Source organism: Carcharhinus amblyrhynchos, chromosome 21, assembly GCF_965287045.1.
Source record: "Carcharhinus amblyrhynchos chromosome 21, sCarAmb.v2.hapA, whole genome shotgun sequence".
Lineage (NCBI taxonomy): Eukaryota > Metazoa > Chordata > Chondrichthyes > Carcharhiniformes > Carcharhinidae > Carcharhinus > Carcharhinus amblyrhynchos.
In genome coordinates this window covers 19897851-19955025 of record NC_137344.1, presented here as the reverse complement: position 1 = coordinate 19955025, position 57175 = coordinate 19897851, and the positions used below count along the sequence as shown (strand labels likewise).

Below are 57175 nucleotides of genomic sequence, written 5' to 3'. Positions count from 1 at the left end.
CACCCAGACAGCAACTGCACATCACCACAATTCAGGATTGTTTGGGCATGTTTTCCGGAGAACAAAACTTGGATATGAGTTCTGTGTTTTCAGCAAAATTTGTCTTAAAGGACCTACTTTGCCCAAGGCATCTTACATGGAAGTTGTAAACCTGCAAGCAAATAAAAGATAATGTAATGTCTGGTTATTCAAAAAAAACGTTCCAACTAGGTGTTGGATGACTTTTAAATCTGTGGGGTTTGAGACAAAGGCTTTCTTAGTTGAGCAGCGGGCTGCGTAGGGAGTAAACTGTTGTCATAGGAAATAGGATAAAGAGTTTATGCTCTTAAATTGACTTTAGGTAGCCCACATTTTTGTAGCAAAATATTAATAAAATTTTTCCAAGTCTATGAAACTCTTACTTAAATACCCATTACAAAGTGGCTCAGTAGCACTACCTTCCAGTGAAGGACATAATCTAGTGGATATAATGTAAACCTTTATTAATGCCTTTATTCAAATTGAGCAAAAAAAAACTTAGGAATTTGGCTCGTCTCTCTTGGCAGTAAACAAACAAAATTGCCAACCCAAACTGCAACAAGTTTAAAAATAATTTATCAATTTTATGGAATATAATCAATGTTCCATGCTGTTACACTCAGCAAAGTCTTCAGGTGAAATGGTAAAGACAAGACAGTGCATTCCTATATAATTCTTTGCATATTGTGGCTGAATAGAAAATGAGAATATTGAGTTGGTTGGAGCAAAATAATTTCCTGGTAGAGATAATTAGATTTATAACACCAGCATTGGTGGGAAAGTTGCTGTTACAATTATAGTACAGTGTTTTACAGGTTTTCATTATTAATGTGGATAAAGCAAAATATGGTGGAAATAAATCAAGACAAAAGTGGGACAAAATAAAACATACTAATTATTGAATATATGCAGATCAATTTAAATATATTGTAGGTGTTTTTGACTGCGCTCAATTTTCTACAATCTAGCTAATGTGGAAAAATGAAATTTGGAAAAATCCAAACTGGATCACCTTGGCATGCGCACACTGAACATACTGGGATAGGGTCTGAGTTCTTTTATCGGGATGTCCATTGTGAAATTGTCAGTCATTATTACCTTCACAGCATGATTGCTGTTCATCTGCCAACGTTCATATTAAACCCAAGAATGTGGTTTGAGATGGTCTGAAAGTCAAAGGTGGTAAAACTGTTTAAGGGAACAAATTCCACCTTATTTTATTCAGTGCCACTATCAACGTTTTATAGCTATTCAGGAACCTCACTGGAAAATTCCAAAATATGTCTAGTTAAATAGGACAGTGCCAAGAATGGGTAGCACAAAATTATCCTGAAAATGTTATGTCAACAGCGATCTGGAGATAAGAAATATTGGATATTAGCTACTGGAGTCCAAAAATATGAAAATAGGGATTATTTCTTTGCAGGCAGTAATGCTGAGCAAATCGTCAGCCAAATGAATTTCTCCCATTAGTTTCAACCCACAGTACATCAAATCCAAATAAATCCTATTAGAGCCTTGAGAGACAGAACTAAAGATTACTCCAAATTTATTGATTCCTTGGTATTAAACCATGTGGCACCCAAGAGGAAAAAATAGTAGATGGGGCATGACTCCATATCAGATTTTGACAAACTAATTGATAAATATTAGGAACGTACATTACAAGCCAAGTTAAAGTAATGGTTGAAATCAAGTCATAGTCAAGTCGCAAACAAAAACAAGTCAACATACCAAGCCAAGTTAGGCTGCATGAAAAAGCAGCAATGCCATCCATGCAGGGAACTTTACATTCAGCAAACCTTGATATGTTTCTTGTTCCATCATATTAAATTACAAGGCTCAACATTTATCTTGGGTGGGGCATGTTTTGTTAGAATTAACTTAGCTAAAACTGTAAAGAGATCTTAATGGAATTTTGTTGTGCATCTGCTTTATTAGTTCAAAAAGAAGAAAACAGTTTTCTTTTTAAGAATTAACTTTTATTGCTTGACCTGTCATTAGGACACTCTATAACAAAAGGATTATTTTAGCACATACAGTAAATCTGATCTTATACAGTCATTGGGAACAATACAAAAATGGTCCTTGGATAATCTACATATTATCACGCTGTATTCTCACTTTGCAAATTTGTTTTGTAGGTAAGCTAGCTGAGGATATCTAATCCCCATATAAGATAGCTAAGGCAAACTACATCAAACCGTGGTCGTTTGTACGTACAGTTCTGATTGCACACAATAGTTAAAGCTTCAACTGCATCAGATTATTCAATAAACTCATTATCAGCTGCTTTATAATAAAATCATTTAGGTAAATAAAAACCTTAAGAATGTGCAGCAAGCCAAAAATCAATGTGCTAGGTGCCAGGGTTGTCACAGTAGGAAGATTTTTCTGAGAATGGTTTCAAAATTATTGGAATACTGCATTAATCTCACTCTTACTGGTAATTTATGATACTGGTAAACTCAACTGAGGAATGACATTCACCTAATTAGTCAATTTGTCTAAGATAACAGAAATATTAAACAAAGTACCAGATTTCACCTGTGCAAAATACTGGTCTACCTGGACAGGACACCTCCCATAAGCAGCAGCTGACTTAATTTTGTCTATACCAGGAATATCAAAATAAATTAGGCCAATACCTTTCATGCTTACTCTCGACTTTATTTCCTAGGGAGTTTAAAGTGATGAAACAGGAAATAGCTCTCATTAGGAAGTAGATTCCAATTCACCATCAGGCATTAAAAGTCTAAGTTACAGACTTCAATTAAGAAAAAGCTCAACAGATGCAATTCATTGCCACAGCCAGAAGAACTGGGCATGGCATTCCACGATTACTCGAGGCATTAATCGGATATCAAACAAAAATCAAATCTTTAGTTACTATAACTGCTTAATAAAATGGAATATTGGCCAATGCCAAGTGAAAGTCATCCTGCCCTCAACACAACTAGTATTTTTTCCAGAGATGTTTACAAAAGCATTTTCACCAATCTACACAGCATTATAAGGGAAGTGCACTGAAAAAACTGAAAGTAATATGCAAGTTATATTTAATCATTTGCACTGTGCGCATCAGAGATAGCTGAAGTGATTTTGCAACTTTTCACTTATCTCACTTAGCAATATTAGTGCATATTCTATCTGGCTTAATTCTCCATGGAAATGCAATACTTGCAGAGCAAAATCTACAGCCTATGTCCAACCCAACTCTCCAAGCAATTTAGTTTTAGCTTGCTGTACAATCCAAGCAATTATTCTAGTCTAAGTCATTCTATATAGAATAATGAATATAATTTGATCTAATTACAGCTGTGTGGAATTTGTAAAATGTGTGTGAAATAAGTGCACATGTAATACAAAGCTGTGAAATACTGAAATGTCATTAAGACTCAGCGAATGAGTTTCTTGCTTTCTTGAAAGCCTCAAAAAAAAATTGCATGTCATGCCTCACTAAAAAGCTGTTGTGGTACATTTCAGAATGCCAATGCATCGGCTAGTTCAGGATCAAACATCCAGTTTTTGGTTTCTGCCTTTTACTAGTGTGTCTGGGTGTATATTTGTGCAATATCAGCTGAGCTCTGGTGTATGCCAATAATGGAACAACAGCGCCAGCTACTGTGAGCTGCAAGGAAGTGCAACTATGATTAAACACAAAATAACACGGGTACTAAAAGCACTGCACCAACTTAAATGTCAGCCATTAATCTTCATTTAAATAGACACCATTTGCACCACTCCAGTTAAGCACAGGACAGTTACTTAATATGTAAACATGTCCAGCGCTATTAATAAGAACCAGGAAGCAGTGGATAGTTTATAAGCTGGGTCAGGACTGCAGAGGAATTAGGGATGCCATCGCCCAACCTTGTGCTACCAGTGCTGGTCAAGTACAAGCGCACACTGTACCAGTACCTGTGATGGTGGTACTGGCTTGTTACTAAAAGGAATGTTTACTTTTTTTTGCCTTGGAATGAAATTACATCTGGTTAATACATAAAATTTCATTTTTCAACCCTTTCACTGGCTCTGTCTCAGCAACAAATTGAAAGGCAACGCTGTGTAAAATTCGGGAGTCAATCCACAGGTTGTTATCTAGTCTGTATCAACTGGTTCTCATGGTCACAAGCAGGGTCACTTTATCACAATAGCTGTACTCAAGTCATTTGTTAAAAATCAGATAGTGTTGGCAATATAATACCGACATCTACACAAGATCGATCGTATTTCTAACTTTTCATTGTGTGATTGCCACTGACTGAGGATGATACTTCAAATTACATTTGTCTAGAAAAGAGCAACAATTGACATGGAAAGTATTTGTTGTCCTACTCCATGAAAGGACAATAATTTTCATAATATCATAAATTGAATCTGATCTGTAAAATCTATACTTTTACTTTGTGTCAGTAAAGTTAATACAAGCTTTTCAAATGAATGTGTTACATTTCTTGCCTGCAGAGAGCAAACCAATATATCTTCCTCTGTTAATCCATTCCTACAGAATTCAACACTGTATATCCATCTCAATTTAGGTTGCAGAAGTTTCTACTTATTCCAATAACTTCACTGCCCAGCAGAAAGCACAGTTCATGTGGAGCAAGACTATTCTAATTCCCTTGTTGCTGGAAATGGAATGGTACATTACAACTCCACGCAGTGCTCCATCATAACCAACAAAATGCACCAAAGAAAACCAAACTCAGCAACACAAAGTTCAGAAGTTACTATTGGTACAAGTCAAATTACACCCAAGGTTATTGGAATTCAGCTGCTGTTACGTTTGGAAGAGAAACAAAATGAAAAACGGCTCCACTAATTCTCCGTTCAAAGCATGCTTTGATACAGCCTTAGAACTGACATTGCAGAAATCTTGCAGTGGGCATCTGTACAAAATCGCTACCATTACCAAAATCTGTGCTAATCAAAATAAGGTCAGATCATCAAAAGGATTTCTGGCTGCCCAAGTAACAAGTTGACTCTTTAGCTAAACCCCATTAACCAAAGCATCACAAGTCCTAATGTAGCTGCAATTTTCTTGTTTTATTTGTACCAAACAAACCAACTTGTATTGTACGTAAATCAATACAAGCATACACTAACCTTTTCTCAAGCAAAGATTTGGCTGTCACAACCACTGCACAAAGACAAGCGGGTAAGTTTTGATAACTGGGAGACTACTAAATACAAGTCAGAAATTCCTGACAAAAATTAAAATGGGCTATCATTTTTTTGTAAAAACGTCTGAATGCAACTTAAATGTGCAAATGGAGTGACATGAATAAATTTGGCAAAAACACACAAGGCCGATATGATCCTCACTAAGCAAGACCTAAAACTACATAAAAGAAAATTCAACTTTAAATACTTTACAAATTGTTTCCAAAAAGGTTAAAATGTAACAATTATCTCAAAACTAAAACGTATGCAATGAAAAAGTCTAACATCTCAATTTGGGTGTTTTCTCCTTGAATCTAAACAAAAATTGTATTTTCAGAGCATGTTTATATTTAAGTGTTTTCAATCCTAGCCACTTTAGAATAAACACATTCTGTAGTAACCCACGTGGGTTTGAGCAGTCTTGAAAATAATTTTGAAGCCGTCGGGCCTACAACCCAAGATTTTCCATCAGTACACATTCATGGGATCCAAAACTCAAATGCACAACATCGCTTGAAACAGAGCGAGCTAAAGGGTTCAAAAATCCTCTGCTCATGTAACCAAATCAAAGCTTAATTATCTGGGTATCAACTACATTTTATTTAAAACAGCAGAGTTTTAATCTTTATAAACAAGAACCAAAGGGAAAGGTTCTACACACAAGCATCAAAGCAAAAAAAATCTTAACTGAAGCTGTATTGACTGTAGAAAGCTGGTGCAGTGAGAGAAAGACACAAAAGCAAATGTGGCACTGAATTCTACAAAGGGAATGCTTTCTCTGATGGATAGGAAGCTGTGGGACTGGTGGTGGTCTTGCCACAGGAAGCGGCATTTTAGACAGAAATGAGGCAGTTCGCTCTGGCAGATGTTACAGCGGAGGAGAGGATTTCAGACAGACAGCGATACGAAGCTGTTGTACTGCTGGATGTTTCGTTTGAGTATGTCAGAACAGGGGCCCAAGACACGTTCAAACCGAGGTCTGTCCAGTTTCACACACTTCAACGGACCACGTGCTACCACAGTAGCAGCGCGAGGACGGTTCATCAGAAGAGCAATTTCACCTGAGAAAAAGAAAAATTAACATTTCAAATCCATCCCGTGCTGAAAAACTGAAGCTTATGAGCTACAGAACCAAGTTCCTGTGCTCTTCATGACCAAGTGAATTTACTCTGCTTCACTATAACAAATTCAAGGCAAATCATCAAGTTTGATTCCAATTGTTATTTGTCAGACAATCTTCAACTGTGCTGAAGCTACATCACTTCAGTAGCCTACTGTTAGTGTCAGTAATCACAGTTTAGCAGCCAATATTCTCAGTTCCAAGGTCTACATAATTGAGAAACATTTTGGTTTTTAAAGAACAAAAATCAATCCCAGCTACCTTGATTTTTTTTTTAAACAAGTTCATTCATTACAACACTTATGGTATCAAACCCAAAGATTTCTATGGTATGACAAACTCACCAAAATAATCTGATGGCCCCAGTCTTCCAACTTCTACAAACTCTTCGTTTTCTGACCTGCGCTGTAACACAGCTGCTGTACCCTACAACACAAATTTTAATATAAAGTACATTTGAAGCATTAATATTACAAATGGTACTGTATATTCCTATATGACCTAATATACTAAACTTTGATCTTGGTGAACTGGAAGGTGAACCCCACAAGAAATACTTTGAAACATCTCTAGCAATACATTTTTTGATAATGGGAGTTTATGGCAAGTGAAAATGATCAGACTTATGGATATATTTATTGCTCTTAATACCAATAAAGTAACCTTATCTACTTTCAAACTAAAGAAAACACGGAGGAGGAATTTGGTCACTGGAAATTTGAGTAATTCAGAATAAAATCTGTGCGCAATTATTTTTCTGGGAATCCATGTTTAAATCACCAGGAATTACGTTTCTGCCTTGCCACAGTACCAAGCTTTAAAGAGCAAGCTTTAGTAAGAAATGACAGCTGATGTGACTGTGACAAAGATATTCCTCAATTTTTGACTTGTCTGTAATCACTGGCATAGGCCATTTTCCTCCAGAGCCTTGTCACTGTCATTTAGATGGGTGGACGTGGACATACATACACCTGGTTCCATCTTTATCTATCCAGTCATGGTCAGAAGTTCATCTACAATGGCTTCTTTTCCCACTTCCACAGTTATCTCCTTTTTCTGATTTATATACTTTCCCTCAGTGACATCATCTGAAAAAACATTTTCCTATGTAATCTTACAACACCAAAGTTCTAACTCACCAACATTTCTTTCAACCCAATCCCATCTTTAAATTGCCAGATTAGATGTCCCAACATCCAGAGGATGGGAAACATTTCTAACTAAACATTACAAAGGATAAACCCTAGTGTTCAGTGGGACACCAGAAATTCACGTTCCTAGCCATTGACTCTATTCCTCTTCTCGTTGGGTGTCTGAAACAGAACCAACTTTGGTGGCATACCTGAATCCAAAATGAGCTCCTGAGCACAGATCTGCACCAACGCCCCTGCCTCTGCCTGTTGTTGAAATCCTCATGCATGACTACTTCAGCGCACTCCTGACCTGGCTCCCCATGTATTTATTATCCAATGTAAACGCAAGGTCATCCAAAACTCTGCCCATGTCCTAACTTGCACTAAGTCGCATTCACCCATCACCCATGCAGGCTGTACTATTTCCATTACAAAATTCTCAGTGTCTTCAAATCCTTCCATGGCCATAACATCCCCCATCTCTGGAACCTCCTCTAGTATTGCAGTCCTCAGACATCTGTGCTCCGCTAATTCTTTGATGTTTGAAATCATTGGAATTTTAATTATTCCAACTTTCCCTAGATATTCTAACAATTTAAACAATATGCACCAAAAATAAAATCAGTGGCAGAAAGGAAAATTACTTGTGTAAAGATCCATCAATCTTCATAAAAGAAAAAAGTTGGGATGAGCAAAATTTATAAATTGCTATTGGTCACATTCCTTTAATGGCTATAAATGTAAGTGTAGACATACAAGACATACAAATATATTCTAGCATAACAGACAGCTAGTCCATGCAATATTTCATTCTCAAATGTGTTATTTCCTATATTTTAATTATTCATACCTCTAAAATAATGAAAAATTCATCGCCAGGTTCTCCTTGCACCACAATCTTCTGTCCATCTTCAAACTGTACTGGCTCCAAAGCATCAGCCACAGTTAAACGCTCCCACTTATCCAGAGATTCTGAAAGGAAGAACTTCCCTTTACACTTTGAACAAAATGAATTTAAAAGCTTTTTTCTTCATCTGTAAGCCTTTGTATAATGGTTTATAAGATTTACAAAAATCTTGCAAAATGCTGACGTCATAATCTCCCTGTACAGTATTAACCCTAGTCTTGTTCAAGTTATTGCTTTGCCCAGTTATTACAATTTGGCTATACACCGTGGCAAATTTTACAGGTTTTTTTTGTCAGTTCTAGGTAGGAACACCCCACTTTAGAGAGAGCGATCCACAGTGGGGGTAAAATAAAAATTCAGTACAGTTCCATGACAGAAGCAGCAGGACAGGTATTTTAGTAAGATGAGATGTTAAACCGAGTACTTGCTTATCCGTTAAGATCGGCGGAAAATAACTCATGGCACTTTTTTCCAAACAGGAGCATTCAAGTTTGTGCAAGCCAAGAATTCAATCAATACAGATTAACTAATCATACATCTCAGTCCTATTTGTACCACACTGCTGTGTGCAAATGGATTGAAGAACTTTGGGACTATTTCAAATGTGAATGCAACTTCTTACTTCAATCTGCTTTAAAATTGTGGTGCTGGTCAAGTTTTTGCACATAGAAGACCAAAGGATACATTTTCTGCTTACCTAAAATGGAGACCTTACTGAGAAACTCTTCATACATCTTTCTCTTTCTCAATGTACTTCCCTATAAAAGTAAACATTTTAATAATTCAACACTTTAAACAGCTACACTTTTTAGCAATTTTGCTCAAAATATTTAAAATTGTAATTCTTTAGCAGAACTGGTATATAGGAAAGATAACTTAAAGAATACCTGTATTTAAAGGGCAACTACAAACTCATGTACATTTTGCATATACTAGGCAGTCAACTGTGATGTTGTACACATGAAGCCAAGACAAAAAGAGTTTTCAGGTGAAGCAAATTGACAGTCAGGTGGTGAAGTGATAATTTCACTACATTTTTGTATTATTTCAAATGAAATAGCAAAATTACAGCAATTATGACAGCAGAGAAACAGACAAACTTTACTGCAATTCCAACTAAACAACTGAGAGGTACATAAGAAGCAGTACAATCCCACCAATAACGGAAGATTAGAATCCTATCATAACAAGCTTACAATGGCTGGGTTCATAATAAATAGGGCCACAAGAGTTTAATGTACAAGTTGGCACAAATGTGAATTCTGAAGTTTTTTTTTAAGACCTTAAATGCAAACATAAGAACATTGGGAAATAGGAAACACATTAAAAAGACGAGGCAGCACAATGGGACAGTAGCTAGCATGGCTGCCTCACAGAGCAAGGAACCCAAATTCAATTCCAGCTTTAGGGGGCCGCGTGGAGTTTCATTCTCCCTGTACCTATGTGGGTTTCCTCCAGGTGCTACGGGGATAGGGCCTGGATAGAATCTTCTGTTGGGAGAGTGGTGCATAGAATTCCTGCAATGCAGAAGGAGTATGATTCTATGATAAAAGGTGCACTCCCTGCATAGTAGGGTGTGACAAGTGGAAATTAGCTATGAACAAGGACTCCCTTCACTCTTCCTCCTTCTGCAATCACTTGCTAACAATTATTGATTGTCCACCTAAGAAACTCAGTGTTACTGATCATGGGTCCTGTGGGCCCTTGTGCAGCTGCTAAATTGCATCTCTGACCATGCAGGTGTTGCCAGGTGAACACTCAGGTATTCCTTTCTCATGTCCACTACTGGGCTGTGTCTTGTGGTCAGCAGTGCTAGAAGAATTGTTCCCCCCTCAGTCAGGAGGTTCCTCCAAGTAGGTCTCTTCTGAGCAACAGTCTCCCAGGTGTTAATGCCTATGTTGCATTCCTCAATGTCATCTGCAAACTGAAGTTCCACGGGCAATAGCAGTCATTTTCTTCTTGATTTTCAACTGGTTGAGGTTGAAACGTTTTCCTCTATCCTGTAGACCATATTCACTGCCCTGAGAAGCTTGTTCTAGAAAAGGTGAAGGGTAGTAGCAATTGAAGATGGAGAAAAGGGTGAGGGCAATGACACTTCCCTGCTCGACTCCAATCTTGGTCACAAAAGATTTCTTGTCTCATTTCCATTGGTGAGGGCTGTCACTGATATCTTGTCATAAAGGTGTCTGAGGATGTTATGAATTTCTTTGGGCAGCCAGCCTTTGACAATATCTTCCAATGCACTTCTCAATTAATTGATTCAAAAACCTTGTCAGAATAACGAAGGTCATGTATGGGTGAAGGCTATGTAGAGTAGTTGATGTTACTCTTGGTATTTCTCTTGACGTTGTTGAGCAGTGAAAATCACATCCACTATTTCATGGTTTGGTCAAAATGCTTTCAGAAATAACTGGCTTTATGGAAGGATTAGTTCAGAGACTGGGAGAAGGTGGCTAGATGGAGAATAGGGAGATTTCCCAGTAGTTCCTGTGTTCCACTTTGCCAGGTTGACAGAAGCAATCATTGAAACCTGAAAATTTTTCAGAGTTGTAAAATAATGGGTTTTGATAATGTGAATAAGGAAATACTACTACCTCCAATTGGAGAATCACAAGACAAGGTGCCAAGAAAATACAGTATGAAGGGTGTTGACATTTATTTACATGTTTTGCCACAGGGAACTGGTGCAAAAACACTGCATCTTTAAAGGGGAAAATAGGCTATGTTTTGAAGCAGAGCAAAATACAGGATAATTATATGATTAATTTTGGATTCCTCCAGCCAAAAGCCAACACAGACACCATGCTGGATCAAATAGCCCCTTTCTGCACTGTAAATATCAATGATTTTTCATTTGGGGTGGATGCATACATATATAGAGTGCAGAAAGGATTACAAAGGGAGTATTTGTTTGGTTTTATTGCAACTAACAAACTCCAGTGACAAATGTGTTGACTAAAAAAAGACAATAAAAGCCAAACGTAATTCAATTCAAAAATGTTCGTTTATAGTAAGCCAGGTGGTATAACTTTGTGTAATCTGTCTTACCATTAAGATTCTCCTATAGCTGTCTCGGTCAATACCCCACAATTTCACATTGGTCTTTGCACGGACAGTTGCTGCTCTTGGGGTTCCATAAATCAGTGCAAGTTCTCCAAAACTGCCACCCTCTCCAATGCTGGTCACCCATTCATTGTTAACATAAACCTAAAGCAAAAGGATGCAGCAAAACAATAATCAAATCAAAATTAGTTTCAACTGTCAATACTGAAGTTCAACTTCTCAAAAACCAGTTATGAGGCAGTGTGTCAATATCAAAAGACAAATGGAATTAACCTGTTCAGTTCTACTGGAAACATTTTAGAAGGAATAACCTGATAACACCATTATTAATTCAGCTCATTTCATAAGTTCTACTGCTATTGAGAAAAATTACATTTTTAAAAATCTGAACATCCAACTAGCTTGCTGAAAAGTATTACACAGTCTATTTTTATAAAGCTGGAATGGCAGGAAGTGGCACTTTTTTAAAAAAAAACTAACTGGATTTTACTAGATATCATCATGGTACCTAATCTATGACTTACACTGGCAATCTAGAAACATTATTGTTACCAAAGCAATAGAGATGCTACCTATAATAAAAGTCTCCATAATGGTAACATACTCAGCTGTACCACTTATATCACACTTGTGATCAAGTGACATGAGTGACTCATAGCAACTTCCCAGAAAATTCTGTCCTGAATGCTTCTGTAAAAGGGGGAATCACTGTCATCAACATTTGATCACTGTTTCATACATCTCAAGCATTTCATTCAGCCAGAAACAAACTATTTACCAACAGGAATACTTTTAGGGCGGGGAAAATACATTTTCAATCTTTCATGCTTAACTGTCTAAAAAGCATAGCTGCTATTCTGTCAATGTGTTGCTGCTGAAATTGTACGTGACTACAGCACAAAGTCATATTTATAAGCAAATAGTTTACACATTTTTGCACCTGTATGCCACCATTTTGATACGGTTAATAATTTGACACCAGATTTATTGTATATCAACAAGTCCATCTCCAAATTGAAGAAATCCATCCAAGAAGAAGAAAACAATAACGCAATGCAATGGATGTACCTCTGTACGCCCATTTTGAAACCGTAGTCTCAGGTTTTAAAAATAGGCTCTACTGTATTATGCTGAGTCATTGGGCAGCCTGCAAACTTACATCCATCTCTCCTTGATCAATGACGTAGAAGTTATCCCCTTCATCACCTACAGGAACAGAGAAACGCCGTCAAAACCACTTCATAGTATAACACCCCAATGACAATTCAGATCTATTTTAAGGATTAAAAAAAACTTCCTTCCCCGTCCCCAAAGCAAGTTATCTACCCTCAACACTGCCTCATCCCACTCCTCACAGCAACCAAGTTTGAAATACTCTTAGCATGAAATAAAAGTTTGGGCTGAAAAGTTCAAAGTAAATTTCTGACTTTCAAACCACTTCATCCACTGAACAAGAAATTAAATAGCTGCTTTCTCCCACCCACAAATACATTTCCCCTTTCAAGGCACCCACTGGTTTTGAAGAGAATCAATGTGACACATCACAGGAGGCTATTCAATTCGTCATGCCCATCTATGCCAGATCATTAAAAAGTCTATCCAATGGTCCTATATCCCCCATCAGTACTCAGGCTTGAAAACTTCCCATGCAAATACATATCCAATTTCCTTTCGAAAATGATTGCATTTGCTTCCATCTCCCTTTCATGCGGTGAATTCCAGAGTTCAACAACTCACTGCATAATTAAATTTGTAAATTTTCTTAAATCCACACCTGCTGGTTGCTGACCCTCCTACCACCGGAAACAGTTTATTTACATTACCAAGTCCACCCTTCAAGATTTTGAACACCCTTTAACAAACTTCCCCCTTTCCCTCCCTGTTCCAAGGAGGACAACCCAGTTTCTCCACTTGAGATTTTTCCTCCTAGGTACTGATTTTAATAAAAATGGGTCTGTAGAAGGGTCATATGCAGTCAAAATTTAATTGTTTCTCGCTTCACAGATGCTGCCAAACCTACTGAGTTTATCCAGCATTTTGTTTTTATTTCAGATTTCCAGCATCTGCAGTAGTTTGCTTTTATGCTACCTTTTAATAAATCTCGTCTACTCCTTTATTAAAGTCTTTGCATTCTTTTTGGCTATAGCTGCCCCTCACTGGCTCCCGTAACGCAATTCATTTTATCATTTGCACCTCCGCAAGTGGTTACGTTTTTTCTTCCCAATGACTGGTTGTTACACACCTCAATTCCTCCTACTTTTATGGGATCCAAGGAAAATCGGCAAGTTGGATCCAAAACTGGCTCAAAGGAAGTCGAAAAGATCAATGGTTAATGGGGGTTTTTGTGACTGGACAGCTGTTTCCTGTGGGATTCCACATGGCTTGTTACTAGGCCCCTTAATTTTTGTGACATTAATCAATGATTTTGACTTACAAGTTTGTAGATGATACAAAAACTAGCTATGTGCATGATAAAGAAAGCTTCAATATGCAAGATGATATCAATGGACTAGCCTGGTGAGTGGACCAGGTGGACCAATGGTGTTCAATCTGAGAAGTAGGAGATAATGCTTTTGGGGAAGGCTTGCAAGATGAGCAAACCCACAATAAATGGTTGGATACCAAGAGGTGTAGAAGAACAGAGGATTTGGAGTGCATGCACACAGATTTCTGAAGGTGGTGAAACAGTTAGATAAGTTGTTCACAAAAGCATTCAGGATACTTGTCTTTATTGAAAAAAAAAGACAGAATGTAAGTTGGGAAGCCGCAGCTAGAGAACTGCACTACAGGAAAGATAGCGGATTGCATCAGAGAGAGTCTTGAGGAGATTTATGGAGTATGCCTAAACAGAAGAATTTTAGTTGTGACGAAAGAATGGGTCAGGCTAGGGTTGTTATTCTTGAAGCAGAGGACTAATCGAAGTGTATAAAATTAGACAGGATGGAGATAGAAACGATAAGAAGGTCCTGTTACCCCCAGGGGTCCATATCATAAACAAGCAGCACGGTAGCAAAGTGGTTAGCGCTGCTGCCTCGCAGCAGTAGGGCCCTGGGTTCAATTGCCAACTCAAGTTACTGTTTGTGTGGAGTCTGCATTCTTCGTGTCTGCGTGGGTTTCCTCTGGGTGCTCTGGTTTCCTTCCACAGTCCAAAGATGTGCAGGTTAGATGGACTGGCCATGCTAAATTGCCCCTTAGTGTCAGGGGAACTAACTAAATGCATGGGGTTATAGGGAAAGGGATTGTGGTTGGTGCAGACTTGATGGGCTGAATGGCCTCCCTCTGCACTGGAGGATTCTATGATCTAAATGCCTTGCAGTTAAGATATAGGAAAGTTTAGAGGGGATTTGAGGGAAAAATACTTTCACCCAGAGGGTGGAGAGGATCTGGTACTTCTGAACCTGAAATAATAGAAAACCTCATTACAGCTAAGTGGTAGTTGGATAAGCACTCAAAGTGCCATAACCTTCATGGCAACCAACCAACAGCTGGAAAGTGGGATTGAGCTAGAATGCTACTGGAGTGCCAGCACAAATAGAAAAGGGCCTAATTCCAATGATTGTTATCTACTTCACCCTTCCTAGTCATAACTAAAGTGTATCAATGTTATTTTCTTTCAAATGTATCCCTGTATACTTCCTTCTTCCTGATTTATTATTTCTGTTGTGCTTTGAGTTATCTGAAAGTTATTTTGAGTAAACATTCCAAGATAAAGAGTGCTACACAATTTTGAAGGTACCCAGTAAGGAACAGAACTGGGAAAAATACTAAGCTATTGTATCACTCTGCAGAACTTGGGATAGAGGCGAAACCTTGGGGTGGATAAAGGTTGATGAGAAGAATCCCTTTGAACATGGGCTGGTCCAGAGAAAAACCTAAAAATCATAACTATCTTCATTTTGACTCCATCCATATTTACATTTAGAACTACATCAAGCAGGGGCACAAACATAAAAGATGAGCTTGATTGCTCACAACTGATCTCAGATCTGGACACAATCTACTTTCAAATTATAAAAAGATAGCCTTTTACCTTGCTGAATGACTGTTTCGCCAGCAATGTAAGTGACTGGAAACATGGCATCAAAAATATCACTAAGAAATAAAAAATAAATAATGTCAAAAATTGCTTCTCAGAATTATTTTAACAAACATAACTATGGCAGAAGTAGGTGTTGTGGTATTGTCACTGGACTCGTAGTGCTCTGGGGGCCCGGATTCAAATCCCACCACAGCATATGGTGGAATTTGAATTCAATCAATAAAAATCTGGAATGGAACTATTGTAATAAAAATCTACCTGTTTCACTTCAGGGAAGAAAATCATCCTTACTTGGTTTGGTCTACACGTCACTCCAGACTTTGGCACACTGTAGATGACTCTTAAATGCTCTCTGAAATGGCCTAACAAGCCATTCAGTTCATCAAAGCACTGGAAGGAAACCAAATAAGGAAGGAATGCAAATGTACCACCCAGCATTGACCTCAGCACTGGAAACAAGAGCAAACTCAGCCCTATCAACCCCACAAACACCTCTTTGCTAACGAATGTGCTGAATTGGGAGAGCTGTTGCACAGTTTACAACAACCTGATACACAGAATCATATTTAATGCCCCAAACATCACAATCACCATCCCTGGATACATCCTGTTCCATTAGCCAGAAACAGCCATCAGAAGTGATGGGACTGTGGTATACAATCAGAAGGGAGTTACCATGAAGTCGTCAACATCGATTTCAGAGCCCATGAGGTCTCATGGCATCAGCTCCAACATGGGCAAGGAAACCTCCTACTAATTACCACAAACTACCTCTCAACTGATGAATCAGTACTTCTCTATGTTGAGCATCATTTGAGGGGGAAACACTGAGGGTGACAAAGGTGCAGAATGCACTCTGGGTGAAGGACTTTAATGTCCAACACCAAGAGTGGCTCGGCAGCACCATTACAGACTGAGCTGGCCAAGTCCAAAAGGACACAACTGCAGCTGAAGGAATCAAAAGGGAAAACGTACTTGACCTCATCCTCACCGACCTGAATGCATCTGTCCATGACAGTATGGCCAGGAGTGACCACCACACAGTCCTTGTGGAAATAAAGTCCCATCTTTACATTGACAAGACCCTTCCTGTTCTGTACCACTATTACTGTGCTAAATGGGATAGATTTATAATAGATCTAGCAATTCAAGACTGAACAGAGGTTATGTGGGCCATTAGCAGCTGCAGAATTATACACAACCATAATCTTATCTTCATATCCACTACTCTACCTCTACCACCAAGCTGGGGATCAACCCTGGGTCTCTTGCACTCTGCGCTGAACATGTCAGCAGCAGCAGCACCAGGCATACATAATAATGAAATGTCAACCTGGAGAACCTACGCCACAGATTATAAGCAGCAAGCGTGCCAAACCGCACAAGCAGCAAGCATTAGATTTAAGCTCTACAATCCTATCAAATCCAGGCATGAATGGTGGTGGACAATTAAACAACTCACTGGTTCCACAAATATCCCCAACAATGATGAGAAAGCCAACACATAAGGCAAAAGATAAGGCTGACACATTTCCAACAATCTTCAGCCTGAAATGCCAAGTGGATGATTTATCCCAGCCTCCTCCAGAGGTCCCCAAAATTACAAATGCCAGACTACAGTAAATTCCATTCACTGTGATATCAGGAAACAGCTGAAGGCACTAGATACTGAAAAGGCTACAAGCCCTGACAAGATTCTGATACAGTAATGAACACTTGTGCTCCAGAATTTGCAGCAGACCAAGCCAAGGTGTTCCAGTAAATCTACAACACTGGCATCTTCTCAGCAAGATGGAAAATTGCCCAGATATGTCCTGTACACAGAAAATGGGACAAATCTAACCCAGCCAATTACCACCTCAAAAGTCTACACTTGACATCAATAAAGTGATAGAAGACATTCAACAATACAATCAAGCTGTACTTAACTGAGCAACAGCCTGCTCACTGACACTCAGATGGATACTGCCTGACCTCACTTCAGCTTTAGTTCAAACATGGATAAAAGAGCTGAACAGCAGAGGTAAGATGAGTGATGGCCCTTGACATTTGACTAAGTGTAACATCAAGGAGCCCTAGCAACACAAGGTCAATGGGAATCGGGGAAATTTTCCACTGATCGGAGCTATTCCTAGCCAAAAGGAAGATGGCTGTGGTTGTTAGGAGATCAATCATAGTTCCAGGGCATCACTGCAGGCATTCCTCCGGGTAGTGTCCCAATCTCAATCTTCAGCTGCTTTACTATCAATGTCTTCCTTCTACCATAAGGTCGAAATTGTGCAGTCATCAGCCACCATCCCAATGTTCAGCATCATTTGTGACCCCTCAGACACTGAAGCAGTCCATTTCCAAATGCAGGAAGACCTGGACAATATCCAGGCTTGGGCTGACAAGTAACATTTACATGCCAAGTACCAAGCAAGGACCATCTCCAACAACAGAAACCCCATAATTTTCAATAGCAATAGCTTTGCTGAACATCCATTAGCAACATTCTTGGGGGGGGGGGGTTACCACTGACAAAACTGAACTGGACTAGCCATTTAAATACAGCTACAAGAACAAGTCAGAAACTAGGAATCTTACAGCAAGTAACTCTTGTTTATCATCTACCATGGAATGCTCACCAATTGCCTGGATGAATACAACTCCAACAACACTCGAGTTTGACACTATCTAGAGCAAAGCAGTTACTTAATTTCATCCCACCCGGAAACATTCACTCTTTCCACCACCGATGTACATATTGCCACCACTGTGCAATCTAGAAGCACTGCAGAAACTCACCAAGACTCATTATACAACACTTTTCAAATCCACAACCACTACCACCCAAAAGGAAAATTTGCGAGGGAACACCACCGCCTAGAACTTTCCCGCTAACCCATACACCATCCTGACTTGAAAATATATTGCTGTTCCTTCATTGTCACTGGGTAAAAATCCTGGAACTCCCTCTCTAACAGCACTGTGCTTGTATGCATATCACATGGACTGCAGCAGTAAATGTAGCAGCTCACAACTACTTTTAAGGGCAATTGGGGTTGGGCAATAAATGCTGGTCTCATCAGTGACATCCATGTCCCATGAATTAATAAAAAAGATAGCTGTCAAAAGGTCTGAAGTGAAGGCTAAGCTCGCTGTTGAAATAAAATTCATCTTGCTATCGTCCCATTAGTACCCATTCCTATCAGAACAATACAGCATTTAAAGTTTGGAGCAACATTCGCTCTAAGCTGCACAGCTTTATAGCTGGCGGCAACTTGGGAATAACTGTGCAGACCTCTCACTAGTATTTCCTTTTAACTGACCATGTTTGTGCAGCCACAGAAAAAGATTTGAAGGTAGCAAGTTTTTAAATTTTAGTCTGTACAAAATAAAAAAGGAACATTGTTGAGGAGTATCTGTAGAAACCATATATCACTATCTTCACAATTTCTGGCCGAGAGACTTAATTAGTGGGATTGCAAAGGGAGAAGGGAATAATAGGTGAAGATCAAAACTGCAATTCAAGTCCCTAGATGTCAACACAAAAAAGGTAAAAATATGAGAAACCTCACAAAATACTCTGCAAAATATCTACGGTTGATGTGTCGGATGATTGGAGGATAGCGCACGTTGTTCTGTTGTTTAAAAAAGGCTCAAAAAGTAATCTGGGAAATTATAGGCTGGTAAGTTTCACGTCAGTAGTAGGTAAATTATTGGAAGGAGTACTAAGAGATAGGATCTACAAATATTTGGATGGACAGGGATTTATTAGGGAGGGTCAACATGGCTTTGTGCTTGGTAGGTCATGTTTAGCCAATCTATCAGAGTTTTTCGAGGTAAGGAGGAAAGTGGATGAAGGGAAGGCAGTGGATATTGTCTACATGGGCTTCAATAAGGCCTTTGACAAGGTCCTGCATGGGAGGTTAGTTAGGAAGGTTCAGTCACTAGGTATACATGGAGAGGTAGTAAATTGGGTTAAGACACTGGCTCAAATGAAAGAAGCCAGAGAGCGGTAGTGAAGGATCACTTCTGAGTGCAGGCCTGTGACTAGTGGTGTGCCACAGGGATCAGTGCTGGGTCCATTGTTGTTTGTCATCTATATCAATGATCTGGATGATAATGTGGTAAATTGGATCATCAAATTTGCTGATGATACAAAGATTGGAGGTGTAGTGGACAGTGAGGAAGGTTTTCAAAGCTTGCAGGGGGATTTGGACTAGCTAGAAAAATGGGCTGAAAAATGGCAGATGGAGTTTAATGCAGACAGGTGTGAGGATTAGCACTTCGGAAGAACAAACCAAGGTAGAACATACAAGGTAAATGGTAGGGCACTAAGGAGTGCGTGGAGCAGAGGAATCTGGGAATACAGATACATAATTCCCTAAAAGTGGCGTCACAGATAGATAGGATCGTAAAGAGTACTTTTGGTACATGGCCTTTATAAATCAGAGTATAAGAGTTGGAATGTTATGGTGAGGTTGTTAAGGCATTGGTGAGACCGAATTTAGAGTATTGTGTGCAATTTTGGTCCCCTAATTACAGGGAGGATAGTAACAAGGTGAAAGAGTGCAGAGAAAGTTCACAAGGATGTTGCCAGGACTAGAGAAACTGAGTTACAGAGAAAGGTTGAATAGGTTAGGACTTTATTCCCTGGAGCGTAGAAGAATGAGGGGAGATTTGATAGAGGTGTATAAAATTATGATGAGTATAGATAGAGTGAATGCAAGCAGCTTTTTCCACTGAGGCTAGGGGAGAAAAAAACTAGAGGACATGTGTTAAAGATGAAGGGGGAAAACGTTTAAAGGGAATAATGGGAGGGGGCGGGGGGGGCACTTCTTCACACAGACTGGTGGGAGTGTGGAATGAGCTGCCAGATGAAGTGGTAAACGTGGGCTCACTTTTAATATTTAAGAAAAACTTGGACAGGTACATGGATGAGAGGGGTGTAGAGGGATGTGGTCCAGGTGCAGGTCAGTGGGACTAGGCAGAAAAATGGTTCGGCACAGCCAAGAAGAGCCAAAAGGCCTGTTTCTGTGCTGTAATGTTCTATGGTTCTAAAATGACTCAATATCGCATTTTTTCCAAGTTCAAGTTAATCACAAATTCCTGGGGTAGTCTCTAGTCAGTAATCAATTTGCCCTGGTACGTTTGGTGCAGGCTGTGGAAATCAAAAGACTTAACATACATTGTTACATTCAAGACCCTCCCACGACACAGACTACCTTGCATTTATACAGCGACTACATCATCAGGAAGACATTTCAAACGCTTCTACAATTGAATTATTTTTAATGTATTATGTTGGTGCATAAAGATAAATTAAATGAATAGCCAGCAAAACTTTGTTATGTGATTTAGCTGAAAGAAGAATATTGGCCAGATTGCCCATCTCTCTACAAACAGGGTTAAGATTTTGTTTATCCACCTGAGCAGGAAGGGATATTTATGCAAATAATTCTAAAATGAAACTTGAGCCCAAAGATTTTTGATTCAGTAATGAGTTTCAATCAACTCAATCAATGAAGCTAACGTGGACAAGAATAAGTTCTATAACAAAGGAAATTATCTTTGCAATCAGTTAGAACCTCAAATCAGAAATGCCTCACCTTCTTTCATTGTCATCCAAATGTGAGAAGAGCACATTCTTTTCAATGGCCTTAGCCAAGGCAGCCATAGTCTTGTAATCCTTAGGAATTACCTACAGTTATAAAATAAGCATATTCTGCTTTTAATAGGTAACTGAGAACAAAAGATTAAAATAGTAAAATATTATTGAGTAGAGTTTCTGTTTTGGACAATTTAAGGAAAGTGTTTTCAAAACTGTGCTGGTCAGGCAACAGATCAGGTTTCCATAAAATGCACTGACACAATCACAAATGTAAAATCTACAACCAACGTCTGCAATTGATTTCCTTTTGCTTTCCTTTTTCCATCAAAAAGTACTCAATGCATTAAGGGTGTCAAGCATTTTAAAAAAGCATCCAGTCATTCTCTTTGATTGATCCGATTTAAAAGGCACTGAGAACGACACCAGAATCTACATTGAATCATTTGGTAGCATCTCGTATACACTAGTCGGTTTCATAGTAAATTAAGCATTTCTTGATGCACTGAAAGTTTTGAAATTGACACACGAGTATCTACACACTTAAGAAAATGATTGTAATTTTAAAAAGTTTCAGCCAGCGGTAGAAATCTTGCAATTTTGACAGTCTGCATGGACTATTTTGTCGGTCTCTCCTGATTAGGATACTTATCTGGCAGGGGAGGGTCAACAATCAGGCAGATTGATCTCCAACACTGGGATAGAGTCAATGATCGGGTAGCCGATGAGGTACAACAAAAATATTGCACGATAGCTTTAAAAAAATTGTATCTCTGTGTTTTGCTAAGATAAAGCATCAAATCAAGCCCAAGATAGGGTGCAATGCCTCATCTTGTCAGCTTAGATCTTGTTTGTTTCTCTTGTAGGGACCATAATTTGAATTTGTTTTTTTTTGGATGGGATAAAAAAGAATTTTCTCCTGATCGGCTAAATTAAATTTCAAACCAGTATAAAAATTTATGGAACACAAACAAGTGTTTTTAGGCACTACTCACTTACAGTTAACTTCCTCCAATCTGTTACACCAACAGCGCCTGTCTGGATTAGACTGATATTACTAACTGAAACTCTACCCTTCGTCTTACAATCAAATGTCACAGTTCAGAAGTAACTTCACTGCATGATCTGTGAAACTTGCTTTGAAATGGTAATTAACTAGTATACAACCTGAAGTAACCAAGCAGTGGAAGGGAGCTTACACAATACCAGTGAATTATCTGTCAAAGAATTATTCTGAACATAATATAGTCTGTATAGGATTTGTTTCTACCTTTCTCACATATGATGCAGCATCTTCCTCAGTGTAAACCTCAGCACTAATTGCCCCACGTCGTCGACGCCCCTTCACTACCGGATTCATGGGTGGAGGTGGAGAAATTTCATCCTCACGCGAATCAGATCGAGAACCTGATTTCTGCTGATTGTGCATCTGTTTGGCCTCCTCCTTTTTTGAGAAGAAATAAAGAAAAAAAATGTTACTCTCAGTTTCAGCACAAACACAACGGATTGAATGGCCTCTGAATGATTCAATTATTCCTTAAGCAAAAGTATCATAATCCATGGTTTGTATTAAATCCTTGCCAAATTATTTTTCTAATACTGCATAACAACCATAAGCTCAATAAAAAATTTGCTTGCAAGATATGAAGCCAAATATGAAAAAGAAAAATATGCACAGTTATCTGAAGGAACTGCAAACGATGGCAGTTTTGCAAAGATTTTAAAACTCAGAACTCTTCCCAATATTCTGACTTGTTTACAAGGCAAAGAAAGTTCAATCTGATAGGCAGACCAATGCTTCCTTCAAATTTAGACCGGATGCTATATGCAAAGATCAACTGACTACACCTCTCGATCTCTAAATTGATAGTAAACAGACATTGAAACTATATAATTCGAATTAAAGACCAAGATAGGTTCAGGAAGTAGTAATATAGAATTCAGGTTCATGCTCATGTGTTACAGCTGGACTATTAAGCCGCACAATAAAAGCATTGACAGTCATTTCTGCCCAAGTTTAAGCAATTCCTGATTAAAGGACTGTAAATTAAAATCAAAACAAGACACAATGCACCACCCTGCCTGCTTCAGAACATGAAATACGCTGATAAAACGTGCATAATTCACTTTACAATTACAGAACCTCATTATCTGATTTAATATCACATGTATTTCCTGCTTTTGGCAGAAAATTCCTGTCCAGGTTAATTTTATGCCCAAATCAAAATTTCACAAGCAGGCACTACAGGTCAACATGTGTCTGTTCATCCATAATTAAAAATTATGCACTCATACAACTTCTAAAATAATGACTCAGATTTTTACAAACAGCAGCAAAGAAACAGTGCTTACTGCTGCCCTCAAAGAAATTTGCCCACAAAGATTTAGTGGGCTTTTAGTGCATCAGTATCGCCACAGGTTCCCAAGCTGTGAATCATGACACCACTGGACAAGAAACTGGGGTTGCAAAATTTCCCCCTTTTCTGGGGCAGCAATGATCAACAGGGAGCAGAGTCTAGGACCAAACAGAACTCTTGCAATGGGCCTCTTTGATGGAATCACAACTCTGACAACAATCAGGATAATTATTGTCAGATCTGCTGAAGCCAATACCCATTTTGCTACCTTGCTATTTTGTTCCATTTTCAGATAAACTCTAGATGGATAATTCATTTATTAACCATTTTACAGAAAGCAAAATTACAAAAAGCAAAATAAAGATTAGGGGACACTCTTTGAATTAAGATAGAAGCTGTTATTTTAAAGTCATGGAAACATTAACTCTAGGGAATGATAAAAATTTTTTTTTAGAGCTACAGAAATTTCCTGTAGTAATTATAACTTAGAATAAATGTTCAAAAGTTAGTTCTCCCTCACTCAACAACATTTTAACATTTTCAAAAGCGAGAGCGGAGCTTAAATTTGAAGTACTAACACAACTGCCAGTGTTGGTTCCACCACAATGACTACACTAGTGGACCCTGCGGAAGAGCAACTTCCGGATTTCCACATTCGTGGAATACATAAATTGCAGTCAGTTTTACACTGTACAATGCAAGCCAATACTGACAGTTTCACTGCAAATTCTGGGTCATTATATCTCTGATAGATGGGCAAAAACCAAATCATTGAAAATGCACCAAAGCAAATTTGTTCACTCGCACCTTCACCCTACCACCTCTAACTGAAAGATCCAATTCTTAAAATAAACTTTTTAATAAACGAACAATTTAAATTCACTCACAGATGGTCTTTTCTTAAATTTAAGTAGCTACAGTTTTTTTAAAAACCTGAAGACATCAACTTCTTCAGAAACCGTGGATTTTAACATGACAACTCCATTAGCTGATCTTTGAAATTATTAGATGTTACAGCCTAGAAGTAGATCACTCAGTCCATCATGCTTATATTGATTCTTTGAAAGAGTTGTCTAATTTAATCTCACACCTCGCTTTCTCCCCATAACCCTGCAAATTAAGGCTCAAGTTCATATCCAATTGCTTTTGACACATCCTGTGGAATCTGTTTTGAACAGTAGTAACACTGCTGTATTCCAGATCTTAAACTTTTTTTAAAAAAATCTAACTTCTCCTCCAGTTCTTTTGCTGATTATTTTAATGGCAATCCTTGGCTTTAGACCCATTTGCCAGGACAGCCTCTCCCTCCTTCCATGCCAAAATCCTTCAATTTTGAATACTTCTATTAGGTCTCCAACTAACCTCCTCTGTTTGAAGGAGAATCACAACTTTCCTATTTCTCCACATAACCGAAGTCTCTCATCCCTAGTATCAGCATATTATATGTTTTCTCTACCCTATTCAGGTCCTTGACATCCTTCCTAAAATGTGGTGCCCAAAAATGAAAACAAATAAGCATAATAATTTTCATTGGCTTAGCACGACTTTAGGTTTTGTATTCAGTGCCCCTATTTTCCAAGCCAAGTATCCTATCACCTTACTTTTCCACCTTCAAAGGTTTGAGATTGTACATAACTGGTCCTTCCACTCTTGTACCCACTCAAAGTAGTACTATCTAGATAATATTATCCCTCAATGTTGTTCTTCCCAAAGTGCAACACTTCGCTTATTTGTATTAAATTGCATCTACTAAGAATCTTTCTTCCCACGTCTATGCCCTCGTGAATGCTGTTCACTATTTACCATGTCGCTTAATTTTGAATCATTCATTAACTTTGAATTTGTTTATTTATATAAAGAAAAGCTATGATTCAAACAATCTCTGGGATAATCCACTACATACTTCTCTTTAGTCAGAGGAACGTGTATTCATTGCTGCTGCTTGACTCCTTATCCTGCAGCCAATTACAAAGCCAAGTTACCACTGTTTCGGTTAACATCACGTGCTTCTGTTTTCCAAAGAAGACTGCTACATAGCTCTTCATGAACTGGCTTTTGAAAGTTCACATCTGCTGTACTACCATCACCAACATTCTAATTTTATCAAAGACCTCCATCAGGTTGGTCAGATTCAATTTGCATTTAGCAAATGCACAGTGGTTACTAACCAAGACTTCTCCAAGTGGGAATTAATATTTTCCTTGATCATGTAGTAGCTTTCCTATGACTGTCAGGTCATACTTACCAAGCTTATCGTTATATTTTTTAAAAATCAGGGGTGCAAAATTTGCAATGCTTATATTCTTCAGTAGCACTCAAACATCCAAGAAAGTTGATCTAGTTAAAGAGCCAGAGAACAAATTTCAAATACATACTTCATCAGTAAATTTAACGTGAAGTATTTACCAAATTGCAAGATGAGGGCATTGAGAGAAAACAGTTTAAGAATGGGGCGGGGAATATTCATTGATTTAATTCTGAAACCTTCACTGATTGAAAGATTTCTGTTATCATTTGTACTTGCACAAGTCAGAATGTAAACATTCTAGTCAGCGATGGTTTCATTTTATTATACAAGATTCAGGGATAAAGAAAATTAAAAATCACAAATCTAAGAACATGGGAGACAGTCAACTGACCCCATGATGTCTGCGTTGGCTCTTTGAAAAATACATCAGTTCCAATCCTCAGGTCTTTGCCATCAGCCCACAGAACTTTCCATTTCAAATCAAAGTTCTTAAAAATGACTGGATCTTGCTGCACCTAACGTTTTAGGCACATTCACAACCTGCTCAGAACTAGTGTGTAAATACTGGAAATTCTTGAGATCTGGTCATTTTGACTGGGGCTAGGTGCTATGTTTCAGCAATTGTGCAGAATCAGGGTAAGAGATCAAGGGAATTCTGTGCAACTATTTTTTACTTGGAAAGTTGGTGTTAGATTGTTTCAGGCAAATTGTCAGGAAATTCCAGGCCAATATTCCCTTCAGTTACTGACAAACAAATGTGATGGCTTGGAATTCCCTATCATTAAACAAATGTGACTTCTGTGAAAATGATTGTCAATCATTTTAAGTAATATTTGGATAGTTCTTCCTCCTCCCAGATTAGAAATTGTTACAATACACCAATGCTTCTCAATTTTTCTCCCTCTTTGACCTCATTCTGAAGCTTGAAGACTGCTGCAACTCATTCAGTGCTCCATGGCAAGCATTGCTGCCCCAGAGCCCACGACCCCAAAATTTCATCTTGCGACCCAACTGGGAAACACTGAATTACATGTGTAGGAAAGAGCAAAGAAAAGCACAAAACTTTGACACAGGCTTCTCTAATGTTGAAAAAGATATGATTACTATCTTTGTACAAGCCAAGCACACAAGAACACAAACCAGGTTACATGATATTCTGAGGCTTGATTGACTGATCTGATTTGTCAGCTGTACTGAAATAGTGAAAAGTGTTGATTCTTGTACACTATACAGGTAAAACATGTCCTTCCTGAAGTACATAGGTGAAAAGGAAAAGGATACAGTCAGAATATAGTATTGCAGTTTCAGGTAGTGTGAAGAGAAAGATTAGTTTAATATATGATAGGACCATTCAAAAGTCTGATGACAGCAGGGAAGAAGCTATTCTCAAGTCCACTGGTACCTGTTTTCAGCTTTGTATCTTTTTCCCAACAAAAGGTGGAAGACAGTATATCTGGGCTATGTAGGGGCTTTGATTATGCTGGCTGCTTTCCTGAAGCAGCAGGAAGTGTAGGCAGAGGTAATGGATGGGAATCAGACCACAAGTCTGTGCTCCTGCTTCCAGCACAAGCAGAAACTAAAATGGGAGAATCAGAAAGAAAATCATGCAATGTTGATCTGAGGCTACAGATGAGCTCCAACAGGATTGCTTTGACTTGGTGGACTGATCAATATTCAAGAGCTGAGCTGTGTTCACAACCCTTTGTAGTTCTTGTAGTCTTGATCAGAGCAGGAGCCACACCAAGCTGTGATACTACCGGATAGGATGCATTCTATAGTGTATCCACAAAAATTGGTGAGGACCGTAGTGACTTCAATCTCAAGAATATCCTATCAAGATACCATCAATATATTGCCTGTCCCACTAGAGGCCCAACATCTTTGACCGCTGCTACACAAACATCGAACGTGCCTATCACTATCTCCCTTCTACACTTCAGCGAATCAGACCACAAGTCTGTGCTCCTGCTTCTAGCACAAGCAGAAACTAAAATGGGACAATCAGAAAGAAAATCATGCAATGTTGATCTGAGGCAACAGATGAGCTCCAACAGGACTGCTTTGACTTGCTGGACTGATCAATATTCAAGAACTCAACAACCAACCTCGCTTTCTCTATTAGACAAATGACAGATTTCCCAAGTAGGCTTAGCATTATACGTCTGTACAATATAAACATTTATCATGATTCTTTGAATTGATACTAATTATGATCCAGCTTATAATTGGCAATCCACGTGCTTGATGCAAAGTACAATAAAAAACTTCTGAAAACAACTGTGTAGTTTAAAATGTCTCAGAAACTTCAAAGCCCGTTGTAGAGGTCTTCCAAGAAGTTTGGAATCTCAAGCTCCTACAGCACAGTTAAAATCCATCAACAATTCATAACACTGAATTGCCAGGACTCAAGTCATTTTTCTTCCTCATTCTAAAAACCCAACTCTCTAGCCAAGCATTTGGTCATCCCATCCAATCTTTTTCAATCTATTCTCCCACCATCAACATGGGGTTATATATCCAAATGTTCAGAAATTGAATGCTGTGAAATAAATTTTCATATTCTTAATAAACAAACTGCCTTAGTACAAGCAATAGAAACATAGGAATAATAGTCATCCATTTAATCTTTTAAGCCTGTTCTGCATTCAATGAAATAATAGCTGGTCTGGTTACCTTCACCCCTTATCCCCTAATCATTTTCACTAAAAGAAAATCAATCGCAAATTTAAAATTAATTCATGAAGCATTGTCAGTTGTGAAATACAGTTCCATGTCCTTATGTGTGGAGTGTTTCCTAATTTCATTCCCTCTCATCCTTGACTCCCCAACCAGTCAAAATATTTTTTTCTCTATCCATCCTCTGTTCCCTTAGTATTTTGAAAGTTTTGATAAATTACTCCACAAACTTCTAAACTTCAGGGAATACAATTCTAGTTTTTATAATCTCTCCTCATAATGCATTCAATGCTCAGCTTTACCTTCTAAAAAGAGACATTTAATGTTAAAAATACAATAATTCCAGTAATCTGTAGATTCAGCTAACGTGCAAACTGAATTAACTCAAATTGCATGTTAAAAATAAGGGAACGGTAAAGTGATACATCATGTTAGAGGGAACCAATTGCTGGGAAGCAATTTAGTCAATATAGCAATATTTTACAGTATGCAACATTTATTTCTCTCTAAACTTCAAAAAGCAATACTGAAAATAAATTTGCACCCAAGAGCAATAATATTAAATCTTTTGTAACAGGAAAGGAGTCATTTGGGGGACTGTCATATCACCTTTCCCTGTAGTCATCATGGTAACATGCTCAACTGAACATCTTTGACCACCTTAACTGATCAATATTGGCATTCTTCCTGACCACTGTGCTGCAATTGAATTAATTCTCAATACATGCATTTATCTAGCTCTTTACAAATCAAAGCACATAAAACACAGATCAAAATAAAATTATTTTTAAAAGGATAAAGAGTGTTAGAGTCCTTGTGCCTGTATTGGCTCACAGCCATTAGACGAACCACTCAATTTGGTGAACTCTGCTTTCTTCAAATAGCATCATAGGATCTTTTATGTCTAAACAAACAGGTCCTCTACTTGACAGCCATCCAAATTCAACATCAGGCTACAATGATGGATATCACTCCAGTAACCCAATATGCAGTTATAAGCAGACTTTCTGCAATTTACATCAGACAGTATGAATTACAGGTAGAGTAGCATAATGGTTGTTACTAGACATGCAATTCAGAGACTGCCTAATGATCCAGAGACTTTAAATTCCAACATAGCAACTGGGGAATTTAAATTCAGTTAATTAAATCAAACTGGAATAAAAAGCAGTAATGGTGGCCAGGTAACTTGCAAACTGTCATCAAAACCCATTCAGTTCACTAATGCTCTTTTGGGAAGAAATCAACCATTCTTATTCAATGTGGCCTGTGATTCCTGACAGACAAACACGGTTGATTCTTAACTAACCTTTGTAATAGCCTAGCAAGCTACTAGTGGTGCTAAACCACTACAACAAAATACAAGAATAAAACCATAGGCCAACCAGCACAACCTTGGCATTAGAGGCTTGTCAAACAGTCTGACAAACTGAGTCAAAATGATATCTTTCAGCTAGCAAAGAGTCCATCACCATCTGCTGGTTTGTTCAAATGCACCAGCTTAAGACACCCAATGGTGGCACAATGGTACATGATTAAAAGGAAGTGGCTCTAGGAGTAACCGTCATCACCTTCCATGCATGTGACTTTTACTACATAAAAGGCAATGACAGCAAACAGATGGGAACATAATCAGGTCAAAGATCAGCTTCATTTGGAAATATAAGGTGTGTTCCTTCATTATAATCAAATTTCTAGAAATCCCTCCCTATCAGTATCAATGGAGTATCACCACCAGATTGCTACAATTAATGCTGGTGGTTCCTCAAGGATAAATAAGGATGGATAATAAATTATGACCTTGGCTCTGAGTTCACACTTCACGAATGATTGAAAAAAATCCCTTTATTGAGAAGCTGGAATATCTGTTTTCATATTGAACAGCTTAAGCTTTCACAGTTTGGGAAGGACTAGGGCAGACAAATTTGAAGTTTATGGCTTTCACCAACTTCTTCCCACCAAGAATACTGTTACTCAATTATGGCTCCATCAAAAGAAGCCAGATCACAGAAATCATCAAAGGAGGTGGTCATTCAGCCCATTGTAATTGTGCCAGACAAAGATTCCAGCCTAATCCCAATTTGCACCCTAGGGTTCACAACTTTGGTTATGGCACATCAACTCCACAGCCACATTGCTTTTTTTAAAAATGCAGTGAGATGTTGCTGCTTCTACCACCCTTTCAAGCAATAAGTTCAAGGTCCATCACCCTCCAGGCAAAATTTTTAATCTGTCAAATCAATTAAAATATTAACCTCACTAATAAGGGAAATAGGTCCTTTCTATCCATTCTATTTGGACCTCAAACTTTTATACACTACAATTAAATATCCCCTCGGCCTTTTTATTACAAACAGAAAACAACCCCAGTCCATTAATCTTTCCTCATGGCAAAAACTCTCCAGTCCTAGGAATATCCCTTGTTGAAAGTTAAGTGCACAGGTACAGCAGGCAGTAAAAAAAAATGTTGGCCTTCCTAAAGACATGATTTGAGTATAGGAATAGGGATGTCCTGCAATTATATAGACATTGGTGAGACCACACCTCAAGTAGTGTGCGCAGTTTTGGTATCCAAATCTGAGGAAGGGTGTCCTTGCTATAGAAGGAGTACAGCAAAGATTAACCAGGCTGATTCCTGGGGTGGTCTGTCATATGAGGAGACCCCAAGTTGGCTAGGATTATATTCACTGGAGTTTAGAGCAAAAGGTGGTCTCAGAAACTTATAAAATTGTAACAGGGTTAGACAGGGTAGATTCAGAAAGAATATTCCCAATGGTGGGGGAGTCCAAAACTAGGGATCATTCTTTGAGGATAAGGTATAATCCTTGTAGAAGAGAAATTTCTTTACTCAGAGGATGGTGAATGTGTGGAATTCACTACCACAGAAAATAGGTGAGGCCAAAACATTGTCTGATTTCAAGAATAAATTAGATATAGCTTTTGCGGCTAAAAGGATCAAGGGATTGGGGGGGGGGAATCAGGATACTGAATTTGCTGATCAACCATAATCAAAACGAATGGCAGAACAAGCTTGAAGGGCCAAATGGTTTTTAGTTTCTAATCTCTATATCCTCATTAGATAATCACATCCATCGTGCAACACAGGGATCGGACTATAAGTAGGACTCTAGCTATGGCCTAGTATTTTATAGAATATAAACATGTTATGCTAGAATTGTATGATTCAGCTAACAAATGAAAAGAGCCAGCTGATCTACTTGGCCTGCTACCTTTAGGAATATGTGAATATGCACTCCCAAGGTTCATCTCTATCTCCCTCTGCACTTTTCAACACTGTACCCTTTAACATAAATTCCCTTGCATTATTTGCCTTTCCCAAATGCATATTCAACACTTTCTGCCTACCTACCCAACTCATTGATATCTTTCCGAAACATTTTTCCCCACCAATTATAAGCATTTTCTAAAAATCATCTGCAAACTTCTTAATCATTCCCTCTGCATTTAAAACCAAACTATTGATATGTTCCACAAAAATCAAACAATCCCAACACTGAATTCTGCTAAATCCCAATGTGAATGGCCATCCAGTCCAGTTGCTTTGAGTCCTGCCACTGCATTAATTTTGGATCCAACTTGCCACTTTCCCTCGGATCCCATGACTTACTTTTCTGACTAGTATGCAAAGGTTTTGTCAAAGGCCTTGTTAAAATCCACGTAGGCTAGTTACATCAATTGCACAACCCTCACTGATCGTTCTTGTACCTCCTTAACAAGGCAACTGGACATAAGTTTCCTTGAGCAAACCTATGTTTACTATCCTTGATTAATCTTCTTGTTTAAGTGATAATTTATGCCACTAAGATTTTCCTAATATTTTCCTTATTGGAGAGGTTTGATTAATGGGCCTGTACCTACTTGGCCTATCCCTTTCTCGTTTAAATAACGATTAATTATTAGGTTTCCAACACATCTTTAGCCAGAGGAAAATTGTGATTAGAGCCTCTGTTTTCTGGGGGAATCATCTCATCTAAGCCTGACAATAGTGTTTCGTAAAATTTACAGAATCTTGTCACAGGTAGTGCTTCTATTATTTTTAAGGCCATCTACTTTAAAGTAACAGTAAACAACCGGGACAAAATTTCTGATCCAACATTCTATGTGACTTAAAAATAAACTAGCAGACAGTAAAAAGTGGTTCAGTTTGAATGAACACCTATATTTAGGACTGGTCTTCCAACATGCATCATTATCTGTGCCTCACGCTGATCCAAATCACTGTTCACTTGTCATGAATTGTTGTGCAAGAATGTTTCCATCAATTTACTTGAACGGCAATTTGAATTTTTACATTGCAGCTAAAATGATACTTTGACTTAGTTTGATTTGTTATAACTCAGGCTCTTCTTATTTTACTTTTCATGTGTACAAGCCACAAGTTAGCTCTCAAAAGGCATGTTCTTCCTATTAATGAACATTTGACCATGTGTTCAAAGTATCCAGGACAATAGGAGTTCAGGTAAACAGTAATTCCTTTGCTGTCATGACAAATAACAGGAAACAGCACAGGAAATTGTAAACCTTTGATTGCTGACTGTCAGTAAACACATGCTATATCTTGAGCTCAAATTAAAACTTTATCTTTAAGATTCAATATTGCACAAAAGAATAGCTATGAATAAATTATAGTTTATTTACAAACTACTCAAAAATAACAAGTTTAATTTGCAGAAGTTCTCAATGACAGAAGGTGATCCACAATCAGAACGGATATAATCAGTATAACCCTTTGGCCTTGGGTTTAGCAGTCACTCCTGTGACAATTTCTGTTACCAACTCAGTGTGAAGGTATACTGCAATAACTGAGTTTCTTAATCATCTACAATGACATGTTTCTCTGGTCCAATTTGTGCCAAAAGTTCATTTAAAAAATAATTTTCCAAAATCAGTATTCCTTTGCTGATACAAGTAAACAATCTGTAAAGCTTCCCCTCATGACTCAATTTAAATCTTGACAAATCAACTTCCCAACAGTTACGTTTTGAGCTATAATGACCAAAGTTGGTCAAGATATTCCACTATAATTTCAATAATACCACTTCACTGTCTTCTCTTGGTACTGCTAACTACATACTCAAATGGGAATTTTTGGAGATTTCCCAATGAATTTGTTATATAGTTGAACAAAGTGCTTATTACTTGAGAATGTCCCAAAACTATGCTTGATTTTAAATAACTTCAAAATTAATATTTTGTAATGCTTTTATTATTCCAGTGATAGCCAATTCTTTGGCAAATTTGACTTACTTTGTGCAGTCAACTTGTTTATAAACAAAATGCTCTGACGTAACAGCAAATATACAACACCCAGTTGGATCTGCACTATTTCTGTTAAGCATATTAATAAACACCTCATTGGCATCAATATAGTCAAACCCATGTACCCACCAAGTGGCATCTGGTACAACAAACTTAAAAAGTGTGATGATTTAGTGAGATGATTTAGTGGTACATCAGGTATAAATGTAACTTCTAAGAGCAGCTCATAGGCAATGTCTTCATCAGGCACTAGAAATTAGAGTCATACAGGTTACAAATCGCTTAGCGACTGTGTCATTAAGTGTGCTGGATTTTGCAGCTGACTGTAAATTTAAATAGACATTTAAAATAAATTTGAAACAATTTGAAATAAATGCTGACCAGTCAAGTTTTATTTGCAAGCAATATTTTACTGCCACTTTTCTAAATATACTTGAAATTATAGGCAAATCCTAAAAGACTTCAGAGGTCTGTCTGCTGTCCAAGGTTTAATTCTTATATATACAGTACAAGCAAATATTGAAGACAAAGGTGCCCACTTTGGTCAATTCTCTCTTTCTTACTTTTAAAGAATTAAAATATTTTGTTCTCCCAAGTATACAAATCTTTTGTCAACAGAAATACTGGACAATTGGGGAATGCCACCTTTTAAGAGGAAGTGTAACACTGCAATCCATGTGAAGGTACTCCCATTCTACTGACAAGTAACGATACATGAATTTGACCCAACCACATTGAAGTAACAGATATATTTCCAATACGGTGCATTACTTAAAGCAGAACTTGCAATTGGTGGTGTTCTCATGCATCTGCTGCCCATGTCCTTCTTCTCAATGGTAAAGGTCATAGGTTTGGAAGGGGTTGTCAAAGAAGTCTTGGCATGTTGCAGATGGTAACACTGCAACATGAGTGGCAAAGGTATGAATGTTTAAGGTGATGGTGGACTGTTTTGTCCTAAATTGGTTGAGATTTGAGTGTTTTTTGAAGGGATATTAACTCAGTCAAGCGGAGAATATTCCATAACACTCCTGATTTGTGTGATGTAGATGATGGAAAGGTTACAGAATAAATGAAATGTTGCATACAAGGGCCTTTGGTGAATGAGTGATTGAATGTCAGGACTGCTACATAGCTCTCGAGTCATGGAAGCATAGTTAAAATACTGTCGTGCTTTTAACAGGATTCGAATAATTCTAATAAATTGGAGTTATCCATGAACTCATTATTCAGTCAGAATTTCCTCATTTTTTTCCTACCCCTGCAGCACATTCCCAAGGATTTATCCGTATACGTTCGCTAGATAACATCCAGCCGTACAACCTGATCTCACAGTGGTCAAGAGATAGAGGTATATATAAAGCCTAATGTCATAGATGATGTTAACAAGGGGAAGTGTGTAGATCTGAAATAAGATGGGTCATGAATAGGTCCTTGGGGGAACTCTAAAAAGGTATACTGTGGGGAGCCAGGAAGATAAGTCACAGGAGGAAATTCTGATTATGACTGCATAGAAATGAATAATATCCCAATAAAATACTGTTAAATCACAGGATTACACAAAGTGGTTTAATTATACTTCTACAGTTAATGAGTTATTTAAAGTCCTGACTTCAATGACTCACTCACCAACGATCCTCAAATGCAATGTTCCATTGTATTTGAAGCAAATCTCTGGCCACTATTGTAGATCAATGAGCGATTCAGAAAGAGAAAAGAGTTGCATTGAATGCATACTTCTGCACTTAGTTCGTACGGACTGAGGGCTCTCAAAAGGTGGGGGGGGGGCGGCAGCGTTATCATATTAACTTTTCCGAATGTATTCACCTTAAATGTTTTTCAGGATGCAAGCGTAGAAACGTTGAAGCAGCCAATGGTCCACTGTTAATGATTTAACGAGTGTTTCACTTTGTTTCTGTTTCGCAAACTGGCTCAACAAATGTATGCATCGAGATATACGAGACACTCCACCTCCCCCCCCCCCCCATGTCGGCATTAAAATTGGATCTCCAACAATCATCCCACACCATGATGTTCCTAACACTCCTGAGGCAATTATTGTTTTACCCTCAAACCTACATTCTGGACTCTCTCCTTTTCTTCTCTATGAACGGTATGTTTTGTCAATATAGCGCACAAGAAACAATACTTTTCACTATATCCCAATGTAAATAATAAATCAAATCAAATCCCCGACATAAACAAGGCCACTCCATGTTTCCTTTGGAGAAAAATGAAGCCCGCCGCCCTCCTAAAACTCACTTTCTCGAGTTTCTCGAAGTACTCCCTGAGGTAGGTGATGGGTTTCTCGGGCCTGGCGATGCAGAGCTGCACGATGCAGTCCTTGAGGACCTGCTGGATGTTGTGCTTGTGGACATACTGCTCGCACTCTCGCAGGCTGCGCTCTTCTTCCCCGCTGCTGCCCGCCGCCGCCGCCATCTTAAGCCGCCCAGTCGACGCTTCGGAGAGAGAGAAAAAAATAGGCCGGAGAAACTGTCGACGGCGAGTTCACCCGGCACCCGGCCGAGCCGAGCGACACCAAACTCTCCGCCCGAAAAAAATAATATGAAGAAAAATACAGACGGCCCAACCGGGGATCGGGGGGGGGGGCTGATCCTCCGCCGCTTAACGAATGAGGCGAAGCCGAGCTGACGGCAACTGTCCGTTGGCAGGCCTGTTTGGAAACGGCTGCGACAGGAGCAGTTCCCTCAGTCACTGTCACCCCCACCGGAAACCAGCCGCGCTGCTGACGTCAATCCGCCTCGCTCTGGACTGCGGGTGGGGGAGGGGCAGCAACCACAAATCAGCCACTGCAAATGTTACACACCAGCTCCTGCTGCTGTGTGCACATTGGAACCTACACGGGGACACCATACACATGCAGCATACACACGCGCCTCAATATGAACCCTGCGCACCATACACATGCAGCATGCACACACACCTCAATATGAACCCTGCACATCATACACATGCAGCATACACACACACCTCAATATGAACACTGCACAGCATGCACACACCTCAATATGAACCCTGCACAGCATGCACACATTTCAATACCTGCATACCATATACATGCAGAATGCACACATACCTCAATATGAACCCAGCACACCATACACATGCAGCATGCGCACAACTCAATATGAACCCTGCACAGCATGCACACATCTCACTATGAACCCTGCACAGCATGCACACATTTCAATATCTGCATACCATATACATGCAGAATGCACACATACCTCAATATGAGCCCTGTACACCATAACACGCAGCATGCACACACCTCAATATGAACCCTGCACACCATACATATGCAGCATGCACACACCTCAATTTGAACCCTGCACAGCATGTGCACACATCTCAAAACCTGCACACCATACACATGAAGCATGCACATGCAACTCAATATGAACTCTACACATCATGTACATGCAGCATGCACACACCTCAATATGAACCCTGCACATATACTTCAATATGAATCCTGCACAGCATGCACCTACATTTCAATATCTGCACACCATATACACTTGCAGCATGCACACCACACATACATAGCATGCACACATTTCAATACCTGCACACCATACACATGCAAAACACATACACACTTAATATGAACCTGCACACCATTCACATGAAGCATGCACACACACCTGAGTATGAACACTGCACACCATACTTACACACATGCAGCTTGCACACACACCTGATTTGCTTTATAATTGTCACATGTATTAGTATACTAATGATGTATTAGTATACATCAGATCTGGTTGGGTGACATTGAGTGTGACCTCACTCTCCTCTGTGAAAGCTACCCACTATTCCAAGATCATTTTGGTGAGCAAAAGTAAGCTCTGACTTCCACACAAATGTCTCCACGCTCTCGCCTTCAACTAGAACAGCAAACAAATTATGGACTTCCATAACATTACTCGCCTCCTCCCTTACTTCAGGTCACCAGCTTCTTAACACCCCATCCATTCATTTGTCATTTTCAAATTTCAATGTGCTCCACGCTAATTTCTATCCTTCATCCTCTGTAAATTTCAGGTCATTCAAAATAGCTCACACCAAATGCTGTTCACATATCAGCTTTACCAGCCTCCAATTTTAAATTCTGATCCTCATATATAAATCCCTCTATGGTTTTGCCCTATCTATGTCTAGAATCTCTTCCACCCTCATAATCCTATTCCCAAATACTTTGTTTCTCTGATCCTACCTTCTTTCAGTTGACTACTGGAGGACATTAGTTGACTACACCCCTCTGTCTCTCTGCCATCCTTTTCCTTTAAGATCGTCTGTAAAATCCACCTTTTTTGAACATGTTTAACATCCAATTTTTTTCTAACTGCACCACTGTCAAGCACATTGGGATGTTTTTCTGTGTTAAAAATGCTCTGTGTAGTGTGCAAAATAGGCTTGATAAAGTCTTCAGAGTGTTTAGTAGGTTAGTTGCACGTCTTTGCTGACTACTAGACTAGAACTATTTGCAAATATAGAGGAAAGGATTCAAGCTAAGAGCTGTTTCCAAGGTTAGGTCTGCGTACAGTTCTGTCCAACATCACACTGATCTTGGAGGCACTTCATTTGCACTCTTACATCACTATGTGGATAGTACTATATTCAGTCCCATATTAACCCATATGTGCCAGATCCTTATGTTACAAGGGGTGGGATTCTCCGGTTTCCCAGCCGTGTGTTTCTCGGCAGTGGAAGGCAGCATGCCATTCACTGGCAGTGGGCTTCTCTAGTTCCACCGCTGTAAAGGGGATTTCCGAATGAAGGCAGTCCATGCTGCAAGGAAACACACAGCCAGGGGTGCACTGCCAGCGGGACCAGAGCATCCCGCTGGCATAAGCAGCCAGAGAATTCTGGCCATTATATACACAAATTGTTGTTTTAATGATTTTTTTGATTCTGATTTGATTTGGTTTATTATTGTCACATGTATTAACATACAGTCAAAAGTATTGTTTCTTGCATGCTATACAGACAAAACATACTGTTTATAGAGGAGGAAATGAGAGAGTGCAGAATCTAGTGTTACAGCCTTAGCTAGGGTGTAGAGAAAGATCAACTTAATGCAAAGTAAACCCATTCAAAAGTCTGACAGCAGCAGGGAAGAAGCTGTTCTTGTGTCCTATGGAGTGGAAGCAGATTTCAGAAACTTATTTCACAGAGCCTTGTACTAGCAAGAAAGTGCAACTATATTGTTACAAGCAAATGTTTACAAGTACATTTGGGCGGAATTTTCACAAAAAAAATTTGAAGTGTCAGAAGGGCAAGAATAATAGAGTGATCCATATCAGTCTCTCAGGCAAGCTCCGCAACCACAATCCTTGCATACTCACTCACTTCTTTGGAGAGTTGGGAGTTTTCCACCAGCACTGGGGGAGCAAAGCCTAAACACGCTGGTGAGGCCAGCTTCTGAGTGCTCGGGCGCTGTTTCAAAAGGGTGCCCTGATCTCAGAGTGCATTGGGAGATCCCCTCCTCATTCCATGGAATCAGGACCACCTCCTCCTCATCGGTAGCAAATTCATCTACCCCCACCACTCCTGCCCCCAACTGGATCACCGATATCAGGGCATCGGGAGCTTCAATGGGTCACCTGCCCAACCCCTGACATGCCTCCCACCTCCAATCAGGACCCCTGATGTGCACCCCATCAAGACTGCCTTCATGACATTCCTGTCAGAGCCCCCCCATTTGTAGCTACCCATGATGGTACCCAACTGGCACTGCCAGGCTGTCTGGTAGCCACTTTAGGGTGTCCTATGGCCACTGCTGGAGATCACCAGCATGCCAGTGAGGCAAAGCCAGTGTGCCAATTGGGCCCTGCTAGATGGGCACCACCGGCCATGCCCCCAAACACCCAGGGGGCTTCAATGGTCTCTGAATCTCCCCAGTATGACCAGTAGTGATTCTGTCCATTATTGCATCCGAAGGCTGGTAAAGTCCACGCTCTGTGATTTGAATGAGCTTTGCATATGTAAATGCTACTTTAAATAAGCTGTCAGTCTTGCGCCCTTTCTGGGTGTGATCCAGTTCATGCCATTAGGAAAGGGCCAAGAGGCTCATAAACTGGCACTGGTTGCAAAATGGACTTTAAGATCTGCATGCTATTCCCTGGGTTTGATACAATCTACTAATGCCACGGCGGGGTCGGAGAATCGCCCCTGTAATATAATGTAGTGTTTCATTAATTCTAAATGTTTTACGTTAGTGGTTTTAATGTTAAATGTTGACAAAAAGTGTAACCAAGATCCGTGATAACATGAATTATATGTGTACACACATACACACACACACACACACATGTACAAATGGAGGGTCTGATCTGAGTAGCATTCTGTTGTGAATACTGAAGTGGAAATTGATTCAATAAAAGTCAAGGACATTGTTGTGACTCTGGCTATGAGAATACTGGAAAGCCTAATACTTATATACTGGCTTGATGGGCCATAATCATTTAAAGAATGTAACGCATGGAAGAACCAAGTGTAAGGAAATATGTATCAGGTCTCCAAGATTAAACTGACGCATTGAAATAATCTTTGCCATGCAAACGTCAACAAAACAAATAAGCAATAATGAATAAAAAGGAACACTGAACAAATACATCAATGATTCTAAACAATATGAACTTCTACCTTCAACTCAATTCAACAGGTTTAATCCAGCTTAACTTTTTACTTTGGCTTTCACTCCGATAGACTTTTAAACATTCATAGTCCGGGAGGCATTTGGCTGCACAGGCCACAGCTCAGATCTATGGTATCTTTCTACCAATATGAACTCCTGGTCCAAGTATAGGCATCATTGATGGTTAAACATCACAACCCGCCTGACACACATAGACACTCCATTGGTGCCCATTCTGTAGCTAGACTTTGCCTCTTTCCTGAGCTTGGTCCTATTCAGTTCTCTAGAAGTCCTTTTTCTCTCTTAACAGACAAGACTGAGTTCTCTGGTTAAGCACAACAGACTGGATGTCTGCAGCTTCCAGGTCAGCTTTTATTACATTATTTTATTTCTTAAAAAAGCAACAAGTTTTCCTTTTGTAGCAGAGCATAACTCAGTTGCCATTTTTCTCCATCGCAACTTCAGGGGTTTCTTGCTTCTAAAAACCTCTCACTAGGCTCTAAAGTCCAAACATTGTTTGAAAACACACAGGCATTCTAAACCAACCAAACATAAAGCCCAATTCATCTTAAATTGAAACCAAAATTCTTCTTAACCCTTAATATAATCCAGAATAGAAACAGTTAAATCACCTCCTCCCCCCAAAATATGAAAATGCCTCTGAAACAAACCAAATTATGTATCTAATCGTATTATCTCTCTTAATTCTTATCTTTGCTTATACTTTATACACTAATGTTTTCTTTACAGTACATCGAAATAAAGGTAAAAGATTCTTCCAAACTACTGTACATAAATTCATTCGACAATGTCAATCTCCTCACAGAGAATCATTTGAACAGTCACACTCTCAATATAATCCACTCATAAACCCTTAATTCAATCCTCAATAGAGACAATTCTTACAACACACATGCACACATAGAGGGGAAGAAGACAGAGTACATTTAGTTCAGCAATTGGAATACAGATTTGTGTTTTTATGAAATAATTCACTGTCAGCATTAGAGAAGTAGGCCCTCAAATTAAACAGAAAGAGAATATGGTTAACATTACATAAACTTTCTCCGTAGTCTAAAACTAGACAGGGATCTTATGAATTACTTACAAATACATAAAGAAACAAACTAACAAGCAGGCAAATAAGCAAGCAACATCCTGAACACATTTTTTCACCCAAAGAATGTGGGATAGCTGCGTTGCCAAGTCTCTTCCTTTGCGCCGTGGATTCAATCAATTTATTTTAATTGTTCTATAAGATATGGTGTTACTTGTATCCTTTACTTGAGACATGTTGACCTAAGAGGTGACACGAGCTTTTCCTTAAAGACACATTCATCCATACAATACTCAATTACCTAATATAAAAGCAAAATACTGCAGATGCTAGAAGCTGGACGGCTCTAATGAAGTGTCATCTACACTCGAAATGTTGGCTCTATTCTCTCCCCACAGACAGCTCTGATGAAGGATCATCTAGAGTCGAACGATGGCTCTATTCTCTCCCCACAGACAGCTCTGATGAAAGATCATCTAGAGTCGAACGATGGCTCTATTGTCTCCCCACAGGTGCTGTCAGACCTGCTAAGCTTTTCCAGCATTTGCTGTTATTGTGCCAATTACCTAACGTTCCCTTTTATCCATATTAAGCAATAACATTTTTCCTCAGTAGCTCTACTTCTAAATAAGAACCAGACACTTGATATGATAAGCCAAAAGGCTGGTGATCATAGATTTAAGCAACTACTCTCTAAATGTAATAATATGCAGAATTTATTTACATTGAAATATGGTGAAATCCATGATCTACTTGCTTCCCTTGATCCTTTCCAGTGCCTTTTCCACTTCTGGATCTGCAGCAATGAATGTAAGTGCTTTAGGATTTAGCAATGTTATGCTTTTCAAGGACCCATCTTTGGATTGATTACTGCTTGGGTTCCCAAATTCTCCCTAATAGTTAGACCATCCTGAATATATTGTATGTGAATATTGACTTTAATGGTGCTTCCTCACACTCCAGTTTATTTTACTCAATGGGTGACTGTATATAGCACATGTTATTGTTCCTGAACCCCTAAAGGAGACAAGATAATCCACATAGTTTACCCATTCTGGTTAAGTTTTAAGGATTCAATACCTGACAAAACAGTAAAAATTTAAGGGAGCACTGGATGATAGGAAATCAGCATAAATAAACCTTATAACACCCTTTAATATGGGAAATATTTAAACACAATGGTTGATGAGGGAGATTAATACCCATACTGATAACTATGGAGAAAATAATAGTCATATTAATGACTGTGTCCACTAAAACAATTAACAGAGACAAATAGCAAAAGCCTACACAATGTTTAAATACAGGATAGTAAGCAGCTAGTTCCAGACACCTAACCTTCAGATAAGGAAGAGAGAAAGATACACTGCTGAGAGAAGGCCTTTAAATCATGCATTGGACAAGGTAATGATTCATGTTTAATATCCAGACACAGCTGGGATGCGTAAAAGATAGTGGAAAACAATACTCAATTGAGGCAAGTAAAAACCTTACGTCAACTGATATTATAGTTAAGCAAGTGTAAGGCAATTGTGATTGGTTTTAAAAACTGTACTTTTATATGTTGTAGCATCAATTCATAACTATGTTTGGTTAAAAATAACTCCTATTCTCTTATTGATATGTTCTAATTACTTGTAATTGGACTTGAAACTATAATTGTTTATGTGTTTTGAATTTTTCACTTTGAATGGTCTGAATGACTTCATTCGGAGTCCTATTGCTTTGGTCGTCTTTTAATAAATCATCTTGAAATCACTCTGTGACTTTATCTGTCTACTTGAGGGGAACAGTAGTTTTAAATACACTAAGAAAACCATCGTAACAGCCCTGTAACAACTGAAAAGTGGGAGAATTATTCCAATTAAAAGCAAATTACTGCGGATGCTGGAATCTGAAATGAAAAGAGAAAATGCTGGAAAATCTCAACAAGTCTGGCAGCCTCTGTAAGGAGAGAAAAGGACCGATGTTTTAAGTCCAAATGATCCTTTATCAAAGCTTCTTAATTCTTTTAATTAGCCGGTTAGAATCAGAATAAGGTAAATAAATATCAAAGCTATTAGTTAAGAATCAACCAGGAATGGCAGAGAGGGAAAAATGTTAATAATATAAGGACTCCAAGAAATAAAAGAAAGGAAAATGAATGTTAAATGCATTAAATTTAAGTTCAACAGCAAAAGCTGATGTAATCAGAAGTTTAAGTGATTGAGCAAATGATACAAGCAAATGAAAATCTCAATGGAAGCAAACAAATAATACTTAAAGATGGATAGTAGAAGAGATTATAGAGTAAAATAACTTAAATGAAATTAGTTGATCAGATTAGCTTACTATAAAACATATCATATGTGAGTATTAAAAGCGTAATCAGTGAAATTTAGCACAGAAAATGGTTATTCAGTTATTTGTACTTGTGTCTTATGAGCTTTTCAAATTTGCACTTTACTCACCTATGGGCCAGAATTTTACCACCTTGCCCACTGTGGGAATTGTAGCGAGCGAGAGATGTTCCATGGGAAGGTTTGTTGATCGCAGATGGGATTTTACAGTTTTGGGACGAGCGAGACCATAAAATCCCACCCATGGTTCTTGCCAATATGGAAGTTCAGAAAACATGTTTTAGTGCATATCCACGCGGGAACAAAGTTACTCTGTCACTATTTGACTTCTTTCATTGACTATATTCATTAGTAAGTCAACCACCAACTGTTGCTTTGTTTACTTAATACTTGTTTACTTTCAATGTTTAGAATAGTTCCTGAATTTCCCTGATTGTCCTACATAGTCAGAGGTTTTTTCCCAGGATCGAAAGGTCAACGACATGAGGGCACTTTTTTTTATCAGGTTTAAGATGAGAGGAGGTAAGTTTAGGGGAGACATATGGGGAAAGTTTTTCACTCAGAGGGTGATGGGTGCCTGGAACACACTGTCAGTGGAGGTGGTAGAAGCAGGAGGTATTAGCAATGTTCAAGGCATATCTTGATAGACACGGGAGGCAAACTGAGGGATAGAAACCACATATTGTCGCAAGCTTGGTGGGCCGAAGAGCCTATTCCTGAACTGTATTGTTTGTACATCATGAACTGATTTGAATTTTCTGGTGTAAATGACCATAGCAAAAAATGTGATTGATGCCAGTTGACAGTAGCTGAGAATGTTCCTGCTATTTGAACAAGAGTTAAAATGGCTAGTAAAAGGTGAGAAAAATGGCAAATACAAAAATCAACAATCTACTTATAAAAAAGGCATTTTTAACTTTGTTCATTACATTCTCCAATTTCTACAATCTCATTGCCAATCAATAATAGCTTCCTCTGTAACAAAATCATAAACCTGTCTATAGGGATTGTGTTTCCAATTTCTGGACTTTCTGCCAAATGATCCAAATGATCTAGATAGGCTTGACCTTGTCTGAAGATTTACTCTGACTCTTCCAGCTCTTAAATGGGACAAATTTTACTGAAAAAAACATCGGTGTCTGAACAACATGTGCCATTATTAATGTACAAATCAGGCAGTCAAGGAACATTTACCCTATAAATTCTGAACCATCAGAAATTCTGCCCTTCCATTCATTTTTAAAAAAATAGCATGACATGCTTAACAGTCAAAGGTTTTCATGGAACTGCTGTATTTACAAATTCATTTTCCATTAAACTCATCATAGAGAGTTAAGTCTAGTACTTATAGCATAAGCATATTTTTAACAATGTAATCATTGTTAATGACAACGATCAACACTTCTTGCCCGGAAAGTGCACAGATACATGTGGAGCTTAATTACTTATGAGGTGAAAAGTTTTAGGTAATTTTGAAAATGTCAAATTAAGAAAAATAAACTTACATTTCCTTTTCATCTTTTTTTCTCCATTCTTAATTTCTCTTTCTCTCTCTTTCTTTCTATCAAGACCTGATATTGTATTTGTCCATTCAAAATTATTCTCCTCCTCCATCCTTCCTCTGCTTAATTACCAATCCTTAAATCCCATTGGTTGAGTACATACATTGTCTGTTGTTAATCAGAGTCCCAGAAACCTTTGATGCACCATTACCAGTTCACATTTCCAGTAACATAGTAGGCAAAAGCTTTTAACATGTAAATGTGCACAAACAACTAACAGTGCATGCCATATGTTACCCCACTCTAGCAAAATCTGGCCCTTTGAATATTAATGGATTATTTTGGCACAACATTGCTGCTTTATTACGCTTACCAGTATATGCAGGCCCCATGCCTGAATTAACCTTCTTTACTGTTGGCACTCAAACATGTTTTTAAACTATTGCACACATCAGGGCTGAATTGTTGAACTTTAGCAACATTTATGCCTATCAAGTGGCTATTTAGTTGCTGAAGAAACATTGCAAAATCATAATTGCAGGTCCAAATCAGCACAAAAAAAACCCTTTTCTAAGCTTTATTTATTCATGTCACAAGTAGACTTACATTAACACTGCAGCGAAGTTTCTGTGAAAATCCCTGAGTTGCCACACTGTGGTGCCTGTTCGGGTATACTGAGGAGGAATATAGCATGACCAATGCACCTAATCTGCATGTCTTTTGAACTGTGAAACCCACACAGACATGGAGAGAATGTGCAATTCTGCCCAGACAGTGACCCAAGCTGAGAATTGAATCCGGGTTCCTGGCACTGTGAGGCAACAGTGCTAACCAACGTGCCACCTTGTTGCCCTCAATAGTATGGAAAGAAAATTAACCATGTTATTAAGAAGTGGGCAAATCTCTTAATTAGCCAGTTCTAATCATGTTAGAAACTGACCGTTTCATTAGTAGTTCAGAAATTTGGAGAATAACACGTTTTAGCATTAAGAGGATTGTTAGGCTTCTAGAATCTAGATAGTAAATGTTTCACACAAACGTACAAACATACCTGGAGAATCTCAACATGGGTAGAATGGTTCATACAGCAGGGTTACAAGGAGGGAGCAATGGAAATGGCAATACTCATAGTGTATCTTTGGAATGGGATTTTGAAAATTGGGATATCTGTGAAGATGACAAATCAGGGATCCCACTAAAATGAGTTAATTATTCAGTTATCCGATACACAGCTAAGCCTTTTCATTTTGCACTTATTCACCATTGTCACAAATTGCTTGATACATCTAGATGAATATCAGTCTGATTATCAGTAACACATGATGATTAATTTGATCAAAGTCACAAATTTTATCTAAACTTATCTGTGCTGCAATGGCAGGATGGGGGAGATATAAATATATGTGGATTATATAATGTGTGATGGGTTTCATTATCTGAGTGAGATGTGAAATAGGGGTAAGTTGCAAAATGGAATTGGGCGGTAAATTGAGTTACATGAGTTTTCGCTACTGGGAAAGTTCAAATCAAGCTAAGAATGAAGAGATGAAGTTTTCTTCTATTGACTGTAAAAGTCCTATTTGAAATTATTTTGAATGGAAAAAGGTCTGAAGTGCTCATTTTCTTCAGGACAAATGCTCAATGTGTGACATCCTATATTTCATGGACCTGATGCGACATAATTAAATCAATGCCCATTTTGAAATGTCTGTGGACATTAGAAATATTCAGTTCCTTACTTTAGGAATGTGGTCTCCAAATAGTCAATTGCAGAGTCTCAAAAACTTGATTGTCATTGTCTGCTGAACCACTGCCAAAATGCATGAGTCTCGGACTTCTTGTGATGATGAGCGAATCAGCTCATTGACTGCCAGATTGCAGGTGCCTAAACGTGGGCCCAGCTGGGTGAAGACAAAATAATGAGCAAGGTGCCAGGGGCTTCAAGAGGGTAAAAACCTACCATTTCCACCAGGAATGGGAAAGTGAATTTCTTTTCATGAATGCTAAAGGCAAAACCATTTGTCTTATTTGTCAACAGGGTTTGGCCTTGAGTACAAGGGGTAATTTGGAATGGCATCACAAGACAACACATGTAAAATTTCAAGAACATTTCTCTTTAAACAGTGCCATTCAGACAAAGAAAGTTGGGAGTTAAAGGGAATACTGCAAGCTCAACAATTGGTCTTTTGAAAACCTGTGGCTAACGGCAAGGCTCGCAAAGAGGTGTCTTTTTGCATTAGCCATCTTCTGGCAAAACATAAGCAACTGTTTATCGATGGCGAAGTTATCACGGAAGCTATTATGGTTGCTGTCGACATCTTGTTCAAAGACTTTAAAAACAAAGATGAAATTATGACAGCCATCAGAAGCATGCTGCTTAATGTTTTAACAATGGCCAGAAGAGTGGAATTGTACGAAGGTGGGTCTCAGCAAATACACCAAGACTTATCGAGCTGTGAATGTTTCTCACTGCAGTCTGATGCGTCAAGAGACATGACTGATATGACCCAGCTTTTTATTTTGTTCGCAATACATTCACAGATGCAACAAGAAAGGAGGGCTTCCTCATTCTTTTGCCTCTCAAAAAGAGGACAACGAATGAAAACGGTTTTAAAATTAAACTAAATTAAATCTAAATTTAAAATTGAAACTGGTTTCAATCACTACTGATGGTGCACCATCAATGCTGGGTGTCAGTGCAGGTTGCACTTTGTAGAAATGATGCTGTATTCCCCTTCTTTGTCAATTACCACCGTGTTATTTACCAACAAATGTTTGCGAACAAAGTTATTGATTTTTCTCATGTAATGACAATTATTGTCAAGATCATTAGCTTAATTTGTGCCAGAACTCTGCAACATTGTTTGTTCAAATTGTTACTTGAAAAGCTTAATGCCACCTATAGTGAGCTAATCCTTTATACAGATGTGAGGTGGTTAAGTCGAGGAGAAGTCCTCCAGAGATTTTTAGATCTACTCCCTGAAATTTCAGCTTTCTTAAATCAAGAAATGAGGTGAGCTATGCTAGATTTGACATCTCTTACGGACATAAGTGTAAAATTGAGTGGGCTGAACTGTGAACTGCAGGGGAGAGACAGAGACTGGTCACACATGATCAGTGCAGTGAATGTGTTAAAGTTGAAACTGGGCCTGTGGTCCTCCCAGTTAAAGAGCAAAATTACTGAGTACTTCCCGAATCTGGAGAAAATCCAACAGGTCAAGGAGAAAGGGTTCCATCCAAATAAATTCTCTGACCACCTGAACGAACCGAAAAAGGATTTCAACAGACAATTTCAGGAGTTAGACAAGATGGAACAAAATTATTATGTTTGTCTCAAATGCCTCAAATTATTCAGTTTGTCTTCAAGTGGACAGCAAAATTTCAGCTGGTGTTCAAACAAAGCCATGGGCTTGACATGGAAATAATCACCGTGCAAAATGAGAGTTGAAAGCTAGGTCAAGTGGCAAAGACTTTTGGGGTCTTGTAAATAGAGAGAAGTATCCTCTTCTGACATTGTGTGCACTCAAGATGAAGGCCTATTTTCATTCCACATACCTCTGGCTTTTCCAGGTAAAAATCATCAAGTTCAAGAGTCACACTCATCTCACAGATGCCCATCTGATAGATTGTATGAGACTATCCATCTCAAACCACAACCCAGACTTCACAACACTCACAGATAATGTACAAGCACAGGTGTCACACCGAGAATATTTTAGTGTTATGCATAGCTACATCTAGGAGGATTTCAGTGAAGTCAAATTTTTAAGAGTAGATCTTGCGCTGCATTTTGATGCTAGAAGTGACCTTGTGCTTAAAATGGTTGGAGAGTACTTCTTCAGGTGATCATCGGGTAGACTTTCTCTGGAAGCTAGGTGCAACATAATCCTCCCTTCATAAATGCAGTTACAACCTTTCTGCATCTCATGCACGGAGGAATAATTTTCCTTTTACATAGTTTATACTGGGACAACTGAATGGTAACGGTAGCCGACAAAGTTGTTAAAGTAGCACGCTCCTCAATAAAGATTGGGTCTACTTCTCACTATCTGTAAGCAATTTTCAAAGCTCATTATTATTGATAGAATCATTTGCTGAAACAATGCCTTTGGAGTTTCTCTAGTTCTAGAGGTAAATGTTGAATTCATTTTTACAAGTACTACAAAACTTTTGTAACTTCCTGAGGCATCTACACTTATATTTGTCTCGAGGTAATCATTATTGGCATGTCATCTCATACATAAAAATAATGAACCATTGCTAAAGAGAAAGATTAATGGGATACACTCTATGAGGACATAAAATAATTTACCTTACTGGTATAGCAGCTGAAAAGAACAATGAAGGCTTATTCACAGGCACTTCTGAAACAATTTACTCTAAAGTTGAATGCTTAGAAATAACTGTTCATAGACTAAGGTTAATCTTAAGTGGGAGTCCTTGCTAACGTGAAGTATCTCTATTTTAGATCTCACTTTTTGCCATGTTCTTTTCAGAAATTAGTTTGTTATTCTTTTTATTCTTTTTATACTCATATCTGTAGCCTCCTACTTTGCAACATTTCTTTATTTTTAATAATTCACACTGAAATCTTTAATCACGACAATTATTTTAAGTAGTTTGTACTTTAAGACCTGGGCATTTTCTTTTACTTTCAACTGTATTCAATAAATAAATGCAAAGGTTAATACTGTTCTTCCCTTTCAATATAGGTAACATTGCACCATATACAATGAAGATTTCAAACACAATCGGGGTATCAATGTGTATTGCTGGAAATGATGTGTCATTAGTTGGGTATTTTTTATAAAAGCTTACTGTGTTAAACCCGATAGAAGTGTGAAATTACACCACATCAATGTACATGCAGCTATAATTTGCTGGATGATTTGGATGCCAAATGTCATCTTACTTGAGAAGATGTGAGGAAACCCACTTATGGTAACAACTTGTGCCTGTTCATATTAGTTCCATATGTGGGTGATCCCAAATCATTCCCTTCTTATTTCCATTTTACCTGAGCTGGTTTCGAGCAGACCATTAATCAACAGGGACTGGTGGTAAATTGTTTTGCCCCCTCTTTGCAGCAAGCCTGGTGTGTTTGCAATTATTCAAAAAACACATCAAAGGGAAATAGAACTCAGGTTTGGGAGTATTATATAAATAGACAATAAGAAAACCCCAAAGTGTAGGAACATGAGATTAATATGAAGCAATTACACAAAACGAATGGGTCTGAAAGATGATTTATTCCTTTGCAATTTTGTCATTGTTTTACCCACTTCCCACTTCTCTCCTGTGAGATTAGAATGACATGGATTTTGATTGCCCTTCAGTGGGATGCTCAAATGGTCATTAAGCATCTGTGAGTATTGAGAGTGAACATCAGAAGACTATTTGACCATAATAGGTGGATGGAAGAGATTAGTACAGCTGTACCTGAAACCGTCACTCAATGTCTAAACTAATGTACTTGGAGCTGCAAGCAATCAAAAGTGAAGAATCTGGCTGATTTTATCCTCCCTAACCCAGACACACTCCCAACTGCAAAGATCAATTATCCAAGCACGCACCAAGATGAAAACTTGGGACATTCCAAATCTATATGGTTCAGTTATTCACTAGGAAAGCATTCAACCACTGAGAGGTTGAGTGAGCATGTTACAAATTTTCATCTGTGCTAAATATTTTCCCAAATGCACTGTGGTAGTGGTCATCATTTCCACCAATCTGCGGATGAGCAGACTGTGGAAGATAGGCAGCTTCTCCCAAATGTCTAACGGTTCAAACCACCACTTATTCCAAGGTGCACATCTGTTTCTCCAAGCTGGGACTGCAGTCTAGAATTTGCATGACAGAATTTGAGCTTTCACCAAAGCTGCTTCATGCAAACATGGACGTGTGCTAAAGTCTGGCTGCATCATGCCTGGTGGTTAGATTGTAGAGTGCTGATGCCATCTGTGATGATGCCACAAAGACTGGAAGTGGACTCCTCCAATTTCTCACCCGTTGCACTGACGATACTCGGCAGGTCTTCCAACACGTCACAATTCCGTTTGTGTGAGGCCAGCAGTTTTCTTTCCATGGCTGAGTCAAAAAAGTTTTCATGTCTATGTTCCCCTCCTGGAACAGAATTTCAAAACATCCCTGCCATCAGTAAGTCTTGCGGCTCACTGATGTATGGTATTTTACCATATGCAACTCCATCTGGCTCACTATGTAACCCACATGGAATGCCAATGTCCAAGCTGGTGACAAGGGGTGGGAATGAAACAAGTGATGGTGCACCCACAGGAGGATTTTCCTCCTCTTGCAGCATGGCACCCAGAAAAGTAAAGGGACAAGAGTCAAGTTGTCAGATGAAAATTACCTTGGCGGATAACTGAATATCAAGCTTGAAGCTTTGAAGCTGCAGCACATTTCTGAGGTTGCAAGTAACATATACTGATATGTTGTCATTTTCTCTGATGTTGCTGGCTCAGTCTAAATCACAAAACTTCACAGTGTCCTGCTCTGCATGGCTGAGGACAGTGATGATGCCAACCCCTCAGCCATCTTATTCCTCTCTATAGCACTAAGTAATTGGAGATGTTTAAAACTTGTGAATATAGTGCAGGTGTTGAAAGATGGGGAAGAAGGAAGATGGAATGAGGATGCAATGTTATGAAGATAATGGGAAAAGTGTATGTGAGGAAGGAATGCTGGAAGTAATTAATGCTTGTGCAAGTGATAGGCTGTGAAAAGAGAACAGTGACAGTACGTGGTTTGAAGGGAGCTAAGGAAAAGATGGGTGGGTTTGGAGTGATAAAAATCACGTTGCAATGTGCCATTGTGATTGTATGCTGAAGGGTGAGAAAGAGGGAATCATTGAGAGTGATTGGGGAGAAGGCTGCCAAGACTGCCAGGTGGTGTTGAGAAAAGTAGAAAGGTGAATAGCTGTACTCACCCTTTTTGCTCTTAATTGATCATTGAATCTCTTGTTGCAATGATTTCAGGATTTGGGGTGATGCGGAGGCACCCTCTCAGCCACCTATATTCATGTCAGCTTCATTGTAATTTTGGGACCATTTTTCTGGCTTCTGGGGAGTAGTTGCCCCTTAATTGATTCATTTGTTCCTCTAGGACTTCCAAGCAGGCAGCAGAAAAGAGACAGGATCCTTCGTCCCATCTCTGAAGGTAACATGTATTCAAAGAGTTGCCCAGTTAAAAATCCAAGTAGAGAATGCAACCTTGTTTTAAGAGGTACATCCCCACTTTAAGTAGGCCCTGGGACTGACATCAGAAATAATGTACATCAGTTGGGTGGAATACTCATAGTAAAATGTGACTCAGAAGTAAAATCTTTCAGTGCATCATATCAAGAACGTCATGAAGGCTTAATGCTCAGCTGAATTGTGACCCAAATTAAAATCGCTGTTTAATGTTCTCTAATGTGAGATGCAGTCTGGTATTTGGGTGTATGAGACCAATTTGAATCACATTGCGCAATATGATACTCTATGAGAACAAATTCAGTTTCACTCACTGCCTTTTACAATAGAAAAGCGAATGGCTAAACGAGTAAATCTGGACATGAAAATTTAGATTATATTTTGTTTATATAAAGAATGCTATTATTATCTAGTAGTAGATCCAGTTGAATGAAACAGCAAGATATTTGTGTGTCTCATAGGCCACATTCTTTGAGTGCCCATATTAAAGTAATAGCAATAATGATTATTGCACCATATTTTTCAAGGGAATGAAAAAAACACTTGGCTGCCTGTGGTTTTTATTAGTCAACAGCCCTCTGTTTCAGACAGGTTGTAACATTCATTATCACTATAACTAGCACTTATATATGTTGCCACAATATAGCATCAAAACATTCCTGATATTCTGGAAAAGATTGCCATAAATATACTCCAAAATAACATTTACACCAAAAATCTGATATAGAATTTTTAAAATTCCTGTGGTTTCAGACAAGCCAAGGTTCGGTAGTGCGATATTGTTAAGAAACAAAAAGCTTGATATCCATCTTCTAATTAAAACTTGGAGAACTGCCTATGTTTAAACATAATTAACAAGGAAGAATGAAACTTGAAGAAACAGTTTCTGCAACATTTAAGAGATCTTGTCAGTGGCAATGAAGATCAAACAGCCAATCATGGCAAATATTTTTTCAATCAGCTCATTTCAATTAGCAGATATAAATATTAAGAGGTATATTAATCCAGCTATGGCATCTTCAATTTAGGGTGAAATTACCATTGATAAGAGGCTGATTAACAGCAATGTCTGGCAAATGCTGTTAATTTCTGTACTAGAGTAACAAAAGCATATCAAATACAATGAGAGACCGACACCAAACTTGCTAAGGAGACAGCAAGCAGTGATATGTCACTAACAAAGTAGACTTGATCTCAAACACTCAGAGGACTGCACACTTTTAAAAAGTACAAAAAGGTAATCAATGAACATTTCTGTAGACACTACTCCCAAGGAGAAACATGAAAGAGGGAAATGCAGCATGGAAGGGATTTGATTCCATTTGTATGAAACTTACTTCCTATTTATTCAAGAGGGAGAGTTTAGAAGATACTGAGACAATGCAGAACATAAGAGTGTTAGAATGCTGCTTTATACCAAATTGACAAATGATAAATCAAGAAGCCAGTCCACAAGTACATCTTGATAGAAAATAAATGGCACTACAATTTCCACATTAATGTGCATATTACAAGAACATGAGAAATAGGAGCCCGAGTAATATATCCGGCCCTTTGTATCTACTCTGCTACTTATACAGTTATGGTTGGTCCCTACCTCAATTCCGCCCTTCCACACTATCCCCATTCCTTAATCCCTTAGTATTCAAAAACTATTGATCTCTGTGTTAAATATGTTCAATGCTGAGAATCTACAGCCTAACAATATACCATCTACATTCTTCACATAACAAGAGGAATTAGGCCTTCAGTCACACCCAAGCAGCATCACATACCTTGCCATTAACCATTACCATCCTCACTTACCTCAAGAACCTGTGTAGATACATACATTATAGGACAAATACACAATATTAAGGACAAGGAAATATAGAATGGATAAAAGTATATTTATCCATAGTCAGCAAGAGTTAGCAGAGATAATGGTCACTGAGGACCACCTGGAACACAGTAAGGTCTAGTATATTGGGCTTTATGAGAAATAAATCCAGGCAGTTTAGTTTCAAACACACAAGTTATTTCAGGAGCAGCACTTACCTTTGTGTACTTTACATTGAAAGGTGTCTATTTAGTGGGAGGAGTTCAGTAACCCGGTGTGCCTTGCAATCTCCCATGTGAGTCATGTCATGCAACATTGGTTTTCATCATTGCAATCTGCTATTGAGCATGTTACATTATTACTGCCACCTGCATTGAAGACTCCACTTACGCAGATTGCAGAAGACTTTCTCATTACCATGAAAGCTCTCATTGCTCCAGGGTATTTAGGCAATAGCCTAATGGTATTATCGCTAGACTATTCATCCAGAAACCCAGCTAATGTTCTGGGGACGCTGGTCCAAATCCCAGCATGGCAGATGATAGAATTTGAATTCAATAAAAAAAATGTGGAATTAAGAATCTACTGATGACCACGAAACCATTGTCGATTGTCACAGAAAAACCCTCTGGTTCAAAATTTGAGCAGCTTGGTGGTACAGTGGTTACTTCACAGTGCAAGGGACCCAGGTTCAATTCTTGGCTTGGGTCACTGTCTGTGTGGAGTCTGCACATTATTCCTGCGTCTGCGTGGGTTTTCTCTGGGTGCTCTGGTTTCCTCCCACAGTCTGAAAGACATGCAGGTTAGGTGCATTGTCCATGCTAAATCTTTGCTCAGTGTACCCGAACAGGTGCTGGAGTGTGGCAAACTAGGGATTTTCACAGTAACTTCATTGCATTGTAAGCCTACTTGTGACGCTAATAAATAAATGATAATGTTCCTGAAGGAAGGAAATCTGCCATCCTTACCTAGCCTACATGCGACTCCAAAACCACAGCAATGTGATTGACTCTCAACTGCACTTGGGCAACCTGGGATGGGCAATAAATGCTGGCCAGCCAGCAACACCCATGTCCCACAAATGAATTTTAAAAAATTCCCAAGTTGCAATTATGTCTGTCTCTGACTTGCTTGGAAAACAGCAATAATAACCAAAACTGATGTAATCCCAATCCTCAAATCCCCATACTTATATACAAATACAGATTAGTGAGCACCGTGAGGAGATCCCCTTCCCGCCTCTGGCTGAAGTAGAACCCTGTGTGGAACTTTCATCAGCAGCAATTCTGTGCAAAAATAACAATCGCTTTTGCCACTAAAAAATGACCCTGCAGCGACCAAAGCAATGGAAAGGCCTGAAGCCTGTAGCAGTCCATTAGGGTTACAACAAAGCAATCTGAATTTCCATAATATCTGTGGCTGTCTGTATGAAAAATATACACATCACAAATAGATGAAACCAAAAGGTGCTGAGCCAGAAAGGGAAGTACTGGAAGGAGAGACCAAAAGCTCATTTGAAGAAATGGGCTTGAGGAGGTTTTCCAAACTTGAGAAATGGAGAAACGGAAATGTTTAGCAAGGCAGTTCTACAGCATATGTGCATCGTGACTAAAGGGTCAACAACCAACAACAGCAAGATATACAGAATCATAGAATTTTAATGGTCATTTGGTCCATTGTGTCTGTGCCAGCTCTCCAAACACGCACCATGGCTTAATGCCTTTTTCCTGTACATTGGTCCTATTCAAATAATCATCTAATTATCTCTTGAATGCTTCAAATTAACCTTCCTTTTCACACTTCCAGGCAGTACATTCCAGACTTGAACCACTCATTGTGTGAAAATTGTTTTTCTCACAACATATTTGTTTTTTTGTTAATCACTTTAAACCTGTAACCTCTCATTCTTGACCTTTTATGAGCAGGAACAGTTTCTCCCTAATTACTCTCAACAGTCCTTGATGATCTTGAACATCTCTGTCAAATTTCCTGTTAGCTTTCTTCTCTCCAAGGAAAACAGTCCCAACCTCTCCAAACTATCTTCATAACTGAAGTTTCTCATCCCTGGAACTATTCTTGTAAACATCTTCTGCATTCTCTCTAGCGCACTCCCATCATTCCTATAGCATGGTGTCCAGAACTGTACTCACTTCTCTATGCCGTATTAATAAAGCCCAAGGTATTGTATTCTTTGCCTTCTCCACCTCTCCTGCCACCTTCAATAATCTATGCACCCAGGACCTTCTGCTCCGGCAGGTGCTTAAGAATTTTACCCCTTATTTTATTTATTCCTCCCATCCATTGACACTGTCTATGCTTCCCGCTGTCTCAGAAAAGCAGCCAGCATAATCAAAGATCCCATGCACCCGGGACATAATCTCTCCCAACTTCTTCCATTAGGAAAAAGATACAAACGTCTGAAATCATGTACCAACCAACTCAAAAACAGTTTCTTCCCTGCTGCCATCAGACTTTTGAACCTTGTATTAAGTTGATCTTTCTCTACATCCTAGCTATGATTGTAACACTACATTCTGCACTCTTTCGTTCCCTTCCCTATGAACGGTATGCTTTGTCCATATAGCACACAAGAAACAATACTTTTCATTGTATACTAATACATTTGATTTGATTTGATTTATTATTGTCACATTTATAAACATATAGTGAAAAGTATTGTTTCTTGCGCACTATACAGACATAACATACCATTCATAGGGAAGGAAACAAGAGAGTGTAGAATGTAGTGTGATAGTCATAGCTAGGTTGCAGAGAAAGATCAACTTAATGCAAGATAAGTCCATTCAAAAGTCTGACAGCAGCAGGGAAGAAGCTGTTCCTGAGTCCATTGGTACGTGACCTCAGACTTTTGTATCTTTTTCCCGAAGGAAGATGGTGGAAGAGAGAATGTCCGGGGTGCATGGGGTCCTTAATTATGCTAGCTGCTTTGTCAAGGCAGTGGGAAGTATAGACAGAGTTGATGGAT

General features: G+C 38.7%; 1 protein-coding gene across 2 annotated transcripts; it reads right to left on the bottom strand.

Moving 5' to 3' along the window:
* Nucleotides 1-5760: 5760 nt before the first annotated feature.
* Nucleotides 5761-54456, bottom strand: LOC145356699 (cAMP-dependent protein kinase type I-alpha regulatory subunit). Of its 2 annotated transcripts, none has more exons than XM_080209595.1 (10): nucleotides 54408-54456; nucleotides 22310-22483; nucleotides 21041-21132; nucleotides 15438-15499; nucleotides 12567-12613; nucleotides 11393-11551; nucleotides 9042-9102; nucleotides 8288-8409; nucleotides 6649-6730; nucleotides 5761-6245 (listed from the first exon to the last, which is right to left on the bottom strand). In XM_080209595.1, the coding sequence occupies exons 2-10, from the start codon at nucleotides 22466-22468 to the stop codon at nucleotides 6073-6075; spliced, it is 957 nt and encodes a 318-aa protein (XP_080065721.1). In that variant the 5' UTR covers nucleotides 22469-22483; nucleotides 54408-54456; the 3' UTR covers nucleotides 5761-6072. The 2 variants fall into 2 exon arrangements, with proteins under 2 accessions (XP_080065721.1, XP_080065720.1); XM_080209594.1 differs by lacking the exon at nucleotides 54408-54456 and adding an exon at nucleotides 35860-36329.
* Between the last annotated feature and the right edge of the window lie 2719 nt (nucleotides 54457-57175).

What these genes read in the sequence shown, in the direction of transcription:
- LOC145356699 (XM_080209594.1), bottom strand. Translation starts at nt 36,036, where the DNA reads ATGGCGGCGGCGGCGGGCAGCAGCGGGGAAGAAGAGCGCAGCCTGCGA. An exon ending in CTGCATCATATGTGAGAAAG is followed by an intron (nt 21,133 to 22,309) that starts GTAGAAACAAAT and finishes TTATAACTGTAG; the next exon opens with GTAATTCCTAAGGATTACAA. An exon ending in TTGATCAAGGAGAGATGGAT is followed by an intron (nt 11,552 to 12,566) that starts GTAAGTTTGCAG and finishes CTTTTGCTTTAG; the next exon opens with GTTTATGTTAACAATGAATG.